The sequence below is a fragment of the Garra rufa genome, chromosome 13, assembly GCF_049309525.1.
Source record: "Garra rufa chromosome 13, GarRuf1.0, whole genome shotgun sequence".
Classification (NCBI taxonomy): domain Eukaryota; kingdom Metazoa; phylum Chordata; class Actinopteri; order Cypriniformes; family Cyprinidae; genus Garra; species Garra rufa.
The window spans coordinates 20,590,567-20,660,982 of NC_133373.1; the positions used below are offsets into that span (position 1 = coordinate 20,590,567).

Below are 70,416 nucleotides of genomic sequence, written 5' to 3' on the forward strand. Positions count from 1 at the left end.
ACATTAGTCATACAAAACTTGACTTACCGCAAGACAGTACCATCCTCTGCCAACTTGACCAGGTTGCCCTCCTCAAGGTCCACCACAAGACCTTTAAAACTGGTCACATGACAACAAGCAACTGTGTTTGTGTACTAGAGAAACAAACAGGCTCATACTAGGATAACAACTTATTACTTTGTAATAAAACTAACAGCCTACACAAATGTATTCATATATATTGACAATTAATCTATTTTAATAATCTGTATTAATAATAAGAATACTTGCTTGAAACAAGATTCGGTTTGTTAATAAGTAGGACTGGAAGTAGGATGATATATATCGCGACGACAGTATAAAGTGTCTATTGTTACAGATTTTGCTAAACATAAATTTCCAAAGTAGCACATGCATGATATACTCAATTGTCTTATATTATAATAATTCGTTACATTTATATAGCTCTTTTCTAGACACTCAAAGCACTTTACAGTGTCAGGGGTCTCTCCTCATCCACCACCAGTGTGCAGCATCCACCTGGATGATGCGACGGCAGCCATAGTGCGCCAGAACGCCCACCACACAGCTTACTGGTGGACAGGAGACAGAGTGATGAAACCAATCGGAATATGGGGATGATTCGGAGGCCATGATGGTCAGAGGCTAATGGGCAAATTTGGCCAGGATGCCGAGGTCACATCTCTACTCTTTTCGAAAGACATCCGGGGATTTTTAATGACCACAGAGAGTCAGGACCTCGGTTTACCGTCTCATCTGAAGGACAGTGCTTTTTGGCAGTATAGTGTCCCCGTCACTATACTGGGGTGCTAGGACCCACACAGACCACAGGGTGAGCACCCCCTGCTGGCCTCACTAGCACCTCTTCCAGCAGCAACCTAGTTTTCCCAGGAGGTCTCCCATCCAGGTACTGACCAGGCTCAGCCCTGCTTAGCTTCAGTGGGCAACCAGTCTTGGGCTACAGGGTTATATATCCTCAACAAACCTACGGCCTGTGTATTTTAATGTTAATCAAACAACAAAATTAAGAGAAATTCATTCACTGTTCTTGACTGAACAACTTTTGTATTCATCTCTAATAAGACTTAATTTATATTTAAACAAAATTATGCGTATTATGAGTTTTATTTTTACATTTGATTATTCAATTTCTGTAACATTTCTTACTACATGTTAAATAAACCTAATGTACCTGAAAAAACCTTTACATTTATTTAATTGGTATCTTTGTTCTATTGTATTTGCCCTATTGTTTTTAATTTGCATATTTTGAAAGCAAAAATGAAAGAAAAAGAATACATACACACACACACAACTATATACTATGTACTTGTATATAGTATTTTGTAACATTTATCAATCTGTGTGTTTTGACAATATATAGGCATTGATCATGAAAATTCTGGTTCCATGCAAGTACTCTCATAATTTTGTTAATATCTGTTAATAAAACTCACCAGAAATCCCAAGTAGCAGGTGTTAAATGAAGCAGATCTTTATCATAGCCCTTGTGTTCCACCAGGTACCGTGCAAAACTCTCATAGATCAGCTGCACACAGACAGTTAAAAGAAAAATATATAAGTACTAAGTGGAGTGACATAAATATGTCAGGCCTAACCATTAATGAAGCTTCACCTCGAGCTACAGTAAGGCTTTATTTGGCTGCACATAAACTACACGTCAAATGAAATCAACGCAAATGGTGTTTGCATGCACGTCCTTTTGGAATGACAGATAATGGAGACACACCTCTCGCATTCTCAATGTGTTCTCACAAGGCCTGCTGAATTGATCGAGCATTTAGTTTAGCGCATCAACACTGTTATGCGTCAGGTCCAGTAATGTAAAGCAGACATAACAAATCATGTACTTATGATTTATCATACCCATTGCGTAAGTGTTCGCGCGGGGTAAGCCCTGTTATGCGCTTGAGGTCGGTTGTGTCACGATATGCATGATGCCAGTGCGACTCACCCTGGAGGTCTCCTTCAAATTGTATCGACAGAGCGTGTGGTCCAAATCAAAGCCAATTACATCACAATCCGACAGCGAGAAGTGTTCGCTCATTGTATAGCCTTTAGAAGGAATGGAAGATGTGAACTGTGAAGACTACAGAATCGTAATGTCTTGCAGTGACAGCGATTACTTAAAGCTGTCGATGCAGCTCGCTCGGTGGCGGGAGTCTGCAATGTATTTGTCTATTCTGCAACACGTGGGATAGCGGCGACAACAATGTCACAAAAGACCGCAAGCCGTGTTTCTACGGAAGCGGTTTCAAAAGCGCAGTCATCCACAGAACGTGTATCGGCACTTAACGCGGAAATAAAACGGTACCGGTTAAAACACTGCATATGAACAACACGAATCTTTGAATCATACTTGCATACACGAACGTAGGAATATCTAAATATTCGCGCATTTCCGGGTGTTGTTACCGTAATAACGCGAACAAAATGGACAGGCATACGTCACTTTTAATTATTGAACATTTGTCAGTTAACGTTATGCCTGGGGGAAGCTGCAAAATAAATGATTATTTTCACGAATAAAATGTTGTGGGTTTTCCAGTCACTGATTGCAATGTGTGCCTGTGTTCTCTTTATTCGGTCTAAACTAACAAAAATAAATAAACAAAAGAAAATAACTAGTGGCTACAAACGCTTAAATAGCTTAAATGCCATGTGTGCAAATATCAGAAAATTATTTTACACCAATTCACAGTGTTAATAAAACGTACCAAATAAATTATCATAAAAAGCTTATCATAAAATAAAATATTTACAAAATTAACAAATAGTCTCATATAGTTACATAAATTAAAACTTAAAATAGTTTGGGATATCCTGGATATATATATATATACCTACTTCCAAAATAGCATGTAATATAATGCTAGCAGACGGATAGCCTACCAAATAATCACAGAGCCATAAACTTAATTCAAGTCCAGTCACCTTTAATTAATAGTGATTTATTAACAGAGAAAGCAGGTTCACAGTATTAAATAGGAAAGTAACAGAATCAATCATGCAAAATTGTGCTATAAAGCACAATATGACTTTGACACAATAGTGTCATTATTTAGCTCTAATCAGTTCAATAACTGTGTAAAGTTCATCAATTATGCAACAAGTTAATCCAGAGATAAGCAATTGAAGACAGTAGTGTCATTATTCAGCTCTAGTCATTTAAGTGTTGGTTCAGTTCAGTTCGATAACTGTGTAAAGTTCATAAATTATGAAACAAGTTTTATTCAGTGATTAGCAATTGAAGACAGTGTCATTATTCACGTTGATTCAGTTTATTAATAGTGTCCATGTTGCAAAATTCATCAATTATTAAAAAATTAGATTAAGCTGTGAAGCAGAAAACAACAGTTATATTACTCACCTTAATTTCGGGTTACATTTTTTTTTTTTTTAAATATACAAAGTTACTTATAGTGACTAAAATGTCTGTTGGGGGACCTTCAAAATAAAGTTACCCATTTCAGATTATGTTTTGTTGTCATCTGATAGTGTCAGTACTGTCAAATCAATAATATTACTGAATAATAAAAGTCTTTCAGATCCCAAGTAAACAAGCCAAAGGCAACAGTGGCAAGGAACCCAAACTCAGGTGACAGAAATGGAAGGAAAAAAATCCTTGGGTGAAACCAGTCTCAGTCGCCTGACCAGTTCTCCTTTCAGGATACGTTACACCGGTATTTTAGATGGGAAAGAAGTATTGTGGTCTATCCAGCAGGTTAAAACATGAAGGCAGAGCTGCTGTTAAGCCAGTAGAGTGTGTCAGCCTCCTAAACAACATCTTCAAAAATCATTGGTAAAAAGTGCATGATCATATGAATTAAAAGTTTAATGACTTTTGTAAGGATTTCATTTTACATGAATGATCTGCTAATTATTAGGTCATGTTGAATAAGTTGATTATTAAACTATTAAACACATTATCTCAAATTTCTAGCTATGTGAATATAAAATAAGTGGTTAAGCATTATATAATGTGTGTTAATGATTTATTAATGAAAGTTATTTGAAAGTGTCACCTTAATCTATTTTTTTCAACAATAACAATAAAGAATTATTATTCTTTCATTCATTCTACATTTCTTAACTTCATTACTTAAAGCTACTACAGTTTGACGTGAAGTCTGTTGTGTGGGAAGCCAAGTGAGGAGGGTAGATCTAAAAGCTACAGTAATAAAACAATACAGAGGTTTAAGTTCAACTTCAGAAGGTGTCAGTGGGGTGAAGATATTGTGACAAAACTGAGATAAGGAAGAGGAACGTGAGCTGGCCTCGCCGCCAGAGGAACGTCAGCGGACACCGCCGCCTGAGGAACGTGAGCTGGCCTCGCCGCCAGAGGAACGTCAGCGGATGCCGCCGCCTGAGGAACGTGAGCTGGCCTCGCCGCCAGAGGAACGTGAGCTGGCCTCGCCGCCAGAGGACCGTCAGCGGACGCCGCCGCCAGAGGAACGTGAGCTGGCCTCGCCGGCAGAGGAACGTGAGCTGGCCTCGCCGCCAGAGGAACGTGAGCTGGCCTCGCCGACAGAGGAACGTGAGCTGGCCTCGCCGACAGAGGAACATCAGCGGACACTGCCGCCAGAGGAACGCGAGCTGGACTCGTTGCCAGAGGAACGCGAGCTGGCCTCGCCGCCAGAGGAACCTCAGCGGTCACCGCCGCCAGAGGAACCTCAGCGGTCACCGCCGCGTCCGGAACAGAGAGAGCGGTCACCGCCGCGTCCGGAACAGAGAGAGCGGTCACCGCCGCGTCCGGAACAGAGAGAGCGGTCACAGCCACGTCCGGAACAGAGAGAGCGGTTACCGCCGCATCCGGAAAAGAGAGAGCGGTCACCGCCGCGTCAGGAACAGAGAGAGCGGTCACCGCCGCGTCAGAAACAGAGAGAGCGGTCACCGCCGCGCCAGAAACAGAGAGAGCGGTCACCGCCGTGCCAGAAACAGAGAAAACGGTCACCGCCGCGTCCGGAACAGAGAGAGCGGTCACAGCCACGTCCGGAACAGAGAGAGCGGTCACCGCCGCATCCGGAAAAGAGAGAACGGTCACCGCCGCGTCAGGAACAGAGAGAGCGGTCACCGCCGCGTCAGAAACAGAGAGAGCGGTCACCGCCGCGCCAGAAACAGAGAGAGCGGTCACCGCCGCGTCAGGAACAGAGAGAGCGGTCACCGCCGCGTCCGGAACAGAGAGAGCGTTCACCGCCGCGTCCGGAACGGAGATAGCGGTCGCCGCCACTTCGGGAACAGAGATAGCGGTCGCTGCCGCATCAGGAACAGAGATAACGGTCGCCGCCGCATCAGGAATGGAGATAGCGGTCGCTGCCGCGTCAGGAACAGAGATAGTGGTCGCCGCCACATCCGGAATGGAGATAGCGGTAACTGCCGCATCAGGAACGGAGATAGCGGTCGCCGGCACTTCGGGAACAGAGATAGCGGTCGCTGCCGCGTCAGGAACAGAGGTAGCGGACGTCTCCGCCCCCGCCGCAAAGTAGGGGCGCATCTGCGCAGCCTCGGCCCTATAGGCGTCCATCTCCACCAGGCAGGCGTAGATGTACTCGAAACGAGCTGCTGACGCCGCCTCGAAGGACATCCCCGCCGTCTCGGGAACAGAACGGGGGGACGCCGCCTCCTTGAAAAAAAAATTCCTCCCCGCTGGACCCATTTGTGCTGGCTGCATTCTGTCACGTTGGAAGGAGGAGATCTGGGTCCAAATGCAGGTAAGAGAATTTAATAAAACAAAACACAAACAAGCACAAACAAGGCCAACACGGCACACACAACTTAAACTCAAAAGAACAAAGCAAGAACAAGGTCTAGAGCCGGGATCAGTAACACAGAAACAAACCACACAGAAGACAATGCAGCCAGAATGAGCAGTGAGACATGAGAGTTCTTATAGACCAGATAATAGTGAGCAGGTGTGAGTGTAATCAGTGCTAATGACAAGACAGGAGTGAACAATCAGGGAAGTGCAGTGCAAGGGGAACAGCGACCTCAGGTGGCTGAGGGAAACCCCACAGCCCAGATCATGACAAATAAGTTCCATCAGAGGGCACTGGTGAGCAACAACTGCATCAAACAGGAACCTATCGCAAATTGGACAGTGATCAAATGTGAAGCGTCACAAGTATGGGAAATTATGACAACACAGAGTACCATACATAAAGCCAAAGGCAGATAAGGTCACTTATCTATACTGTGCCACATGTCAACATCATAGGACCATATAACTAATTGGAACAGTAAAAATGTTTTTTTTTTCCTTGAAATTTAAAGGGGTCATGAACTGTAAAAAGAGACAAAGCAATAGTGATTATGTAATGAAAACAGTTACTCTGTTTTGTTGGGACATCACTGTTGGATCCAATATAGGCAGCACACCATCGTCTTTTAGTTTCAATCTTTTTGAAAATCATGCATAGAATTGTGTCGCTCCAGTTACAGATGTAACCTCGGTTCCCTAAGATAAGGGAATCTTATTCCTTAAGGTGCCATCACTTGGCACCTCCCCCTTAGTGGGTGGAGGTGCCAAGTGCATTTGCATCTTGCATTGTTATACTTAATTCACCCTTGAAAACTAAAATAAGCAGAGCGTGGAATAGGTTAACACATGGGGTGCACAAACTGGGCCCTGGAGGCAGGCACGTGCAGAGGGGGGGTGCGGGGATTGGGGGGGGGGGGGGTTCCCAACAAACACAGAACGTTGCCACAACGTAGCCAACCTTTTAGCAACGTTGTAACAACATGGCTAAAAGGTTGTTGGTTCTACGTTGTGTCCTCGGGTTGTTACTACGTTGTCACAATGTTGCCATTCTACCACGGTTCAGAGTCATCTCTGAAAGTTGTGCTTAGGCTGTCTGGACAACCACTGTACGACATTTACTCGTCACTGTTCCGAAGCGCTTTTTAAATTAGAACAGACAGTTGGGCCGTTATTATTCTTCAAGCCAGGACGTGAGTATTGCTTTTTGATACCTCTCAGATAAATATGTAAATATCCTAACAAATCCTTTAATTCTCGTGTCCAATGAGAGATTTTTTTTTCTGTTAATGGATGAACAGAATAGCTGATAATTCACATACCGAGTGTTAGTTCAGGTCGAGTTTGGTGTAATGCGAACTATATTTCTTTCAGTATTCAGATATCATTCCTGGTGTTTGGTGACTTGTGCCTGCCTACTGGATTCTGCGTTTGCCTCTGCCATCTGGATTTGTTGATCTTTCTTGGACTGTTTTCTCCCTACCGCCTTGCCTGACTACGATCACCTGACCGCCGTATTCTCCCGTCCAAAGTCCGCCTCATCGATGTTAAGTTAAAAAGAACAATATCAATGAACGATTTTTAATAATAAACATTCTGTAAAAGTATTACATACTCATCCTGTGTATATAACACGCAAGGGAAAAAAAAAGCTTTATTTATAATCTGTCATGAAAAAATACATGTAGTAAAAACGTCGCCTCACGGTTGATGAATGTCGCCGAACAACGTTGCCACAGCCTTTTCGCGTCTTACATTCCCACGTTGTTACAACGTTGCGAGCACGTAGAAGGCGACGTTGCCATTATAAAAATGGAACGTTGCACAGACGTCGCCACAACGTAAATGTGTTTGCTGGGTTTGGAGGGTGCTCGAGCACCCGCCCCTTTTGCTCAGATGCCTAAAGTGCCCTTCTGTCAAAGGTCTGCTCTTTTTTTTTTTTTTTAAATGTAATGCAGGGCTCGCAAAATCGCTAGCCCGACGTCCCGGGGCTATTGTGTTTTCCAGTCGGGCTACCAAAATGTTTGACCGGCTGCCCGACGGGCCATCGTAAAGTAGAGGGCATCTGCAAAAACTCCTCAATTTAGTTGTATCAAATTTAAGGCCATAAAAAGTTTTAAATATGTTAAATAGTATAAGAAAATACTTAATTATAATTTAAGAGGTCTTACAGTTGGGGACGGAAAGACCAGAATCGCGATAGGGCTGGATTAATCTTCAAAAGGCAATGATGTCATTGAATAAATATGCATGCTGTAGATTTCAAAGTCAAAACGCGGCACTGATGTCTTTATATGAATGTATCTGAAGGGAACCGACTGTCCTCAGAAACATGTCGTTGTCATTTTCATTTATTGCCTGATAAAACAGCGTTAATGCTGATTTGTATACAGCCGTTACTAGGGAAACCTTAATATTTCAGCGCTCTTAAAGCGCCCCCTTGTGACAGAGAATGACTTTTTCTTTTCCATATTTTTTCAGCTCTTTATGGTCAAATTATTGCAATTATCGACCTACGTTGTTATGCAGCGAACACAGTTGTGTGAAAGAAGTTAATGTGCCTTCTAAAAATCTAAACAAATAAGACAGTAATATGTTTTAAATAAATATAATAAATGATATACTCGATTTATCCCTTTTAATGGTATAAAGGCTGAAATTCCATTGTATAAGATATTTTGTTTTGTTTTGTGTGAAGCTGTATCTGAATTATAAATCATGCCATTTTATGCCTTAATATTCTACCGTACATTGTCAAATCTACACTGTAACCGATTTTTGTAATTTGAACAGTATTTTACTGTAATATCTACAGTAAGATACTGTAAAATGTATATACAGTATTTTACTGTAAACTGCAAAGGATTATGGGAAAATATATGATCACTACTGTAATTATCCACTACTGTAAATCCGTTTACAGTAAACTACTGTAAATTTACAGTAGTGAACTTGCCTGCGAAAAATTGACCAATGGCAAGGGCGATTTTTTTTCTCTCCTGCTGAGAGGAAGTGGCGGTAAAAAGGACAAAAGGAGAAATGTTGCACCAATAACTTGACAAAAAGGTTAGTATATTATTTCTGTTTTATGAAAAACTGAACAATTTTAAGATGTTTTCACTTGTTAACAGCAAACTAACAATATTCATCGTGTTTTGCATGTCGGTAGCCTTTTTTTCTGACTGACGGCCGGGGCGCCGCCATAACGGTGAAAACATGGACTGGTGAGTAACTTAAGGTGACATATATTAGTCGAAATAAACTTTAGTGAAACCGAGAAACGCGTTTGTATATTGTGCTGCCCTTTAATGCAAGTTAGCTCGTCTGACGAGCCCTTAACGTTACTCAAGCTTAACGGCGAACTGAGGTGAAATACTGAGGTAACGTAAAGTGCGTTAAGCAACACCGCTTTTTCTGTGGAGATTTTAAATAGTATTTTCAAGCCCTTCTTTTACTTGTTATTTTAAAGTTTGGTCTGGATGTCGTCTATAACGTCGGAGGTGTATTTTGGATCTTCTTCTTGTGAATGACTGCCATAGTATCGACGATAACATGAACTGGTAAGCTAATAATGTCCATAAGCCGAAGTTGACAAACTCAACGTTAGTCACAGAGCAGCATAATATCGTTTCAACGCTGCTTCTTTATAGCTGACAAGGTAATTCTCTTCAAATGATGTTTAAGTAAGAAATGTGTGTATCAATGTCGTATGTAACTTTATAGACGGTCCCTAAATTCAGTGACAGACGTGACATAAACAGCGCGCTAACATGAAACACTGAGGTAAAACTGAACACCGCGGTTAACTGCATATTTTGTGTTTTATTTTCAAGTTTGTGGTCTCGTGGTCATGTCGTCTGCATCAGAGGTGTATTGGAGCCTTTTCTGGTGATTGCCGTCGTCGCAGTGCAAACAACAGGTAACGTTAAGCTTTTGCTTTCGTCAACTTAACTAATGTTAACGTTACTAAATTAGCCACAGGCTGCTGTTCTCCACTAACTCACAGAACGGGTTAACATTTTAAAGAGAGTAACGGGCTAGCAATATATTAATATAGCAAGTTTTGCTAATAAATATTATAAATGTTTATTTTATTAAAAATGTAAATTGTATTACTGTACAGTAGTTGTCTTTTCTGATCATAAACTATAGTAACACTAAAAGGGTGTTGTGACACTGTCTGTTACAGGAGATTTCTCCAAGCACTAACTGGATGCTGACCATCAGATGCAGAATCATCATACAGCCAGCTGTCCATTTTACAGACATGCAGAATAAGGTAACCTAAAACATATTTTGTTTTACATTGCATTTACATTCATGCATTTTTCAGATGCTTTTATCCTAAGCAAGTTATATTGTATTTAAAGTACACATTTGTAAGGTATTTATTTCCTGGGAATGTTTTTTATTACCATCAAGATTGCGTTTGCATGCGCATTAAAATTATTTCTATTAAACCAGCATTTAAACAGCAAAATGCAGCTGCTTCAGGTATCTTTAACTTACTGTAACCTTTAAATTCATAATAGCAATCTTACTGTCTGTCAATTTAGATTATTGTTACTGTAAAGCAACAAATATAGATTTTTAATCATAGTAGGCCTATTATATGCACAGACTTTCTAGGAAACACACACCTGTTTAGAATGTTTATATGAACAGATTGGTTAGCATTTAGCATGGTCTGTGGCAGACTTTACTAAGTGTCAGGGCAACAAAATTCAATAAACAAGAATGTAATAAGTGATTTAAATCAAGAAGAAAATATTGTCTTTTTGCTCCATTTAGTAAAAACGGTTCTTAACAAAGCCATGTTGTGCATCTCTGCACACAGCAGTGTTTCATTACTGAATGAATTTACCTTTTTTAAACACCTAGAATCAGTGACTTACTGACCCATCCATAAAATTCTTTATAAAAAATTTCAAGAAAGTTTCTTCAGTTGTTTTTCTTACTACTGCGTTCGTATGTAGTATATAATTTTTTTTTAAAATGCATACAGCACCAAGTTTGACAGTTGAGGCAAATTCTTTAAACACTGTTTTTCTTGTGCTTGCAGGTTCGTTCAGACAGTCAACCTTTGTGGCAGCAAATGCATTGACAGTCACAGATCAGATGGACTTCTGGAAAGAGGGTGCAAACAACAAGCATCAGCCTGAATTCCATTCTGCTGTTTCTCATCAGAGAGCTTGTCAACTTTGACTCAAAATTACTAAAATTTAACACAACACAAACTCATTTTTACTGTATGATTTTATTTTATTTACACTACCAGACAAAGCTTTTGAACAGTAAGATTTTAAATGTTTTTAAAGAAGGTCTCTTCTGCTCACTAAGCCTGCATTCATTTGATCCAAAGTACAGCAAAAACAATACACTTTTGAACCATTTTTATTATTTAAAATAACTGTTTTCTTTTTGAATATATTTAAAAATGTAATTTATTGCTGTGATCAAAGCTTAATTTTTAGCATCATTACTGCAGTCACATGATCCTTCAGAAATCATTCTAATAATTTGATTTTCTGCTCAAAAACTATTATTATGATGTTGCTGAAATTATTATAATGCTAAAAACAGTGGAGTACATTTTTTTCAGGTTTCTTTGATGAATAGAAAGTTCAGATAAACAGCATTTATCTGAAATAGAAATAGTTTGTAACATTATGAATGTCTTTATTATCACTTTTGATCAATTTAAATCATCCTTGCTAAATAATATTTTTCTATTCATCAAAGAATCCTGAAAAATCTAAAAATTAAATAAAATGTTTATCAGCATACTAGAATGATTTCTGAAGGATCATGTGATACTGAAGACGAGTAATGATGCTGAAAATTCAGCTTTGATCAAAGGAATAAATTAAATTTGGATCAAATTAATGCAGGCTTGGTAAGCAGAAGAGAATTCTTTAAAAAAATCTTAGTGTTCAAAAACTTATGACTGGTAGTGTACTTACTTATTTTTGCTTTTCAGTATGTGTATGTTTGCCATGATACAAAGTCTCTGTACTTTTAAAAAGAAAATGTTCAACAATTAAAAAGAATATTATCAGAACTAATGCTTATGAGTTATTGTGATTTTTATGGGGTTGGGGTGGTAAAAATCTTGAATTACAGTGCTGTAGGTTAATTGGATTGTTTTTACAGGTAAAAAATGTTTAAAATAAATGAAAATAAACTCTATAGTACTGATACTGTAATTGAAAATACAGTAAAAATACTGTAATTGAAGATACAGTAAAAACACTGTAAATTAAATTACAGTAAAATTACTGTAAATGAAATGACAGTAAATACCTTTTAGTACTGTAAATGCACTTACAGTAATAATACTGTAAACATTTTTACAGTAACTTACTGGCATCCAGCTGCCAGTAAGTTACTGTAAAATGTACAGCAAACTTTTTACAGTGTACTCATACTGTTCATTTTACTTCTGCGGCTCTTAAAAAGGGTCACAAATTGCCTTGAATTGATATTTAAAATATTTTAAATAGTGAAATAAAATTTCTATATTCTGCAGTAAAGCCTGTTGTCTACAATCTTACAATACAATACATCAGGGGCCACATATAGTTTCAATAGTGACCACTCAGAGTTTAATATAACAGCTGTTCTTTATTATTGTGTTTAACAGAGAGAAGAAAATCTTTAGGTTTGACAATTTAATACACAACAATTTCTAATCAAAATGAATAGGTCCAAGGAAAATATTTTTTATCTTTTAAACATTAAAATGGTCTTTTATGTTCTGTTTCTTTCTCAAAACTGCTTCACAGCATTGGCTGCTAGAGGCCACTGTAATAATACATATATGTGACCCTGGTCCACAAAACCAGTCTTAAGTAGCACAAGAATATTTGTAGCAATAGCCAAAAATACATTGTATCGGTCAAAATTATATATTTTTCTTTTATGGCAAAAATCATTAGGATATTAAGTAAAGGTCATGTTCCATGAATATATTTTTTTTAAATTTCCTACCATAAATATACCATAAACTAGTAATATGCATTGCTGAGAACTTCATTTGGACAACTTTTAAGGCGATTTTCTCAATATTTAGATTGTTTTGCACCCTCAGCTTCCAGGTTTTCAAATTGTTGTATCACAGACAAACATTGTCCTATAACAAACCATACATCAATGAAAAGCTTATTTACTCAATTTTGAGAAAAAAAAAAAATACACTTATGACTGGTTTTGTGGTCCATGGTCGCATTATCAGCAAGGAATGTGTCACAATATACAGTACAGTATTGCTGTACGGATGTTTTGAGCACAGCCCTATTTATGGAGCCCCTTTTATAGTGAAAAAAATATGACTGATTCTGTTGTTTGAGTCCTGAAACGCAATTAAAACTTAAATTAATTCATAATTTGTCTTATTAATGACATTGTTATTTGTTACATAAGTAACTGGATGCCTACAATGAGGTGATGGACCCTAGGGGCTCTTTAATGCCTTCTTTCAGATGCCCTTTTTATACTTTGAGCACCTGTCCCTTTAAAGGTCTCTGCACGGCCCTGCCTGGAGGGCCGGTGTCCTGCAGAGTGTAGCTCCAGCCCCATTTAGACACACCTGAACCAGCTATTCAAGCTTATATTAGGCATACTAAAAACTTCCCAGCAGGTGTGTTGAGGAAAGTTGGAGCTAAACTATGCAAGACACCAACCCTCCAGGACTGAGTTCGAGTTCACATCTCTATATGAAGTTGACTTATGTCTGAGCATTTCTTAAAAATGTTCAGTAACAGTTTACAATAAGGTGTCATTTGTTAACATTAATTAACATATTAACTAACATGAACAATACATTTATTACACTATTTATTAATCTTCTGTTAATGTTAGTTAATAAAAATACAGTCGTTCATTGTTTGTTCATGTTAGTTCACAGTGCATTAACTAATGTTAACAAACAACTTGTGATTTTAATAATGCGTTAGTAAATGCTGAAATTAACATTAACTAAGATGAATAAAAGCTGTGGAAGTAATGTAGTTAACTAATGTTAGCTAATGAACCTTATTGTAAAGTGTTGCCAAATATTTTATGTTGCAGGTTTGGAACAACATGAGGGTGAGTAAATGATAAACTACCTGGCCATGGCCCAACAGTCCACTGGCTCCACTGGGCTACCTTGTCCCTTCAGCTCTGCCTTGGCCTGTTGTGAACCATCCTTCACCTCGGGACCTTACTCCTCTAGCTACGCCTCGTCCCTCCATCCCTCTGGATCCTCCTCGTCACCCTGGCTCTCCGCTTCCACCTCGGGCTCCTCCACCACCTGCGACCGGCGGTTGGCCCCCTGGAGTCATCAGCCCTTTCTCCTCCATGGCTCCTCTCTCTGTTGGCTCCACCGTGGGCTGTTATCATGGCTGTGGCCTGGGTCCCGCCTGGCTCCTCCCACTCCAAGTCCCTTCTGTCTCTGTCCTGGCTCCTCCCTCTGTCTGGTCCACCCTCGTTCCTCCTTGGCTCCTCCCTCCATTGGCTCCACCCAGGACTCTATTCGTTGTGCTCCTCCTGGGTATCCGTCCTCTTTCTAGGTTCCCACCTATGTCTCCCTCTGTTGTCTATGGCACGAGGACATGCCTTCCGGGAGAAGGGCGAAATGTCAGGATCATGGACCTTTTTTGTCATGTTTTGTCACTGTTTTGGTTCCTGTTTTTCCTTATTAGGTTTTTCCTTATTACAAATACAGATACAAATACTGGCTGCTTTGCACACCCCTAAATCCCATGCACCTGTGTTTCCTTATTACCCTTAGTATTTTAGTTCCTGACTGTTAATTTCTCCCCTGTCGTTGTTTTGTTTTAGTGCCTATTGTAGAATTTGTGCATTAAAGACTGTTTATGCTTATTCATGCCTCCTGCGTGCTTCCTGCTACAGCGTTACATGACAATGCCAGAGTGACTGTTGTCCAGAAAATCCGTAGAAAAAAAATCCCTAAACACCCTAAAATCCTTTAATATCTTTAATATTTTTGTAATAATTTTAAAACCTGAGGAAACTCTATTTCAATTTTTTTAGTTAATAATTTTTTAAGATGATAGAGCTTTGTGTAGATAACTTGTGTTTGCATAGAAAACCAGAGAATGTGAATATTATTAACTCAATTTGAGAAGTTAAAATTAGTTCAAGAATCTTGACTTGTTGAAGTGGTGTCACATTATAAATCAAGTTAAACAGTAGTCTTAGTTACCAATAATCTTTTTGGGCATTCTATTCTCAGTCACAAGTAGATGTACTTTACTGACTTCCAGAGTTCATTGCGGTATAAACACATTATGAATTTGCTTTGTTTTTGTTAGTATAATTTGATTGTTACCATTGTTGTGTTTGACATGCTGAATGTTAATGTCTGTGTGTGAGAAAACTAATTAAAAGACAGTATAATGTTTATAATACAGCTGTTAACACATTTGAATACATTGTGTTATTATTATATGCTGCATCAAATGTGCATTAATGAAGTCAGATTATTTACTTCAAAATATTTTGGTACATCTACGTCAATTTATGGTGTCAACTTCTTTGTTCTTTCAATATATATATTAAGATTGTCCCACCTAAGTGGTGCTGAAACAAATCAATGTACCTTAACCTTATAGCATATTATCCAAATTTACACTTTTGATAAATTTTTACTTTTTTTTTTTTAGTTTTTTTTTTTAGTTTATTTATTTATTTATTTATTTATTTATTTATCTTAGCTTGAATTGCAAACTGGATTATTTATTGCGTAATATGACCATCATTAAAGAGATTCCAGGTCTGAGGGCGTACTGAAGAAACAAACCTGCCTTAGAATCTAGTCTGTTTATGGCAGTTGCAGTTACAGTACGTGCTCTCCTAAACATTCAGCATTCTCAGTCTTTTACTTAAAATTTAAGATACGTTTCTGTAAAACGGCATTGACAGGACCATGGAGCGAAGAAAGATCTTGAACTTTGTCAGGGGAATTTGACCAGGAAATGCGAACAGATTTTTGACTGCAAGCAATAAATCGCCTGCTTTACTGTCGACTGTGCTTTGCTATCTCGTGTCACTGGTCCAAGGGTTTCCACAAGCTCACAGAATGGATGACGCGCTTCGTCTCAGGTTCACGAAGAATTTACTGGACTGAAATAAACCCCATGGGTCACTAAAATGCGAAATACTGCTTCAATTTAACCTGATATACGGGACTGGAGTACAACTTCACGATGGAAGATTTCAGAGAAAGGGTTATACTGTGCTGTCAAAGTGCTTTCCCGTGTTTCAGAGACCCGGCGAATAACACCTCATCTACCGCCGAGAAACCGGATATTAAAGTAATTGTAAACCAAGATGCTGTGAATAGAGCCAACATTAAATTACCTCCGACACCTGTGGAGAAAGCCGGCTACGTTTACGTTGCGCTGTACGACTACACGGCGCGCACGGAGAATGATTTGAGTTTTAACGCAGGTGATAAACTGGAACCACTCAGGAAAGAGGACGACTGGTGGTACGCGAGAGCACTCACCGGGATTTCAGCAAACAAAGAGGGCTACATTCCTTCTAATTATGTTGCACCCATAGAAAGCCTCGATGCTGAGCCGTAAGTATCTGTGCCCTGAAAAGTAAAGCAAATAAATTCAAATAAGTATTTTTAGAGATGGGATTAGTTGGGGAACAGGGTTTAGGGAGGAAGGATTTCCCTAAATTAGTTAGGTCAGAATGATGTCCTGCCTTCCAACATCCTTCTTTCTCAACACACCCAAGCTTAAAAATGAAGGGCTATTTACCAGAACCCTTGCTCTTCTTGAAAATAGTCATCACACCAGACAGAGATAAGTCAGTTTTTTTCATAATAACATTTCTAATAATCTTTTCATAATATTTCCAGTTTATACCACCACAGTACTGACAACTGAATGAAGTCCCCTAATTGTATAATGTTTTACAATGTATTGTATTGTGTACATAGACAGACCCTAATTGTGAACCTCTGCATTCAGCAAGATGAATATTATGAGGATTCCTAGCAGCAGCTGGCAACAGATTTAGCATTGTCTGTTGTTTCTTAAGTGAAGCTGGTTAATGTACATTGATCAACCAGGAAGTAAAGTACGAGCCTGTTAATGATTCCTAGGCTTTGTGCAGTATAGGTGTCATAAATCGATAAAAAAAAAATAGTTTTAAAAAAATAAAACCAATTTTTCAAAAAATCAAATTAAATCAAATAAATGTATTTAAAATTTGACACCTGCTGGAAGTTGTTTAAGTTTAAGTAAAGAGGTCAGAGCCAGACCAAATAACTCTGATAGTGATGAGCAGCTGTCTTCTGTGATGTTATCTTAAGTGACTTAATGTCACTATGCTTTGTCACTTTGGCGTGCTGAATTTCTGATGAATGGAATTTGTTAGACATAACTTTCCGGTTTTTCCAGGTCTGTGACCACCTACATAATGTGCTTGAGTGTGAATGTTTTGTAGCAACTTGACATACTTTGTAGTCAAATGTAGTCATTTGACAAGACTTGATTACAGTTCATTGTATTGCTGATGTATGACAGCATCATGTGTCAGTAACTCTTCAGCTGTACATGTATGATTTCTGTGTTGGAACATTTAAACACAACCTACTGAACGCAAGGTCTCTGCATAAGCAGTGTGTATGTGTCAACACTCATAAACACTGAGGAGACCAAAGGTTAGTTTATTATAAAAAAATGTTAGTCTTTATTTGAACATGGACCCTACCCTTCTGGTTCTCAACTGGCTAGCTTTAGAGGTTCAGAACACATGATATTATACTGGGAATGAAGTGGTAACCAACACATTACTAAATTCTACAGAAGTAAACTAAAATTCTTTAAAACCAAACACTGAAATCTATTAACATGATCATGAACTGCATAAGCTCAACAACAATATGCAAACTTCTTAAAATGGCATACACTGAATAGGAAAAGTGATAGTTTTGTAAATGCTTTAAACAACAGCACAACAGTGATATAACATGTAAAATAAACACTGGGCTAAATATTGCATTAGGGTTAAAGTCATTGCACACTGAGTCCGAAATTTTCGTATGCGTTTTTTTTTCATATTCATCATCTTTTCCTATCAAAATGCTTGTTATGGGTGTAAAAAAGGCAGAAAATCAAATCTGATCTGAATTTTTCATGATGGACGAAAGTTTTGGAGGCAGTTTGTAAACGTGATTGACATAACATGAGGTTGTATTTATTTTTTAACGTGCGAAAATTTCAGACAAGATATATTAGCAAGTGACAGGTCAGTTTACACCAAAATGCTAGACACACAATCTTTATGTCAGCAACAACAACAACAACAAAAAGTGTTTAAAAATGAATATAGATTTTATTGTTTGTTAAATTTTATTACTTGTATTTTGTGTTGGTTTTTCCTTGTTAAAACTTGGTGTGTGAGCTCTAATACTGGTTGATATTTAGATCAAATAACATTGTGCTGTTCTTCCACTGCAGATGGTATTTTCCAGAAACAAAGCGCTTGGAGGCTGAGAAGATGTTGACTTCTAAAGAGAACAAGAATGGAGCATTTCTAATAAGAAACTGTGAAAGCCAAGCAGGGGAGCTCTCACTATCAGGTACATTTGATGTGAAAGTTTGACATCATTTGGTTTACGTCACAAGACTTGACTTGAAAGATTAATGTCTTTACCTTCTATGCAGTGCAAGTATATACAACATATGTGACCCTGGACCACAAAACCAGTCTTAAGTCGCTGGGGTATATTTGTAGCAATAGCCAAAAATACATTGTATGGGTCAAAATTATTGATTTTTCTTTTATGTCAAAAATCATTAGGGAATTAAGTAAAGACCATGTTACATTAAGATTTTTTGTAAAATTCCTACTGTAAACCTATCAAAATGTAATTTTTGATTAGTAATATGCATTGTTAAGAACTTAATTTGGACAACTTTAAAGGTGATTTTCTCAGTATTTTGATTTTTTTGCACCCTTAGATTCCAGATTTTCAAATAGACGTATCTCGGCCAAATATTGTCCTATCCTAACAAACTATACATCAATAGAAAGCTTATTTATTGAGCTTTCATATGATGTATATATCTCAGTTTTGTAACATTTAACCTTATGGCTGGTTTTGTGGTCCTGGGTCACATATGTTTGTGTTTCTCAAGAGTCAAACCTGCAGAACTTGTTGGTTATGGCCACATGATCTGTTATGTCCCACAGCTTCACATGTATCAACATATCCTTGCTAGCACTCTGTTGTGAAAAGTTAAAGTAGTATGTATTCTTAAATGTATTCTTAAAGTCATCCTAGATTTAAAGACCAGAGCTAAATTATAAATATTTTCTGGCTATGTAAAGACTAATTTGTTTATCATTATTTACAGCTCATCTAACCAGTACAAGAGTTTCTTTAGTCAGTGATTTCCATTTGTTTTATGCTCAAATGTGGATGTGACGTTACATTTAGCTGTCATCAAAAGCACAGCTAAAGTTGAGTTTGAAATATGTGTTTTTTTTTTAACCAAGACCAATGTATCTGCTTCCTGATTAGTAACAAGAAAGATATGTATACAGTATGTTTCCTCATTCCAGAGTCATAGAGTCATGATTGACATTTGATGATAATGGAGGTAAACTTTTGATGAGGACTCTGGCCAAGGTGCCTGGTTATAGCAACAGCCAATGTCGTCAACCAACATGTGACTGACAGTAGCTGACTACTTACCAGCTCATCATCACTAGACTGTACCCTGAGCTTTCAGTGCCACTCCCTGTATCTTAAACTACACAAAAAACACAGACTCTTCCTAATTCCTCAGGCCAAAATTTGAGAGTTTGTGTTTTGTTCTCAGATAAAATTTGAAAGGGATGAATTCAGAATATTATGTTGTGGATCATTCTCATGAAAGGCAGAAAAAGAGGCCATTTCAGAAAAATAGGTACTGTGTACTTAGTACTGGCCTACTGTGGTTATACAATAAATGTAATTATTACTAGTCCAAGTCAGTTTATGATATCTAGATTTTTATGTTCTTCATAATCTGAATCTGTGCAATGGATTGTTTTCAGAGCAGTGACAAAAATTTGGATTTCAATAAGGGTCTGTATTAGCGACTCAAATTGATTTCCAGAGGCATTTTTACCTTTATATAGGCAATTTTAGCTAAGTGAAATTTAGCTAAGTAAATACTTAAAAAAATTATAAAACTCACTTTAAATATGAAACTAAAACTAGTAGGTAGGAGGTGGCGGAAATGAATGAGTGAGAGAGTGAGTCACTCAACTGTTCATTCAACCAATTCATTAAAATGGATGATTATTTAAGGATCGAATTAGCAGGAATCTTTATGAATGGATTATTTAATCATTGATTTGTTCAAAAAACTCTAATTCATTTAGGGGAAAAAAACAATGTGTTGCTTAGACATGCACAACTGTTTTGTTGCGGTTTTGTTTGTAATGTTTGTTGGTAAAATAAAACAAAAACAGACAACATTGTGTATAAAATAAGATGATACATGGTGGACAACCTCCACTGCTGTTTTAGTACCTTACTGACACGGTTATATATATATTTTTTTTTTTTTTCAGTTTTTTTCCTGTCATCAAAATCAGGATTAGAATTCACAGTCAAGCCCAAAATTATTCATACCCCTTGGAAATTCTGACTTAAAGTTACTTTTATTCAACCGGCAAGTTTTTTTTGACCGGAAATGACACAGGCTTCTCCCAAAAGATAGACGATGTACAAGAGGCATCATTGTGGAAAAAATATTTCTTAGGTTTTATTTACATTTGAACAAAAGGTGGCATGTTCAAAATTATTTATACCCTTTGAAAACTGTCACAGTCTATGGGAGAATCCAAAGTTTATACCATTCCAAATAGTCCAAGCTGTTCTAAAGCATTATATTACCCTGATTCAATGGGAACAGCTGTTTTAATCAACTCAACAGGTGAAAAACAGAAGCTCTCTGCTGTTGGTTTGTGGTCAGTCATGGCTAAGACAAAGGAGCTCACTGAGGACCTGCGGCTGCGCATTGTGGTTGCTCACAAGTCAGCAAAGGGCTATATGACCATATCTAAATGTTTTGAAGTTCCAGTGGCTACAGTGCAAAGTAGTATTAAAAAATAAAAGACGTTCCGCACTGTGGATCTCAGAGGACTTGTTTGGAAACCAAAAGTGACACCTGTGCTGGCCAGGAGGATAGTGAGAGAGGTAAAAAACAATCCAAGGATCACCACCGCAATGGCCCAGCCAAAGTCCTGATTAAAATACAATTGAGAATCTGTGGAGGGAGCTAAAGATCAGGGTGATGGCGAGGAGACCCTCCGACCTGAAAGAGTCATCGCTAAAGATGAATGGGCAAAAATACCAGTGGAGACATTCAAAAAGCTGGTCAGCAAATATAGGGAGCGTTTGATTGATGTAATAGCCAATAAAGGCTTTTCTATTGATTATTGAGAAGGGTATGAATAATTTTGGACATGCCACTTTTTGTTCAAATGTAAATAAAAGATGAGTAATATTTTTTTCCACAATGATGCCTCTTGTACATTGTCTTATTATCTTCTGTAAAAAATCTGTGTCATTTCTAATAATAAAAAAAAACTTGCTGGATGAATAAAAGTAACTTTAAGTCAGAATTTGCCAGGGGTATGATAATTTCGGGCTGTGACTGTATATGTGATCAAGCGTGGGTCACTATAAAGCCATTCAATTACACTGTAAAAAGTGGCATCCTGCAATTGTTACTTTAAAGAGCTATTTTGACTTGTTCTACGTTTACTTTTGTTGGTGTAAACATATATTTAGGTTAATTCAGTAATGTTAATAAATAATGTTTATTCACATTGTAATAAAAATGCTACTGGTACTGTTACCGCTCAGAATGACTTATTAGTCTTATTAGTCTTTAATCATGATTGAGGTTCTTGATGTGCTGTCTGTTTGTATTGCAGTGCTGGACAATGGAAAAGTAAAGCATTATAAAATCAGAAAACTGGATGCTGGTGGCTACTACGTGTCAAGAATTCGTAGTTTTTTCACACTGAGAGAACTAGTGGAGCACTACTCCAGAAATGAGGATGGCCTCTGTGTTTGTTTGGCAGAACCCTGTAAAAAAGTGTGTAACATTTACTATTACATCAATCTTTTTTTCTGTCAAAAAACAAAACAAAACATTGAAGGGTTTATTTCACAACAGTAATTGGCTGACTGCACTTTCTCTCACTTAATACATAAATAAAATGGCATGAAATGTTCATTTGAAATTATTTGATTTTGTTCAAAGAATGTGAGACAATGGTGAAATTATACCACAGAATACAGCAACTGAATGAATAAAATTCAAATGTTCAATCCAATACATATTTTCTTGCTTTGTGTTGTGTATTAGACAATGGCTCCAGAGACACATGGTCTATCTTACAACACTGTGGATCATTGGGAGATCCAGCGTTCCTCTCTAAAACTCTTGACGAAGTTGGGAGCAGGACAGTTTGGCGAGGTTTATGAAGGCTTATGGAATGAGAGAACCATTGTCGCTGTCAAAACACTCAAACCAGGTACACACACAAAAAGAAACAAGATGGATACACCTATGTATGAAAGACATACAACTCCAAACATGACATGCTATACTGTACATCTTTTGTATGTGTGATAGGAACTATGGATCCAAAAGACTTCCTGCGAGAAGCTCAGATCATGAAGAAACTCCGTCACCCCAAACTAATCCAGCTCTATGCTGTGTGCACTATGGAAGAGCCCATCTACATCGTCACAGAGCTTATGAACCACGGCAGCCTTCTAGAGTATCTGCAAAGTAAGACACCTGCACAAGTCGCAAACAAAATTATGTCAAGTATTTCCTTTGATATTGTAATCACAATTGTTTTGAATAAGAGAACTGACATTCAAATACTTATTCTATGTGGGGCAACTGTATACCATATTTTTCCAACATCCAAAACAAGCTGGGAACCTTTTAACCAGCATTAAAAAAAAACGTATTTAATTTATAAAAAAAATGAGCGATACAACAACTGGAGCAGACCAAAAGGAAAGGTTGAAATCAATAATTTTCATAATTAGGTAATACCAGCAACTGTGATGTTGATTACATGAAAGAAGGATTTGTTATTTTGGATATTACATTTAATAATTATTCATTATTATTGCAATCATATGAAGACAATAACAAGCCACATTGTTTGTTAAAACAGGTGTTTCTTGAATACTGCCAATAGTCAGACAGTAACTTCCAAAACGTAAACAACACAATGATTTCTGTTTGCGGCTGACTGGGACACTCAAACAAACAATGTTTTAATAGCACCACAAAGCTGTTTCTGGGAAATCAGCCTAAGAGATGAGATGGAGAGAGGGAGGGAGAGAGTCTTGTTTACACAGGCTATGATGCTTCCTTATTACCACATTTTAAATGGCAATCATACATGCACTTACTAGCAGGTATCATGCAGTTGTGGTCATAACAGTAAAGGTTAATATATAGTGTCACGTTCGTGGAGGAGATCTGGGTCCAGGTGCAGGTAAGGAGTTTTAATGTAAATAAACAAACAAAACACAAACAAAAGGCCAACACGGCACAACACAACTTGAATATAATACAAAATAAACAGAACTGAAAACACGGTCAAGAGCAGGATCCAGGAACACACAGACAGACTAGAAGACACACGAAGACAATGCAGCCAGAATGAGCAGTGAGACATGAGAGTTCTTATAGACCAGATAATAGTGAGCAGGTGTGAGTGTAATCAGTGCTAATGACAAGACAGGAGTGAACAATCAGGGAAGTGCAGCGCAAGGGAAACAGCGACCTCAGGTGGCTGAGGGAAACCCCACAGCCCAGATCATGACAATATAGTAGGGCTGGGCGATAATTCGATAACGATAATTATCACGATATAGTTTTTTTTTTTTTTCGATAAAACGATAATGACAGTTCGATAAGCGCTCGATAAAGTGTAATGGTGCACAGGCATTTTGCAGCCTGCACTTCCGGATGCCGCACGCAGTTTACAGCCACAGGGCTCTACAGTGCGACCATTTCACTTGCATTTGCGACTGAAAATTAGTACGTGCGACTGTAAAAACAATATTTAGGAGCACCATGTGCGACTGACCCGATCAGCATATTTGTGTTTGCGCTCAGCAGAGCTTTAAAGGTTTCTACGTGTTTTTGCAACGCTGAGTAATGTATCACAGACATATCTTACGAATCCTTTCATAAACAAGGTGTAGAGAGAGTGTAAATAAGAGACTGATTGTGCAGTAAAGAGAGCGTCGTTGTTTATAATAAAGCTTTGTGATATCGCAAACTAAGATGAGTGACAGCTTTAAATAATTTTTAAGGGAGTTTGTAAATGAGATATTGATCTGATACAGCAGTTAAATAAACAAGAAGTTATTATTAAGTGACTTACATTGACTGACTACAACACGATGCCTGATTTTGCTCTATTTCGTCGTCAAAAGTAATTTGAAACAAGTCACAACTGCGCGCATCTCCATTCAAACACAGCGGCGTTTTGTTTATGAATGAAACTTGCGTTTTTAAAGGAATCTAGTGAAATGATTCAATTTCCCTTTCATAAAGACAGCCACTTGCTTTATTCCTGAATGAACCATCCGTTCGAACGAATCAAAAGAATGATATGATTCAGTAATTAAATCAGCGTCTTGCCGCCACCTGCTGGCAGATCTGTTCAGTTATTTAAATCTTTAATATTTGTGTATTCAAAATTTTATAAAACATTAATCTCAACATGAATTTATGATTTTGATTGCACTCATGTCACCTCTGAGCCTCATTAAACATATGAAAAGGTAAAAACAAAGGTAAAAAACAAAATTCCCCTGTAAATCACTTTAAGAAGTCAAATATCACCTCATAATAGGAAGGCTAATTTTTTTTTGTTTTGATTATTGTTTAGAATGTGCTCCTAAAATTTTGACTCTGCTCCTAATTTTTTTAAAGTTAGGAGCACAAGTGCACGTAGAGCCCTGAGCCATTATTTTTTTATTTATATTGTCAGACAGGTAAAACATTTTACAAAATGTGTTAAATCAGCTGCACAAAGGGATTAGCATGCTGAAAAGATTTGTCTATTCTTATTTTTGTTGAATGATAAATATACTTAAAAATCACTTTAACTCTGCATTTACAGTCAGAGCCATGTTACATTTATCATATTACAGTTCTTATTTTTTTATAAAAACGTTTTATATATTCTATTAATATTAATAATATTGTATTCTATTGATGTTGATTTTACTAGTAATATTCTAATCTGTATTCTACCTCAACTGATCATTGTTTGGAAAGTATTTGTCATGTTCTGACAATAATCCATAAATAATAATTAACTGTCTGGTTATTCTTTCATTAAGGAGTAAAAATCTGCCTTTAAAATTGATAGATATAAAGAAGCGACATATATCGTGATAATTATCGATATCGACTGATATGAAAAAAATTATTGTGATAATTTTTTTTGCCATATCGCCCAGCCCTAATATATAGTCAATGAGTCGGTCAGTCAGCTCTTTATTCATTTCCCGAAGGCTATTTGTTTGAAGCATACAAACATAAAACAATACCATATAAACAATGCAAAACCACAGTACAATGCATCTTGCAGAATGTGCAAAATGTTAATATTTTTAACAAAATAAGAGGGCTCATAAAAATATATTAGCTTCTGAATGGCTGTAGTAAATGAAAAAATATGATCTTTAAATAAAATAAGACAGATTTACATATTATTGATTCTTTTCAGAAGTTTACACAAACGTTTTGGTCAGTTTTTAAAGTTCAGCTATTATTTTGTCTCTTTGAATTCTGAACATCTGTTATGTTGAATATATTATTCAGTGAAATACTAAATAAAAAACACAAGCAAATTCTATAAACGCTTCTATTTTGTAAAACTATTTTCAACATTTTTCATAATATTGACCATATGCACGAATTACTTCCTTGTTTAGACAAGCCAGCTCAGTCATTTCTGGTTAACTGTACTTAACCATAATAGGAGTGTCCTTTGCTCGTTTTCTCTACATAATCAATTCACAATCGAAGAAAAATTCTGTTTGTCTAAGAGGAAATGAGTTGAAAAAATACGCAAGTAAATCCGCTAAATATGCACGAGTCATTGCTATGATTGACAGTAATAACTGAACAAAAACTCTGATGAGCCAATGTCAAAAACAGAGCTGTGCATTAAATGATTAAGGCTAAATTCAGAGTAACAAAACTACAGCAGTAACAAGTTTGTGTTGGTTGAATATAGGCTTTTTAATAGCGTTTACAGTTCAATAGAAAACTTGATGTGGATAAAAGATGTAGTTAATAAATGAAATCTAAAATATTTCAAATTCATATTGATTCATATTGCATTATTTAATTCTTATACCATTAATATTTAACTTATTTAATTTGTAGTGAACTATAAGTATTTAAATATTTTATACCTTACAGGCTGTTTGTGTCTGAGCTTGTTTATTTTATTATAATGACTTTCTGCACTTGCTATACTGTATACTTAAGTGCAGTAAAAGTACTAAAATTTGTTATACCAATTTTATAATAAATCAAAAAGCAAGATTTGAAAAATTTAGGGAGTTGAAATGGCAGCTGCAGCCAATAATCCTCTGCTGCCATCTTCTGGTTATAAGGGTTATTTCATGTCAATTTCATTTTAAAAGTCATTGTTTTCCATGAAAAGTTTTTTTTTTTATGTCTTTATGAATGAAAAGTGGATCTTTTTGAAGTGGATTTTATTGCACAGCTGTAAAGTTGAAAAATCATAAAGGCTTTAAAATATTACAAGATTTAAAAAATGTGTTCATGACTATGAAGGCAAGTTACTGATTATCAAGAATACTAATAAGATGTTGTTAAAGAGAAGCATTGCTAGCTAGCTAATGTTAGCCTAAACACATTATATTTGTGTTTAGCTGTCAGCATTTAAATGTACAACTACGTGTACTCTCCTGGGATTACCAGGCTCTGCATTTAAATTATATGTTGTTAAATAATATAAATCTGAGGGCGAATTCCAAATGGAAGTGAGCATCCCTCTGCCCTACTCCCTTTGAAGGGCAGAGCTCTTTGAAGTGTGTTCTTTTAAGGGAGTAGGGCATTTCTGTCTCTTTTAAATGTTTGGAACTCCCTTGGCGAAGGGAATGACTGACGAAATGTTACCTTGACAACGCTGCGTGCAGCATTCAGCACTTCATCAATAAATGTAAATAAATCAATAAATGTAAACAAATATTTCTTCTCATGATTATTTTATTTAAATATTTATTTTATTTACTATTAAACTTTTTTCAAACTTGCTTACACTACCGTCCTAAATAATATTTCTATCAATGACCAAAAAAAAAAAAAAAAAATTAAAATAAAGACAAATTTAATCAGCCTATTCTACTTACGTTTGTATGTGAAGTCAAAATCAACCCCAACTTTGCTTTAAAATGCATCGCAAGAGCTCCTAACTGAAGATCAGATGATCACTAATGGAAATCACTTCCGTGGAATATTCCCTTCGCTAACGGACTTCTGGAAGGGCCCTTCGCGAAGGGATTAAGTTGCTCACTTTCGTTTGGAACGTCCCTACAAATGGCGTCCCCTTCCCGAAGTGCCCTTGAATGGCGCAAAAAAGCCGTTTGGAATTCGCCCTGAATGTTCATGCCGCTATCATTATTTACGATGTTGCAGTTATTATTTTTCTCAGTTTCTGATAAGAACAAGGCAGGAGAGGAGTCTCAAGAGTATCCATCTATATATAGCACATATAAAATGAGCTTCACCGGAAGTTTATGAGCTGGCTTATCATTATGCGGAAGTTCTAAAGAACGCTCCGTGCATATGGTCAATTATTAATTTTTTTTAGATTTGCTGAAAGGTGTATGTAAACTTATGATGCACATGTAAATGCCAGTTCACAATGTACTGATAGCGCTCTTGGGGTTTTGACTGTGAGTGTGTCACACCCATCAGCATCTGTTGCCATTGATCGGTGCTCGTTTTTGCCTATTGAACATGTTAAATCGGTGTTTGTTGGTCTTGGAATGTCTGAGAAGTGACGTACTGTATCTGTCGGATGACGATGTTGGTCTGCGTCTGTCAATGCAGTGTCAATTGACACTGAAGGTGTCAGAAGGTGTCAATACTGTTTGACAAGGGAACAAGTCTGGAATATCATCATTAACATTTTTGTGACAATTCATTATTAATAAATAGAATTTTTAAAAGGCCTACATTTCTTCAATCAACATATTTGACTTTAAAATCATTGCCCTACAGGGGGGTTTAAAAGTCTACAGTTAGGGACATTCAGCTAACCCAATCAGGCTTTCAACCATGGACTAATGGGCAGAAAAAGCAGGCCAATCGGTAGCTAAATTGAAGGCTTCAGCTTCCTCATTTCCCATATCCCTTTCTTCCTGGTGTCAGCAGCTTATTTGGACAAATGATCGGGGCCAGAGTTGTGCAAAGTTTTTGAGGTTAGCTTCTTCTAAAACTGTAACAAAATATCAATTTTACATACACTACATGTCATACATTGCACGTCATCTTTTGCACAATCAAATATTTCATTTTTATTGTTTTTATTTTTATAATTACAGACTATAGAAGCATGCAAAATGTCAGTGCCTACTATGGTTGTGTGTAGATTTATGATTCTCTGTTGTTTAGTTTGTGTGGCTGTTCTCTCTGACAGTGCTGCTGAAGTTATGGCTCACATCAAAGTCAAATTGATTAACAACAAGTTTTTGAGATTTTGAGCTATTCAAGGGAAGGCATGCCTCCATATGCTGAAAGCGTGTTTCTCGGTCAGAGAAAGCTGGTTTATGAAATGTTAAGAGAAATACCGCATTAAAAATTTATTTTGTGCATGAATGAAATCCTTTTTGCAATGCAGAAAGACACTTTGTAATGTTTTAGAAGTTTATTGCACATCCCTTTATGTTAGAGCCTCAGCGCAAGACAAACCTGTTGATGGAAGGTCTGCAGTCCACTTAATTTATTTGACGTGTTAATTATATGTATTTCCTATATGTCTCATACAGAAAACAAAGGGGCTACTCTGCAATTGTCTGATCAGATAGAAATGGCAGCACAAGTGGCATGTGGCATGGCATACCTTGAGGTGCAGAACTACATTCACAGAGATCTTGCGGCACGAAACGTTCTGGTGGGAGATAACAATGTGTGCAAGGTGGCCGACTTTGGCTTGGCACGAGTATTTCAGGTAAGAAATATTCTGTTTTAATAAAAAAAGTCTTGACCCCTCAGCTTGCCTATGGGGCAGCGGTTCTCAAATGGGTCGCAACCCAACCCAAAAATCACGGTAGTGTCACGGACAGTTGGGAAAATAAATATGTATGGTAAGTGCAAATGGTAAGCTAAACATATAGTAAAACAGATTACGTTACGCTTATAAGCAACATCAAACGTTGTGTGTATTCAGTCAGTCTTTTCAATATTTGACACAGTGTTTATCCTAACTGTTTATTCATTTGCAAAATGGACAATTTCCCTTTTCAGTCTTTGTCATATTAATAAATTTGCATGCTGTTGGGTCTATTAAATTCATTGTAATATTAATATGTTGTATTACCTTTTTTAAAGAAAAATGATAAAGAAATTTTCTTTACATTTGTGTGATAAATAATCTCCTGATGTTCTGAAGCCAACAAGTTGAGAACCACTACTATAATGTATGCACTGATTTTGTACAAAAATGCATAAAACTGTAGTTTTGACTTTCTCACTGCCTGATTTCTTAAGATGGAAAATGAGAATGTTTATGAGGCCAAAGAAGGAACCAAGTTTCCAGTAAAATGGACTGCTCCCGAGGCCATCAACGAGAACAAATTCAGCGTCAAATCTGATGTCTGGTCGTTTGGGATCCTACTGTATGAAATTGTGACGTTTGGACAGACACCTTACCCAAGTACGTAATTCTGATATATAATTGCACTTATTCGGAAAAATACAGAAAAATAGTGCAAATATCCTGACGATTTGTCTAGCCGTCAGGGGCACAAATCCAATAGCAAGTAGCAAATCATAGTGTGACGTAAACTAAAGGCTATTGACTATCGACTAAGAAAAAAAACCTTCAGTGTATCCAATTTAAACCTTTTGGTTGGCCAGTTAATGATTATTGTACATTCTGGGTCCATCAGAAAAAAAAATTAAATTATAAAATGTATTATTATCAGTATGAATTGTGGCCCTTCCTCACTGAACTGCATTTATTATTCAATTTTCTGTTTTTTTTGTGTGTGTGTAGTTTTTTGCAATTTTGTAAAAGGGTCAGAACACACCTGTAACCCATTTTTGGATCTCGATCCACAAGTCGAGAACCACTGTTGCACACTACAGTAATTATTGAGCTTGCCAAAGAATTGAAGAATTTTAATGTTGATTTTCACTCTTTCTCCAGCCATGACAAACTTTCAGGTGATACAACAGTTGCCCAAAGGCTACAGGATGCCATGCCCTCTTAACTGCCCAAATTATCTGTATGACATCATGTCTGAATGCTGGAAGGGCCCCCCTGCAGACAGACCCACCTTTGAAACTCTGCAGTGGAAACTCGAGGAATTCTTTGACATGGATATCAGCTCTTATGATGATGCAAGCCGCTATTAAAAGACACTGCTGCTTACAAATTTGATGTAACTGCAAATGAGCCAGGTGGGGGGATTTGATGAGCAAACCTGAGATGCTATTTTAGTATCAAATACTCTAAATCAGATGCCTTTATGTATTCTTAATGTACACATATAATATGCTCAATGTATTCATCAAGAGTTTTCTTATGTACAGACTGCACAAGTTAAAGCTGAGGCGTGTAATTATTTGGATGATAAAATACTTTCTCTAATCCTGGATTCAATTGCAGAGACAATTGTTGCTAACCGGTTTGTTTCCATGGAAAGTGCTTTCAAAATGAACTGATTTGCTGGTTTCAACATCTGCTCAAAGACACAGTAATACTGGCTCAATAACAGGAGTATGTGGTGGCACTAGATTCTGACGACCGACAAACTGGAGAATAGGTGGAATGGAAACCAGTCAATGAATGCAGTTCTGTCAATGCTATTGACAGAGATTTTATACAATTTCCAACACAATTCAGCTTTAAATCAAATGAGCCTTCTGATTATTTCCTATTTGTGTTCCTCCATTCAGTCTGTGGAGGCATACAATCACCAGCAATATCACGGCGGTTTAGTGTCACTTGACTTGCACTCATGCTGGCACCATGAAATTGAAAGGAATTAAGGAAGAAATATAAAGAGCCTGGGTGACAAACATTTACGGAAACGGGTAACAGTGTAGCCAGATTAACCAGTTTTATGTTAAGTTTAAATAGTGAATGAGTCACTGCCTGTCAGACTAACAGCATTACTTGTTCAAAGAGAGGAATGCTCAGAATCCACTACATACATTTGCTCACGGCATTAAGCAATATGCAAAATTGCACATTGAGACTAGATTCTCAATCAAGCCTTATTGATTTAATCGAGATGTATTGTACAGTCACAGTGATTTTTAACTATATTTTTGGTTTAAATAGAACTTCTTTGATGTTAATTTACAGACTGTGATTCTTTTTTTTCACTCTCTTGTAAGAAGATAAAAATATACACTACTATTTAAAAGTTTGGGATCTGTAATATTCAACAATGACACATTAAAGTGATCAACACTTCTAATTAACTTTATATTCATTAAAGAATCTTGAAAAAAAAATCTATCAAAGTTTCTGCAAAAGTTTATATTAAGATAATAATAAGCCATACTTCTTGAAAACAAATTTCCATAATAGAATGATTTCTGAAGGATCATGTGACTGGAGTAATGAATTCTGAAAATTCAGCATTATCATGGAATTTTAAAATATATTAAAATAGGAAAGTTATTTTAATACTACAATGTTTTTTAATACACTGTTTTTTACAGTATTTTAATAAAATAAATGGAGCCTTGGTGAGCGTAACAGATTTTATATTTTTTTTAAATATTACTGACCCCAAACTTTTAAGTGAAGTGTGCATTTATCGAAATACAGACCAAAAAAGTTCTGTATGTGAAATACATAATTCTTCTGATTAATTGTAGGTTGAAATATATTTTTGTAACTCAGAATCTAAATAAATATTGTATTTGCATATCATGTGTACTCAAATTGTGAAATAAACTTTGATACTTAATGATCATGGATTATGATTCATTTCTCCACCACATGGGGGCACTAAAACTGTTCTGTCTTCTTTTGAGGTTCTTTTTTGTTCTGTTTTGTAATACAACACATTCCATCAAAGGCTACTGTTTTTTAATAGGGGCATCGTGTCAAGATTACATAAGTATCAAGCATATAACAGTCAACATATTCACATCTGTCACAATTATATTACTTTCTTACCATTTATAGTCATTTTCATCACAATAACTTGTGGCTAAATGGGTTCATGGACAGCCTTTATGGAAATGACTTGATCCATAAGCCTTTCATGGATGGCCTCCATGGCCTTGACATGACTACCAGACTTGATCTGCTTGCTGTTCGCATTGAATTCAGAGGTGGAGCTATCACTGTAAAGACCAGGCTCCTCCACCCTGTGATGGGTCCAGTGACCAAGCTCTACATCTGCCACATCTGAACCAAGGTTACATTGAGAAACTGGAAATGTTCCCTTTTGATTTTGGTGCACTCGACATTGCATAAGCAGCTGACACTGAGGTCATATAAAATCACACTGTGCTACAGTGAAGATAGAGTCTGGCTACCAGCAAAGCTGTTGATTTTACTATACTGTAGGTGCTACACAGGGGGAAGACACATGAAGGAGCTCAGTGAAATAATAGCCAACATTGCACTGGCAGTAGCACACTACAAATCCCAGTGTAATAAAAGACAGTAAGACGACACCAGTGCCAAAACACAATGGTTGTAGGTCTGCTTGATCAGATTAAACATGCAATTTGAGCTGGGATACATTTCAGATTATAGAATAGAGCAAAAGTATCTGGCGAAGACCAGCCAGCTGCCATGCAAATGTCCTGAACAGACATCCCATTTGCTCAAGCCCACAATACCCCTACTGGATTTGTCTCGAACCCGACAGAATATCCTTTGTTTCGATACAGACACCACTTTTGTACATTCTCTGAAACAGAAATAAAGCTGCTCAGACAATCTGAACTATCTAGAGCAGAGGTCTTTATGGGTCCAACTGAACTTGATCCGAGAAAATCTAGCCGAGATCAGAATCAGTGATGAGTCAAGCCGCTACCTTAGCCATCTAAAGCAGAGCAGGTTAAGGAAAGCATGGTGATGGATACCTTCACTGATGTAAGAAAAAAAAGCTAAAAGAAAATGATTGTTTAAACAACACTGAGTACATGTAAACAGTATACACATGTCAGGGATCACCTCTGACAGTCATGTCTGTTCTGTCTTTGCTTAATGTGTCTTTGTTTGTGCTGTGTTTGAGCACATGGCTTTGTCTTTGTTGTTGTCTGCCATGTGCTCCTCTTGTCCCACCTCCTTGTTTCCCGTTTCCACGCCCCCTTGTTTAGCCCTCGTTTGTCTGAGTGTCATCACCTGTTCCTCTCGTTTGGTCCTCGTTTGTATGAGTGTCCCCAGCTGTTCCTCATGTTTCCTATCCCCTTTATAAGTGTGCCCCTTCCCTCTTGTCTTTGCCAGTTCGTTGTGTATTCTACTGTACCTCTGTGTGTGACTATCAAGTTTGCTGCTTATATTCCGTTAATACTCTGTCAAGTTGTTTGTTGTCTTTTGTCCAGTCCGGTCCAGTCCTGTCCTGTCCTGCAGACGGTGCTCCTGGTCCGCCCTTTCTGCTAGATGTGAGCATTACCTGTGACATCTCTACTGCGAGTCTGCGATGAGTCACATGAACGCGCGCCGTCCAGACCAACGAACGGCCAGGTAAGAATTTTCGTTAAATTATATTACATTTCGGTTTGTTTTTCCACCAACCTCTAGCAGATACAACAGTGAGTGCTGTTTGAATGTTTGTGTTTCAACATTCTGTGACAGCACAAGCAGACTGATCGCGATTTTGCCATTCTGTCCTGAAATATATGAATGGAAACCCTTTTTTTTTTTTTTTTTTTTTTTTTTTTTTTTTTTTTTTAAATTTATTTATTTTTTTTAAATGTAATTTTACAAGTTTATTTGTGCTATCGACCTATTTTGAATTTCTCTCAGCTCCTTTGACTGATATATAGGGGAAACCTTGCATTGTTTGATTTTTGAATTATGTAATTAGTATAATATTTGATTATTTAATACTAGCTTAATATAACGTTAATACTTAACACCTTAAGTCAGTGTGTCACAACGAATTTGCTTAACCTAATAACAGTGTTTTTCACTTTTTTTTTTTTTTTTTTTTTTTTTTTTTTTTTTGTAGGCCCATCAGAAGGACATTTCACAGCTTTGCTCACATCAGGACTGAAGAACTGGCTGAATAAGTGTCTGGGGTTTCAAGAGATGACAGCTACCAGAGTGGACTCTTTAATGTGAAGATGCCAGATGTGTGATGGTAATTTACATTTTAAGATTAATTTATTTTTATTTATTGACAAAAGCTAGTTTTTAAATTCAATACGCATCTACCAAGTGAATGCTGTTTTATAACTTAAAAAAAAAACCTACAGTCCCATGACAATTATTTGTAACCGATCCATGTGTTTGTGTGTGTGGTTGTTGTTGTGTGTGGTTTTTTTTTTTTTTTTTTTTTTTTTTTTTTTGTGCAAATATGTTCCTGACACCCTTTTAGGTTGGCTGTTTTGCTGTTGGAGGCACGTGTTAGGATGCTGTGTTGTACTCTAACCAGTGAGCTGGCTTCTCAGATGAACTGGGCAGTAGGAGACTGAAAGATCAGCCTGAACAAAACTCAATTTACAGACACCAGGCTCCAAGATGTGCATGGTAAGTCAGGGTCCACATGGGTCCTTTTGTCCTAAATTCAGTTTGATCAAATTTAAATCCATTAAAAGTCTTAAATATCTTAACTCTAATGAGAAAAGCCTTATGTTTTCAATAGATCTTAACTTTGGAGAAATTTAAGTGCACTCATCTGCCATATTAAATTCTAATTACAATTTGCACATTTTGTAGTACATTAAGTCACCATTTCCAAATATTTAGGACCCACCTACTTTCAGTTACACACTACTACTACTACTACTACTACTACTACTACTACTACTACTACTAATCAAATGTTTTACGTCATTGTGCAGTTTTAACATCCTGTTTGTTTTTATACTTTAGATGCCTTACAACAAGTGAAAGGTGAGAAAAAGGAGGCCTCAGATATCATCATTTCTGTGACAGTAGAACATTGGCTCTAATGTGGCCCTGTATGGCTTGGGGACATTGCCTCATGGTGGAAAGCCCTGAGTTCAGACTGTTTAATGAGGAGACAGGACATCTTTTTTTAATAAGAAAAGTAGCTTCATTCCATGAAAAACTTCAAGACCTGAACAGCAAACTGGTAATGTCTCAGTCTGTGGTATGTTAGGGTTTCTAGCTTTGATGGTGAGTTTTAATTTCCATTTACTTCCATTTTGCAGATGCAGGTTGCATTTGTTATGTTGTCAGATTTTACAGGCTTTTCTCCGGGCATTTGCTTTATAAATTCAGAATGAACTGTTTCATGTATTAAGGCCACTTTGTCATTTTATCATATCCTGTATGTACATTGTATTTTAAGCTCTGTCCCCCATTTCACAAGGCTAGTCCCAAACTAAACTCATGTTGAAGCTCTCTTGACTGAAAATAACTTACTCTGACAGATCTTAAAATGTCATTGCCATTGCTTTATCTCAGATTGAGTCCATGGTTGAGTCCGTCAGAAGCTCTGCGGTGCGTTGGATCCGTCAACTTTTCAAGCGTTACCTGCGTTTCAAGCGTCAACGCAGAAGTTCAGCTAGCTGAACTTTTGACGCAGTGCGTCAACCAATCAGAGCGTCTCACTGTAGCGACGTCACCACACGCTTCTTGAATGAAGCGGGAGCAGAAAAATAACATTTTCAACAATGGCAGACAAAAGCTCATTGTAGCCGTCTGCAATCGCAGAGAATTGTATGATCCGTCCTCGTTGTTGTATAAAGTTAGGAATGAAAAGGAACTTGCTTGGATGAAGATCGCTGAAGAGATCGGGATATCGGGTCAAATCTTTTCTCAACATAATTATTTCCCATTTCGTTTGCTAGCGAAACATGGTCATGAGAAGATTCCAAAATGTCCAGTCCCTACTAGTTTGCCATGGTTTATTCAGGGGAAGTGTGCAAAAAGCGGTGGAGGAGTCTGAGGGACAGAGCGTTGCCTGACGTGTGCGGTGTGAACGCACCAAAAAGCAACCGTTGCAAGCTTCAACGTACATGCGTCAAACTAGATGCGTTGGGAGCGTTGCCTGACGCAGACAAAGTGTGCGGTGTGAATGCAGCATTCGACCGAAAAGTTAGACTGATTACCCCATGGCTAACTTTTCCTTACAATCTATGTTGCCATGGAAACCAACTGTCAGCTGTGACCGATTTTTAAACGGTAGACTTTCAGGATTTATACTATTAACTTTATCCGTTATTGTGGACCAAGCCTCGTGTGTGTGTTGGTGTGTGTGTGTGGTGTGTGTTTTTTTTTTTTTTTTTTTTTTAAATCGCAAAATTTGTTCATTAAAATCAATTTTGCAGCATTGTATTCCTCCAATATGCAAATATTTTTAGCAAAGGAAAACTGCGACAAGCGCCCACTGTCGGCCATTTTGTTTAAGCTGTTCACTGGCTGCGTCCGAAATTGCCTACTTCTCTACTATATAGTAGGGGAAAGCAGTAGGTGAGTGAATAAGTATGTCCGAGTCCTTAGTATTTATAAAAGAGTAGGCGAGAATTAGTAGGCGAATGCACTAATTCTCGTGAGATTCGGGTGTACGTCTACTTAAAGTGCGTCTGAACATGCCTACTATATAGTAGGGAAAAAAAAAAAAAAAAAAAAAAAAAAGAGTACGTGAAGAAATGAGTACGTTCGAAACCTCAGTATTCATAAAAGAGTAGGCGAGAAATCCCCGGGTGTCCTACTGCTTCAGCCCAGATTCTGAAGTCTTCATCGATGGATACTTTTCAATCCCAGGAGGCCAAAACGTCATCGAACTTGATTGAGAACCGCGACGAGGGTGTTTACAAATGTGAGTATTACAAACCAAAACACGGTTCCCTGTCTTAAATCATATTTGTTGAGCTCCTTTATCGTAAACTGTTGATTTGCATAAGGAGCCAAGATGTTATACAGTATGCTATAGTATATTTGTGATTTTCGCTGTTAAAACATGTTTTATGAAGTATAGCGAACATTAAGCTTCAGGTAGCACACGCACGTCTTTAAAAGCGGATTTACATAAAACGTATACATTTTAAAGATGTTTAATGTCTATTTAACAAATGACAGGAAAATGTTCTAGAGCACATCATAACAGGAAACATCTGAGTGAGTCATGGACGTTATGTGAGAATTCACTGTCAACACTGCTTTACATTAATGTAAGTAATATAAATAAACACATGTACACTGTAAAAAAAAAAAAAGCTGTAAAATTTACGGTAAAAAACTGGCAGCTGTGGTTGCCAGAATTTTACCGTAAAAAATACGGTAGCAATGTTTTACGGTCTTCACTTAAATTTACAGGTAAATACCGTAATTTCACTGATATAATAGTAATGTACCAACTTTTTGAAGTAATAAAATCTGTTTTGTACCTTTGTAATACACCACCAAAAGCAGGTGGTGATGATAACATCACATGATGAACCAAAGCCCATCACAAGAAGATTTTAAATAATAACTTATATAGAAGGTACACAGAGTCATTCACACAAACACTAAACACCATCATGGTAACACACATAAAATGGAAATAATACAAAAAACATTAATTTAACAACATTAGATGTAACATACAACCCTAATGTACAAAACTGCCAAGAAAAAACTAAGAAAAAGTTATTTCAACAAAAAAACATCAAAAAAAAAAAAAATGAAGAACAGGGAATTCTGGGAATGTCAATTTACGGTTATTCACTGTAAATTTTACATTCTTTTTCATTTCCAAAAACAGTATACTCCCGTAAAATTACATGCACAGTTTTTCACTGTATATAGAAGGGGAACTTACCGTTAACCATTTCACAGGTTTTTACCGTAGCATTTTTACCGTTAAATTCAGTCATTTTTTACAGTGTTGTTGCAGATCTTTTGTGGTGGAGCAGGACCTGAAAGGAAAGGTGACTGCAGCATTTTTGGGAAAAAGTAAAATCCGAAACTTAATATGAAGATCATTTTGTAACTTCCAATACAGAGATCAAATGACTATGTGCTATTAAAATGACAGCTTTTGTATTTTATTTGTGCATCTTTGTATGATCTGAAATGTCTGCTGACTGGTGCAATAAGAAAGTAGAAATCCTCAGCAGCATCCTGGAAATGGTCTAGTGCCATTGAGACCCTCCATCACTCCACCTGCCCTTTGCCTCATCTGGACCAGATGTTGCTGTGGTCTCTTCATCCTCAGTAGAAAAAGACTAAAAGATCAATATGTTTAAATAAAGCTTTGTTCCATGTGTATTTATGTTCATAGTTACTTCTTTTTTTTTTTTTTTTTTTTTACTAATTTATTCATGTTTCCTGATGTTGTCAGTAAATAAAACATAACATTTTCATAAGCGTATGCATTTATTCATTACTTCATTTAAAAAAAAAAAAAAAAAAACATTGTGCTTGTTTAACTAAAAATATCACTAATTATTAGTCAGCATTTATCATTATTGTTGGTAAGTGTTGGAGTGGGCTATTTGCATTCTAAAGTATTTTAATTTCTAAGTAGTAATACTTTTTCCGAGTGTAAAATCAACAGTCTTCTCCAAAGGTAAGGTCTTTGAGCAACTGATCGACGTCTCCTTTGTGCAGATGTTGCAAACATAGAGGAAAGCGTACTAGGTAGGATGGTTGTGTTACTGATGCCATGAGGTGTCGCTGTCACTCAAATTTTTGTATTATTATTATTACTGCAGAATTTATAATTCCATACAAACTCAGGGAAAGACTTAAGTATCTTTAACAAAGAACAATCATGACAGAAAACATAACTTTAATAGGTTTGCGTACATAGTACAAGATTATATACATGATTAAATATATTTGAATATTCATAAAATCGCAATGAATTAATTGCATTTGTTTTTGTTATTATTTTAAGTTTCAGGGATGAAAGGAGAGAGAAATTCAGCAAGAAAAAGGAAAACAACTGAGATCTAAGTTAGTTTTGCACAATTTTGCCCATTAACATATTCAGGACAACAAATTTGAGGGTTTTAGTCATTTTAGTATTGTTAAAAACATAACTTCAATCAATCCAAAACAAACAAATTTCATCAACATCAAGATGTTTACAGATAGATGAATTAAATCCGTCGCTCATATCATTTCATGTTGCGCTTGTTATAACGTCATAGGTCACATGAAAACGTCAACATGGCGGAAAGCATCCATACTCAACGAGATTTGGCTGTTGAGTAGGTACTCTTTTAGCGCTCGTTAAGTATTTATTGAAATTAAGTACCTACTCATTGAGTAGGCGATTTTGGACGCAGCCAGTGTCTTACTTTTCCCACAATGAATTCAACGTTATTTTCTTGTTCAAATAGTGTGGGGCAAAAATAAACACATTTGCATGTAAACTGAAGGATGTTGTTTACTTTGAGTGACTTATTGTTTCAAACCCATATTAATTACAGTCATGCATGTTCTCTGATGGAAAAAAGTAAAAAGCATGGTTGATTTGATAATGTTTTTATGTTAATTCAATGTTAAATAAGTGATTTAATTTAAGTTGAAGAAATGTTGATTCAATGACCATCTTGATCGATTTTTCATCATTGAAATAACATTATTTCAGGGTGCAAAACTGATGAAAAAACGATGTTAAATTTCAACATTGATTCAATGATAATATGATTGATGCATTAGCATTGATTCAATGTTGATTCAGTGTTGGTCTGCTATCTGGTTTGTTTGCTTTTTCTGTTGTACAAAGTAGGAACTCCTCCCGCGCTCTGCTTCTCGCGGCTGTGGTCACGCCAGGCGCTGTTTTTATTTATTTCTTCTTCTTCTTTTTTTATTTCCCTCTCACACTTTTCTTATCTTAATTTTACAAGTTGCAAGTTACAAAAGACGTGCAAAGTGGTGACTGACACTGGCAGGTGCGATGTTCTCCGATCGACTCGGGTATTACACACAAGTTAAACATACCCGGGACCTGAAGTAATAGATTTGGACCCGACCCAGACCCTGCTGACCATTTAAAATATAGACCCGAACCCGCACGGGTCTCGGGTCGGGTCCCGGGTCCTCGGGTCTCGGGTCCTCGGGTCTAGGGTCCTCTGTGAAGAGCTCTAGTCTGAACTGACAGAAAATAACAGAGCTTTGGGGTTATTAACTAAAACTTTTATGTCATATGTCTCTTAGTTTTAAAGTCAGATGTTATTGAAAACTTTACGGCCAGTTGAATGTCCTACCTGTGATCTGATAGAACTTCTGGTTAAATGGGTGGAAGAAGCGTTCCAGTTTTGCCTTAATGGAGGAATTTAAATTGGGATGGATCCGGCCCTTACTGCCCACCAGGCACTTGTTAAACATGAAACTGAAGCGCAGACAGAAGAACCCACGTGTGGCATTAAAGTACAGATTGTACTGGCTGATTCGTGAAGGAAGATTTAAGAATTGTTCAACCAGCTTAAGCTCTGGTAGTGGGTCTGCGATGAGGCGATCTCCATCAACTATGTGAAATTGCTCAATGGGAAAGAATTTTAACCAGTGTTCTAGGTACTTGGTGTAGATGCTTGTCCGTACAGCCTTGTACTTTGTGTTCACCTCACAAGTGTTGGCATCAATCACAAGTTCCTCAAACTTGTCATATGTTTTGTTCTTGCGTTCTTTGCCATTTAGAACCTGTGTGTAGTCAGAAACAGCACGAGTGGTGGGCTCACGCACAATCAACAAAAGTTTAATGGAGGAATTCATTTTAAAGATCCTCTCAGGTACCTCCTCAGTGATGAAATATGCAGGACTCTTCTCAATAGTTATTTGATGAGGAAAAGAGAAGGGCATCTTTTTGAGGTACCAGTCAACACCATGAGCATAGTTCAGGTCATTGTCAAAAAAGTGGACCTCCTGGGAGGCCTTGACAACATCAGGGTGAAGACTGAGCATCTCCAGCAGTGCGCGAGTTCCACCTTTCCTCACCCCGATGATGATGGCTCTGGGCAACTGCTTAATGAGGTGGTGAATTTGCAGTTGCACCCGTGTGCTGTTTCTCCTGTGCAGCTTGAGACGTAGAGCTTGTTTGTGCTGAAATGCATGTAAAGGAATCTGCCCTGACGCACCAGCAGGGGACAATCTGTCCTTAATGGGGCAGATGAGCTGCAGTCTGCAATGAGAGAAAAACAATGGGATATATAACAACCTAGTGTACAAGAAGTTTTATGTCCCAGAAATTTATTTGAATTAAAACAGATTTTTCTTTTTGTTGAATAAGTGTCACATTAAATCTAATTTGGTAACTTCTTCATATGTTTCTGCTTTTTTAAATGACTACATATACAGTGTCTGTCCTAATATTCACAGTCTTTGCAGCTGACCACTTGTCTACTTACATAACATATTTCCTGGATTTGGCTCAAGTGTTCAAGCAGTCAGAACTCCTAAAGAAGGATTTTGGTGAACTCATTGAAACACTTCGAAGACTTGAAGTTCAGTCGTTCATCAGTGGACCACTCTCAGCAAGGGGAACTAACATGTTTTCACGGTTGCTTGGACTGAATACCTGGCTACAAAGAACCTGCAGTCTAAAAGGAGTCAACTTCATTGACAACCTTTTCTGGGGCCATAGACAACTGTTCAAACTGGACGGCCTCCACCCAAACAAACTTGGTGCGAGAGTGCTAAAGGACAACATCTATTTTTCACTCCGGCATCCATCAGTGGAATGTGCCAGTCTACCCAACATGAATGGCACACACACACTTGGACAATGTATGCGTGAAGACAGGACATCTTATCAGCTTCAGAGTCATCATATGGTCAACACAACCCACAAGGACACTGACAACGCCACACAGCCACAACAAGCACTGCTTATGGACACTTTCCTGGCTGAGTCCTGCCCACAGAGCTCATCACAGACAGACTGTGACGTACTGCAACAGCTCCAAGACTCAGCACCGAAGGACGACTTTCTGGTAAACAGCCAGGGAAGCCAGGACAACAACATTTTTCAGCCACTGGAAACACCAGAGCCTGAGTTCCATTCACCAGACACATTATCCCTCTCTACAGCATCTCCACTTCTAAGCTTCTCACAGAAAATGGAGGAACTGGTATATGCTGGAACCAGACTCTCCCACTCTTTTGCTGCATGCCCCCAGTTATCAACTAAAAAACGGCGGGCACCACAACCACCAAAACCTGTGGGTCCAGCTCGCCCTCCTCCTCCTCTTGTTAGAGCTCTCCGGCCGCTGCCACAACGTCAGGGCCCAAACCCTCCTCCGTCTGCTGTGAGTGAACCAAAAACAACTGATAACAGCTCTCAGTGATATGTATCTCAGTGATATGATAACAGCAACACTCAGCAATGTTTACAGAACAAGCGGGAACCCAGTGTGCCTGTAGTTTTCCCTATTTCTGTTCATGTGATAGAAAGTCTAAGGCCATCCCAAGCCGTACGGTTGACCCATCTAATCTGAGGCCTATTCTGCATCAAACTAAGATTGCTCTAGAGACAAAAAGTAATGCCATCAACCTAGCATTTTTAAACATTCGCTCACTAAAAAATAAATCACTTCTGATCAATGATTTTATAACCACAAACAACCTGGATTTTATGTTTCTAAATGAAACATGGCTAGAAGACAGCTGCAGTGCAACAGTCCTCAATGAAGCAGCCCCTCCTAACTTTACTTTCATGAGTGTCTGCAGAGCTGTCAGAAGAGGTGGTGGTGTAGCAGCTCTTTTTAAAGATGTCTATCAATGCAAGCAAGTGTCATTTGGTCAGTACATGTCTTTTGAATATCTAGGGATTGTGCTGAAAGGTGCTCCACGCATTCTATTTATCATTATTTACAGGCCCCCAAAATACTGTCCAGTCTTTGTTGATGAGTTCACAGAACTGCTATCAATGATTTGTTCAGAGTTTGACTGTTTTGCTATTGCATGGGATTTTAATGTTCAAAACCACAAAAGAAATTATAACGGTTTTGAACACTTTTGACCTGATTCAGCATGTGCTTGGGCCTACACACAATCGTGGACACTCTCTTGATTTACTCATCAGTAAGGGTCTAAACATTTCATCCACTGTTATCAAGGATGAAGCACTATCTGATCACTTCTGTATTTTCTTTGATATATTGATCGCTGCTCCTAATGAATCTAGATCTGTCTCTGTCAGAAAGAGATGCATTAACGATAACACTAGTGTGCTATTTATGAAGGCTATATCTTCAATGCCAAGCATTTCTGCAGACTCTGTTGATCTTCTCCTGGAGTCCTTTGACTCAAAAGTTAAGAATGTCTTTGATGACATCGCACCTGTAAAAATCAGAATTTCTGGCGAACAGAAATTGCCGTGGAGAAAATCAACAGCAGTACAGAGTATGAAAAGACAATGCAGAAAAGCTGAGCGGATGTGGCGGAAGACGAAACTGGAAATTCACTATAGCATCTATAAAGACAGCCTTCATGCTTTCAATGCTGAACTAGGTAAAGCTAGACAAATGTTCTTCTCAAACCTTATAAACAGGAACTTAAACAACACTCGCACTCTTTTTGCTACCGTTGAGAGACTAACGAACCCCACTAGTCAGATCCCTAGTGAACTGCTCTCCGACAGCAAGTGCGATGAATTTGCTTCCTTCTTTTCTGAGAAGATCAATAATATCAGAAAGACAATTAGCACACCCTCAAGTTATGCAGAGGTCAGACAGATTCGACCGCAATTTCAAAAAGAAGTCATTATGTCTACGTTTGAAGCAATCGATAGCAACATTTTGGAAGAAACAGTACAGCACCTCAAATCGTCAACCTGCCCCCTTGACACACTTCCTACATCTTTTTTCAAAAGTGTGCTTAACTGTTTAGAAGCAGATCTCTTAGAAGTGGTGAACACCTAAGTCAAATAATGAGAAAGAACCAAATTGCATATCACAGCTATGCAGATGATACCCAGATTTACCTAGCCTTATCGCCAAATGACTACAGCCCCATTGACTCCCTCTGCCAATGCATTGATGAAATTAACAGTTGGATGTGCCAAAACTTTTTACAGTTAAACAAGGAGAAAACGGAAGTCATTGCATTTGGAAATAAAGATGAAGTTCATAAGGTAAATACGTACCTTGACGCTAGGGGTCAAAAAACAAAAAATCAAGTCAAGAATCTAGGTGTGATTCTGGAGTCAGACCTCAGTTTCAGTAGCCATGTCAAAGCAGTAACTAAATTAGCATACTATCATCTCAAAAACATTGCAAGAATTAGATGTTTTGTTTCCCGTCAAGACTTGGAGAAACTTGTTCATGCCTTTATCACCAGCAGGGTGGACTATTGTAATGGTCTCCTCACCGGCCTTCCCAAGAAGACCATTAGACAGCTGCAGCTCATACAGAACGCTGCTGCCAGGATTCTGACTAGAACCAAAAAATTAGAGCATATTACACCAGTCCTCAGATCCTTACACTGGCTTCTAGTTATGTTTAGGATAGATTTTAAAGTACTTTTACTTGTTTATAAAGCACTCAATGGCCTAGAACCTACATACATTGCAGATATGCTCACTGAATATAAACCTAACAGATCAGATCATTAGGATCGAGTCAGTTAGTAATATCAAGGGTTCACACAAAACAAGGGGAATCTGCTTTTAGCCATTATGCCGCCCACAGTTGGAATAAGCTTCCAGAAGAGATCAGATGTGCTAATACATTAGCCACATTTAAATGCAGACTCAAAACTCATCTGTTCAGTTGTGCATTTATTGAATGAGCACTGTGCTACGTCCGAACAGATTGCATTATTTTATGTATAATCATTTTACTGTATTAATTAATTTTAAATCATTTTTTTTAAATCATCTTAAATGTTCTTAAATTTTGTTTTTATTGTTGTGATTATTATAAATTTGTATGATTTTTATGCTATTATGATTTTAATTCCTTTTATGTACAGCACTTTGAATTACCATTGTGTATGAAATGTGCTATATAAATAAACTTGCCTTGCCTTATTTACTTTTGAAATAATATCTAGCAAAGACTGTTTCTCCTGACTTTTACCTTTGTACAATTAGGTACTGACAATACCTAGGTAAGGATGTTAATACTATCATCATCAAAATTTGACTAATTTGGACAGTCACACTGAAAGTGTGTTGTTTTACTAAATGGGATTTAAGGATTAAATAAATTAATTTAGTATGTAATAATGGATGAAATCTTGTATTATGTCCCTGACCCTGTTTTCATGTAAAGTAAATGGAGTCGACGAGTTAACTACGGTGTTGGAAGTCTTGGGCTGTATCCGAAATCGCCCCCTATACCCTCAAATAGGGCACTATTTGAGGGGACAGCCATTTTAAGTGGTGTTCGAAACCATAGTGGACGTTCCCGAGTGCACTCATTCAATCCCACAATGCACCGCAAAAACGAGTGTACAACCGATGTACGCTCAACAGCTAGAGATAACCCATAATGCACTGTGAGAGTCGCGCGCCGACGCGCGCCGACTGAATTCCTATTCCTGAATTCCGACTGAAATTGATTATTAAATTGTTTAACCAGGGTTTATACGTAAACTCCTTGACATAGTTCAAGATAAATCCTTTAATCTTACTACTCGAACTGTCTGTTTAAATGATTGTTAAACAGTAAGCAATACTATGCAAAAGCGACAGTCCTTCCGGAGCACTTAGTGTCCGAATTCACTCACTCGTTTTCATTCACTCCTTCAAGTGAACTGTATGAGTGGACTAATGTAGGGAATAGTGAATAGGGTATAGGGGGCGATTTCGGATACAGCCTTGGCTTGGGGGGACTTGGCTAAAAAACCCACCCCTATCGAACACCTCTACTGATTGGTTAATAGCTATGTTTTAGTTACAATAAAGCATGGCTATGATCATTTCACCTAACAAATCTGTGTATTAATGCACAACACTCTTAGCAACCACCCTTAGTAACATAAACAGTCAATATACTTTCAAAACTGTTCCACATATTATGTATTTCAGCTAAATGAAGTGATTATTATTTATTTTATAAGGTGTCATGGATTTATTCCGGTTTCCTCCCAGAGTCCAAAAAAATCCAGGTGAGGTAAATTGAAGATGTGAAATTGCCCTTCCCCCAACATGTGTGTGTGCATATAGATTAAATTTTTCTTGCCATGAATATAGCCACAGATGCTAAAATGTGGTTAATAAGAAATAAACAAACAAAAGGACATTCAGAGATACAAATTTCATGATAAGGATTTTTGAGAATTTAGTTATAAGAACGTTTACACTTACCATTACAAGAACCACAATCAAGAACTAATCAACATCAAAAGAAAGTTCCAAAAATGTTGTCCTAAGAACGCTTTCTATTGACATTACGATAACCTTAATTGTGTCAGATAACATAAAAAAACATTCAGAGACTGTTGTTCTAAGACCACTTTCTCTTAACATAACAAGAACCTCAACCGTATACAAATAATATAAAAAATGTTCAGAGTGTTGTTCTTACATTATTTTCTATTACCATTACGATAGCCTCAATTGTGTACAAATAACAAAAAAAGGTTGAGAGAGAACGTTGTTCTAAGACCGTTTTCTTTCAACATTACGAGAACCTCTGTTGTGTACAAATAACATCAAAAAATTTTCTTAAGAGTGAACATTTTTATAAGAGTGTTCTGCCCTAAGCTTTAAATACTTTTGTAGAAACGTTAATGAAAGTTGTGGGAATGCTCCCTGTTAGCTGGGTTGGTGTTAATTGCTCTTTGCATCACCAGACAACACTACGCTACAGGTGGTAGCCAGTGAACATTAAGATTCTTCCCAACATTAAGTAAAACACCACATGTCCCGTCATTTTATCATGGCAAAATACACTGAGGTGGGTGACCTGGACCATACATACGTTCCTAATATGTGACCCTGGATCATAAAACCTTAAGTCGCTGGGGTATATTTGTAGCAACAGCCAAAAATACATTGTATGGGTCAAAATTATCGATTTTTCTTTTATGCCAAAAATCATTAGGAAATTAAGTAAAGATCATGTTCCATGAAGATTTTTTGTAAAATTCCTACTGTAAACCTATCAAAATGTAATTTTTGATTAGTAATATGCATTGTTAAGAACTTAATTTGGAGAACTTTAAAGGTGATTTTCTCAGTATTTTGATTTTTTTGCACCCTCAGATTCCAGATTTTCAAATAGATGTATCACAGCCAAATACTGTCCTATCCTAACAAAACATACATCGATAGAAAGCTTATTTATTGAGCTTTCATATGATGTATAAATCTCAGTTTTGTAAAATTTAACCTTATGACTGGTTTTGTGGTCCAGGGTCACATATGTAAAACCTTTAAAAGTGTCACCAAATTACTGGATGCACCTTTAAAAAATATGATATTTTATTTATATTTGAACAAAAAGTGGCATGTCCAAAATTATTCATACCCTTTGCAAACTGTCACAGTCTATGGGAAAATCCAAGGTTCTATACAATTCCAAATAGTCCAAGCTGTTCTAAAGCATCCTAATTATCCTGATTCATTGGGAACAGCTGTTTTAATCAACTCAACAGGTGAAAAACAGAAGCTCTATGCTGTTGGTTTGTGGACAGTCATGGCTAAGACAAAGGAGCTCACTGAGGACCTGCGGCTGCACATTGTGGCTGCTCACAAGTCAGGAAAGGGCTATAAGACCACATCTAAATGTTTTGAAGTTGGCTACAGTGCAAAGTATTATTAAAAAATATAAGACGTTCCGCACTGTGAAAAAGGTTGTGGTCGTTTTTTTTTTTTAGCCGGTGGACCAGGGAACCTAATCACAGCAAAACAGCACCATGAAAAATTAGCAATAAATCAAAATTCTCAACAACAACATCAGTCTGCAGAGAAACTGCAGAGGCCTTGGACACCAGTGGACATTTTAGCATGACAATGACCCAAAACACACAGCAAAAGTGATGAAGAAATGGTTAGCAGACAAAAACATTAACGTTTTGCAGTGGCCCAGCCAGAGTCCTGACTTAAAGCCAATTGAGAATCTGTGGAGAGAGCTAAAGATCAGGGTGATGGCAAGGAGACCCTCCAACCTGAAAGAGTTGGAGCTCATCACTAAAGATCAATGGGCAAAAATACCAGTGGAGACATGCAAAAACCTGGTCAGAATTTATAGGAAACTTTTTGTTCAAATGTAAATAAAAGCTGAGAAATATTTTTTTTCCACAATGATGCTTCTTGTACATCATCTTATTATTTTTTTGGGAGAAGCCTGTGTCATTTCCGGTAAAAAAAAAAAAAAAAAAAAAAAAACTTGCTGGTTGAATAAAAGTAACTTTAAGTCAGAATTTGCCAGGGGTATTAATAATTTCGGGCTTGACTGTATATATACAAAAAAATATATATATTATTTAATAATAATAATAATATCTCATTCATCCACCTGGATGATGCGATGGCAGCCATTGTGCGCCAGAACGCCCACCACACACTAGCTTACTGGTGGAGAGGAGACAGAGTGATAAAGCCAATCAGTAGATATGAGGGCCATAATGAGGGTCACACCTCTTCTCTTTTCGAAAGACATTCTGGGATTTTTACTGACCACAAATAATCAGGACCTCGGTTTAATGTCTCATCCGAATTATGTTGCTTTTTTGGCAGTATGGTGTTTCCGTCACTATACTGGGGTGCTAGAACCCACACAGACCACAGGGTGAGCACCCCTGCTGGCCTCACTAGCACCTCTTCCAGCAGCAACCTAGTTTCCCCAGGAGGTCTTCCATCCAGGTACAAACCAGGCTCAACCTTTCAGTGGGCAACCAGTCTTCGGCTACAGGGTGATATGACTTCCATTTAAAATGCCATTTTCATCACAACCAACAATTTTGCTGCTAATATGTTTTTTTCCCCCTTAAAAGTTTATATTTATTTATTAATTTGACTAGCAAAGATGTGTTAGTTGGGATGATATGATGTGTGATAAAAACAAATAAAAAATAAGGTAAATAAGGTAAATACTGCATATTGTGTAATTTCCAAAACAGACATGTCATTTTTGATCAAATTATGAAAATATTGTTGAACTGTGTGTATTTAAGACACAGGTGCTTATTGTTGAGTAAACACACTGGGGCTTGAGTTTCTTTGTGAATAAACGCTATAAATACCTGTCCAAAGTGCCCTCTCTGACCACCAGAAAGAAAAGGCTCCCAAGCACCAAGCTACCCAGTACAAAGAGCCTCTTCCTCAGCCACTGCTGCTGTAAAAGAAGCATCACCCTCCATCAACAGTCTTCCTCAGCCTGCATGGATACACACACAAACATATAAACATGATTTATGTATACATACATGGCTGCAACAACTAGGTGTGCTGCAGCTCCCCCTGCCAACAGCTAGGAAATTTAAGATGATAAGACTTTTCCACCTTTAATAATAATGGTGAGTCAAAAATATTCACCAGAATCTATGTCTGATAACATAAGAAATGTTGATGATGGTCTCACTTGAGTGAGATATCCATGTTAATGCTAACAGCTGCAGGACTGCTGCAGCATCTGAACATGGGCCCTCTGCTAATCTCATTATTGCTGCAACCAAATAAGAAGGGATAAAAACATTAACACAGTGCTTTCAACTATGTAATCACAATTTTCCAAGTGAATGTTTTGTTGATTAAACATTTTTCTACTCTTTTCAGAGTTGTTTGACAGTGGAGGTGGCTACACTATGATGTGAAGATGGACTGTGTGTTTTGCTTGGCATGTTGCCAAGCTGTAGAGTTAAAACATATTATATTTGAGCAAGGGGAGACATATAGGCTTTTTGTGGAAGGTGTTTTTTCCAACTGGCACAGAGCCACATAAAAATTTACATTGCATGAAAAATTGCCATTTCACTAAGTCATTGTCAGGGTACTTGCTGGATTAAACCAAACGCCAATAAACCCAATTTGACATTGCTGCTAAACAACAGTTTTGTTCTATTGCATTCTTAGGGAAAAACGGTCTGTCTTTTAGAGGTGACACCACTTGGGATGGCGTGCTGTAATAGTGGATTATGGAACAAACCTACACTCTGCCAAAGGAAAGAGAATGGATGACAAGAAGTGCCAACTGGATGAGTGACACAGTCCAGAACAAGATTATTTCGCATTTTGCGCATGTTGTTTAGAGAAAAATTATATATTTTGTGCCTCGGATTGTGATTTCTGTGGAAGAATAGCGGATTGTACAACGGACATCAGCACTTCAAAACAGTTTTCTTGCAGTCCTCAGTATGTAGACATTAAACTTTTATAACTACTCTGACATTACTGCGGAGACACTGTTCATTTGGGTGAAAGACCTTTTTATGAGACTTAACATTCCTATATGCCATCTTCAGGGATACTGTTTAGATGGTGGTAGTATGTGGTATGTCAGACCACTTGTCTGGTGTTCAGGCACATCTTCTGTATGAGCATTGCAGTAGTCGTTCTCTTGGTCTTGTACTTCAATTAAAAATTTTGTCCAGGGTGTTAGTGTTCTTATTAAAGAATCAGAAAAATGCAAACAGCTCTGAATCATTGTTTGGCTGTGAATGTCATCGTCAACCTTTTGGTCTTATGCCCAATGAGATGGTATGTGCAAACTAAAGTGATTCAGTGCTCTTATTCATCATACCTGGAGATACTGACTACAGTTGAAACTTTGAAGGAGGACAAATGAGTAAAATGTTATACAAGAGCCAAAATACATGGACTTTACAAACAAGTACTTTAAGGCACAACTCTCTTCAGTCTTTGCTGTCAAGCACTATTTCAGCCATGTGAGGCAATGGGAAAGAGCCTGCAGGGTTAAAAGTACACAATAAATCATGACTTACAAGTCACTAAATGCTGCAGCGTTGTTATAGAGAATGCCCACTTAACACACACACACACACACACACACACACACACACACACACACACACACACACACACACACACACACACGCACGCGCACGCACGCACGCACGCACACACACACACACACTAAAAGTGAGCTAATTCACTCACACTTAATGAATTATTTTACATTTATATTTTTTTATTTACTAAACACTTCAATCTAAACAACTTACAATGAGGAATATAACAAAGTGACTTAGCATAAGCAGGCAATAACATGCTTACTCTGTTTTAGATCATTTGTAGAACTTGCAAATGCAGTAAGACTGAACATGCTAGAAGTCTGGCTAGAAGAACAATGCATTAATTCAGTCCTAAAACGACAAGAGCATACACTACTTTGGAAAAAATTAATGGCCTCTTAATAAATCAGAGTTTTAATGATTATACTATTAAAATACTATACATAATAGTAATAACAGTAATATTTATTGTGAATCTACTGTATAATGTAGAAAGGTGCTGTTTTCATATAAGGTAAAGAAATTAAATTTTTCTTGTAGTTAACTGTTAGCTAGCAATAAAAAAAAAGGCTCCCAACGGGAGTGGGTGTGTGAGAGAGGAACAGCCCGGTCTGGCGGCGTGTGATGAGGCACACCTGACGTGAATGAAGCATCTGCTGAAATGCCAAGCACGCCTCTCCTCGAGAGACCGGTCTCTTCCCCGTGTATGCACGCTGGTGTCCTCGTGGGTCCAGAAAGGGTGCGTTGAGGGGAACCGAGCGCCGCCAAAGTTACGAGCTGCCGGACCCGAGGTCTGGACGAGTACCGCACCTGTGAGACGGCTGACGGGCCAGGATGCCGGGCCGTTTAATTCCTGGAAGTGGCGTGAGTGGAGGAGGACGAAGCCACCGGCCCTCGTGCCCCGGACCTGAGAGGGGAGCGTGTGCGGCAGCCGGACTCCGCTCCTTACCTGGAGCCTTCCTTCTCGAACACTGCCCCTCCTTCACGGAATCCCCAACATGAAGAGGACACCAGATTCCCTGTTTATTTTGGACACTTTCCCCCTTTTGGACACTTTTTTTTTTTATGCTTACAGTTTTTTACAGACGCTAGGACACATTTCTCAATACTTAGGTCACTTTTGCAAAACTCTTCTCCTAACCGACTTTCAGCTTGGCAAAGCAGTTCATTTCACATTCAAAATGCACTACAACTACCAAAACATTTTATTCAGGTGTCAAATAAACTCATTCTTCCAGAACACTGGCAAAAGTTGACAGCTGACAAACACACTTTGTCACCCACAAAACAATGACCTAAAAACACTAACAACATGTAGCATTACACAGTGTTTTCTTGTGTAAAACAAGGACACATCTCTGTTTATAATTGCAATATATATTACTGGAATGAATCAGACATGATGCAGAATTCGTCAATATTTTATGTTGTTTATTTATTTTTATTTGGGTCCATGTTTACATCACAATACAAACCTATTCAGCAGTTGTCTCCTTTTGTAATGAAATTGAAAGAGTAACACCTGTGTAGATGTTCATCTACAATGAGAATCAGCTGGGGCTGGTTAAACTGCATTTTTAGATTTGAAATATGTATCATTTTGCTGTCTTATTCAGATTTGCATTATGTTATTGTTTTGAACATAAGTTTAACAGTTTTGAAAACAGTAAGTATGTGCAAAATGTCCTGTACGTACAAAGATTTTTGGCAGTTGTTGTGTCTGAGTGAGAAAAGAATTCATGAAATTTGAGAGATGTAGTCATTGAATGCATTTTGTGCCAAAACAATGATAATTGATCCTCAGTTTAGCCCACATAGACTTCTGTTGTGCTCACTGTGTGAAGTTTTGCAAAAGTGACCAAAGTATTGAGAAATGTGTCCTAGCGTCTGCAAAAAACTGTAATAAAAGCCTTTCTGAGGCCTGACGCCACAGACACTGTGTCTGTTGTTTGCTCTTCCCGCCACAACACACACTCTTTGCTGTTGATTGTTAGCCTGAAACGTTTTCCTAGTTTCCTTGTTCCCTTGGTTTCTTGCCTTGCCTTCACGCCTTGCCTATGTGTTTTTGATCTTGGACTATTTCTGTGTTTTGATTGTTTGCTGCCCATGACCTTGCACCTGTTTGTTGGTTTACTCTCCTGGATTATTCTTTGAATGTTATTGTTTGCTGGTGATTTACCCTGCCCGTCTGACCACGCTCTCTTAAATAAAACTAGTATTTAGATCCACAACTCCGGTGTCGTGCTCCCAATGTTACAATTGTGCATTAAACATAATTTTTATTCCCTCGATCAGGATTTGAACTTATATCCCATTTAATACAAAATAAAAAGGAAACAACTATACCACTATAAAAAGTGCCATGACTTTCACTGGTACGTTTCAATACATAAATAAATATAAAATAAATAAATAAAAAATTGATTCATGACACCCCTATGAATTTTACATATACACAGAGTTCATGCAAAGTGCCATCTCATAGATAATTACTGCTAAAGCCAAAGAGATTTCAGCAGATCTGCTGTACTCACAGGTGGAGAGTGACAAAGGGATGTCATTAACTAAAAACAGGTGCTGCTTAGCTTTCATATCTAAAAACACAGCACCACAAAATCATCCATCTGCCATTTACAACACATAATGCTGTTAGAAGATGAGACAGTGTGTTAGCACTTTATCTTCAATGCTGGCTCTAAAGATAAGTAACACACTTACTAAAGTTTTTATCCTATTTTATCTGTTTACTTGGATGTCATGTGTCAAAAAAGTTTGGAAACCCCTGAATTGGTACTTTCGAAATGAAGCAATATATGGAAAACCACGCAGGAAACAGAAACTGATGATGAAACAGATGAAGGAAGTGTGCATGTAAGTTCTATGGAGTGATGCTGATGAAGTGTAATGGAGTAATGTGACCTCATACCTCATTCTAGCACACACAAGATTCTGTCATCCCTTCTTAAATATTGAGTGTTCTTTGTCTGATGGAGCACTTGGCTGATGTTCACATGAGATGAGTCACACCATTAAACACAATGACCTGCCGTGGCGTCACTTAGACCATGACAATAGTCCTTAGTTTTATATTTAAAGGAGGAACGCCATGCAACTTGCCATTCCTTGCCATTCTGTGCAAATGGAGGATCCCTGAAGAGAAGGTTCTGAAGTTGAAGCCGAAGGTCCTGAAAATGGGGAACATAAACTTTTTTTTTTTTTTTTTTTACTGCTGGTATTTCCAAACTCTCTGAAATTCCCATCTCTCAGAATTTACTTTTTTCCCTCTTTTTTTTTTTTGCTTTTCTTTGGTTAGGTTCTTAGGTTGGGGTTAATAAAAAAAGTTAGCACAAAATCAAATACACAGAGGCAGTGTTGGTCGTATTGTGATGCCACTATGCTGTTTTCTTTTCTATTTACCTCAGAATCTTTCAACTGAGCAAGAGTTGTTGGGGCTCTGATGGAGTTTTTCACACAACAGTTTACATAATGTCTTGTTTCCTTCTCTCAGGCAACCATGGTTACATTGAGTAATCGGACGTTCCCTTATCGACATGTCTCTTGACATTATGTATGGGGAATGTATGGTATCTCACAAATGTGAGTACTCCCCTGCTGAAAAAAAAACTGCTAAAACCAGCCTTGGCTGGTTGGCTGGTCTTGGCTGGAAGTAGCTGGTTTAGGCTGGTCAGGCTGGGAAAGTGGCCAAAACCCCTTTAAAACCAGCCTGCTGACCAGCTAAAACCAGCCAACCAGCCTAGGCTGGTTTTAGCTGTTTTTTTCAGCAAGGGACCCCTCACTTTTCAGCAACCATTTTAGTATATCTTCTCAAGGGACAATACTATAGATATTAAACTTGGATATATTTTAGAGTAGTCAATGTGCAGCTTGTATAGCTTGTCCTCTGAAAATAACTAAACATACAGCCAGTATTGTCAAAATAACTGGCAACAAAAGTGAGTACACCCTAAGTGATAACAGCAGTATATTATTTAACCATGCAAAGCCACATGACTTATTCATCATGTTAATGTTTTTGTCTGCTTGACAGCACCATACAAAGTTGTGTATCTTGTATTAGAGCAGTTAAAATTAGGTGCTTTAAGTACAATTCTCTTATACTAACCACTGGATGTTCAACATGGCAATCTCATGGCAAAGAACTCTTTGGGATTTGAGAATTAGAATTGTTGCTCTCCACAAAGATGGCCAAGGCTATTAGAGGTTCAGTAACACCCGGGATTGTTAGGCTGCATTAATTAGGTCAACCAGAACAGGGAACACTTCCCATAACACCTGATGTACTAGTTGTATCGTAAGAACAATGACATCTACGCTAATATTAGTCTGTTTCATTCTTATTCTGAGGTCACCGTAGCCACCAGATCCAGTCTGTATCCAGATCAGATGGTTACTGCAGTCCCCGGATCCAGTCCGTACCCAGCCCAGATGGTGGATTAGCACCTAGAGATGACCTCTACAGCCCTAAATGTCAGCAAAGACTATGTCAACTAGATAAGCCCCCTCACCTAGACGGCCATTGGCGCAAGACCACAGGAACCCAATGAGTCCTCTGCAATTTGACTTGCTGGAACAAACTGCTGGTTTTGTCTGGCCAGAGGAGAACTGGCACCCCGACTGAGCCTGGTTTCTCCCTAGGTTTTTTTTTCTCCATTTCTGTCACTGATGGAGTTTTGGTTCCTTGCCGCTGTCACCTCTGGCTTGCTTATGCCGAGCTCAGACTGCATGATTTTAGCCCCGATTTAGACTTGCCGACAGGTTTTGAGAAATCGCTGACAAATGCCCGAAATCACAGGCAAATCGGTGCTCGTTCACGCGAGTGATAATCACACAGTGTGAACTATCAAAGATCTCTATCTGAGAGAATCGCCGACGTGTCGCCGACACCCGTGAGATATTTGCCATGCCGACACCCGTGAGATATGTGGCATCTGTACCTGTCGGCGATTCAAAATCATGTCGTGTGAAAGGTGATCTGACTGAAAATAACATCAGCGATTACCTACAGCCAATGAGACAGCAACATCCAGGCCAGCGGGAAGTTGGGGGAGGAGTTACGAAGGTATAGACCACAATATCAACAAGCATAGCTTCGGCTTGTTTCTTTTCGCTGCAAATGAGTGCACATGCAATTTGTATGACAAGCTTCTTGCGGGCTACCAATTTTTTATAATAATTTTTTATAATAATTTATAAAAGTTGTCTGTGATTCTTCCTATTGTAAAGTCATGCAGTGTGAAAAGATCGGTGACGCAATTGCTTTGAAAATCGTGCAGTCTGAACTTGGCATTAGTTGGGGACACTTAATTTCCAGTGATATCTTATATTATTTTAACTGATCTGAGCTGGTTTTAGGATCTTTACTTCAGGTACTGTACTTAAGTACATTTTTCAAGTATCTGTACTTTACTGGAGTATAGTTTTATTTTGAGTTTGTCCAAAATGGTCTGATACTTTAATAAAGCAATGATATCCTTTGTATGGTCATGTTTTCCACTTCCTGCTACAATAAAACAACCCCATAACACGACTGGTCCACCTCCATGTTTGATGATGGAGATGGTGTTCTTCTGCGTATAAGCTTGGCCTTTTTTGCACCAGACATACCTCTGATCCATACATCCAAAAAGTTCCAGTTTGGACACATCACTCCATAAAACATTCTTCCAGAACTCCACAGGTCTATCCAAATGAATTTTGGCATGTTCAAGTCAGTGTTGTTTTTGACAACCATCTTAGATTTAGTCTTAGTCTTTTGGACTAAAATGCTTCTTAGTTTTAGTCAAATTTTAGTCACTTCTATATGTGATAGTTTTAGTCCAATTTTAGTCGACGAAAAGTCAAAAAGGTTTTAGTCTAGTTTTAGTCGACGAAAAGTCAAAAAGGTTTTAGTCTAGTTTTAGTCAAAAAAAGGGAAAAAAGTAGTCTTTTAACAAATTAATGTAGGTCAGTAAGTATTTTGCTGTTGGGTAGTGTCACTTATAAGTTCTGAAAATAGCAGATCTATAGTTCAACACAATGTGAGCTTCCGGATCGACTATTTTCACCAATGATTACAATAATGAAGGAATGTTTTAGAACAGGGATTCTCAACCGGTGGGCCGCCCACTAGTGGGCCTCAGTGATCCTCCAGGTGGGCCGCGAGATGGCTTAAAATTAATTTAAATATTATCCTAAAATGATCAAAGCACGCCTCTTTCGTGTTCTGTGACTGATTACTTTGGACTCGGCGCAGCAAGCCTCATCGCACTGTTAAATACAGACTGAACGGCGGCTCAAAACTTCCAACTGCTGCACGCAAGCGTCATCAGAGACCTGCAAGGGACCAGAGTATGTGAGCGGAGTGGAGCCTGCAGCGGCAACAGTTTCCCCTCCGCGCTCCGTGCATTTAATAATCACTCCGCTCCGGGTTCATTATTTCCCGCTCCCGCTCCACTCCTCGCTCACTGATATCAGAAACACCGCTCCGCGTCAAAAAGCAAAAAAAAAAAAAAAATCAGTATGTTTGAAATATAACAGTCCTGTTCATAACATGTATTAAAATAAACAAATATATAAAATAAAATAACAGGAGAGTTTGGAACACTACTGTGCAAACTTTATTCCTACCACATGCCAAGCTAATAACTGTTAAGGAAGCAGACTGACAAACAGGTAAGTGCAAACGAGTTAGAGTTTATTGATTTTCAGCAGAGCAGTTGCAGAAGGTGGCGTGCAGAACCGGGTAAGTCAACTGTCCAGATATTTGGTGATGAGTGGATGTGAGGTGGATGGGTGACGTGGAGTTCTTTTCCTTTTTGCAGGAACGATGATCGGAGGGCGTCGAGGAGAAGGACTGGACGCTGGCTTATGGCACACACACACACTGGAGGCGGTGATCGACTGACGAGACAGACTGACTGGGAATAGAAGACAGGACAGGTAAGTAGTCACAGGTACGTATCAAAGTAACCTCTAGAATCCGTGTTGGAACGTAGAGATGAGTCCGCTTTCGCAGCAACGAGCCCGGACCAAGAGTGGTGTGTTCTGAGGGCTCTTATAGTGCATGGTGATCGTTTGCAGGTGCGCGTGATTGATGGGATGCAGGTGACGGTGATTTGTGATGAGCTGAGACTGACTGATGCGTTACATATCGCCCCCCTCCCGGAAAGGTGCGTCCTCGCGCCTAAACGGATACAACAGCGGAGGGAGGGTGGGGGTTCTGGTGGCGGGTATGCAGCAGGAGGAGAGGAGAAAAAAGACCAGAGCCAGAGGAGCCGGATGGCGGTCCAGAGCCCAGCCAGGATGACGCCCCAGGGCGGAGTCGAGGGAGGGAGGAGCCATGGTGGGGAGTTATCCAACAACACCCTGGGGCCGAGCGACGGAGACGAAGCCTCTGGTTGGAGTGAGCCCGGTGCGGCCGAGCAGATGGAGAGCCAGGGTGACACTGCAGGTCTGGAGGGCCGAGGTAACGCCGATGGCTCAGGGGACCGAGGCAGAGCTGGGGCTCCGGAAGACCGCAGTGACACCGGAGCGACAGAGGACATAGGCGGAGCCGGAGGGAAGGAGGAGCCTGACAGAGCCGGAGGGACGGAGTGACGAGGTGGAGCCGGAGGAATGGAGTCCCGAGGCAACGGATGGTCAACGACTGACCAAGGCGGGGCCGGAGAGACGAGGGAGCCTGGTGGAGCTGGTGGGATGACGGGCCATGGTGGAGATGAGGGATCCAGGAGCCAAGGCGGAGCCGAAGGGTCGGAGGACCGAGGTGGAGTCCAGGACTCGGAGGATGTAGGCCGGAACTGGGGAACGACACGCCTTGGCGGAGCTGGAGCCTGGATGTCCCACGATGGAACCACACTCCTAGGTGGTGCTGCCTGAGGGTGAGCTGTGGGACAGACAGGCTGTGGCAGAGACAGGGCTGAAGGACTGGCTGGCTTGCGTGGAGGCGGGAGAGGGTGGCTGGGTGGGAACTTTGGAGACATAGACGAGCTGGGCGGAACCAGCGGGGATTCTGGAAGACAGGAAGAGACTGGCAGAGATTCTGGACGGCTGGATGGAACTATCGGAGACTCTGGAAGACTGGATGAGACTGGCGGAGATTCTGGACGGCTGGATGGGACTATCAGAGATTCTGGAAGAGATTCTGGACGGCTGGATGGAACTATCAGAGATTCTGGATGACTGGATGAGACTGGCGGAGATTCAGGACGGCTGGGCGGAACCAGCGGGGACTCAGGACGGCTGGGCGGAACCAGCGGGGATTCAGGACGGCTGGGCGGAACCAGCGGGGATTCAAGACGACTGGGCGGAACCAGCGGGGACTCAGGAGGACTGGGAATAATCTCGCCAAACCAGTCAATTAGATCCACTTCAAAAATTTCCAATAGCTCCTCATAATAACCACCACAGCTCAGTTGCAGCTCACCCTCAGGATTAGGAGTGTGGGCGGGGCTTCCCTCTAAGCCCTCGATCTCCACAAGGACTCCCACGGTGACGCACATCTCAGCCGGCTCACACACCTAGTCAGTCGCGATGTCCTCTGTCGCTTTAAGAGCGGCAGATCGTGGCGCTGCGGCTGCGGCGGGCTCTGGCTGGTGCTCCGTGCTGCAGGGTGGTGACAGCTGGCTGGGCTCTGGATCGGGGTTGCACATTGTGCTCTGCTGATGCTGTCTGTAGGTCCGGGCTTCTGTTAAGGAAGCAGACTGACAAACAGGTAAGTTTATTGATTTTCAGCAGAGCAGTTGCAGAAGGTGGCGTGCAGAACCGGGTAAGTCAACTGTCCAGATATTTGGTGATGAGTGGATGTGAGATGGATGGGTGACGTAGAGTTCTTTTCTTTTTTGCAGGAACGATGATCGGAGGGCGTCGAGGAGAAGGACTGGACGCTGGCTTATGGCACACACACACACTGGAGGCGGTGATCGACTGACGAGACAGACTGACTGGGAATAGAAGACAGGACAGGTAAGTAGTCACAGGTACGTATCAAAGTAACATCTAGAATCCGTGTTGGAACGTAGAGATGAGTCCGCTTTCACAGCAACGAGCCCGGACCAAGAGTGGTGTGTTCTGAGGGCTCTTATAGTGCATGGTGATCGTTTGCAGGTGCGCGTGATTGATGGGATGCAGGTGACGGTGATTTGTGATGAGCTGAGACTGACTGATGCGTGACAATAACATTGTCAGCATTAAAGAGTATAATTTCTGCTTTTTGCAGTGCAAAGTTTGTAATGAAAATAACAATATGTTTTCATCGTAGTTATTTCTACTCATTCGAAATCGGATACCATTACATTTGTTTTAATGCATTATTGACAGAGCAATTGTGTGAGAATAAGTGTTGTTCACCTAAAAATACTCAGTATCTAGAAGCCACAAACTAATTCCTTGTGAACTATAATTCACCGCTCATGTCTATTGCCGTGATAATAGCCTTCACATTCTTTCTGATTTGTGTGATCCATCTCTATCAAGCTAGCTAAATTCAATTCAATTCAATTCAAGTTTATTTGTATAGCGCTTTTCACAATACAAATCGTTGCAAAGCAGCTGTACAAAAAAGTAGGCTACTACAATATATTTAGTAGCTTATTAAATATGTTTAACATGTGAATTCTTGCTTAATATGCAGTGATATTACGGACAGTTGGCGTGAATTGTACTCATGATGGAGCGGTGGTGGAGCGCGTGAAAACCACGACGCTCCGACTTTTCAAAAATCCGCTCCTCCCTCCTTTCAAAATCACACCGCTCCGCTCACATACTCTGTCAGGGACAGATTTTTTAGTCCCGCGCCTGCCTGCCGCTTCCCGCAGAAATGTAGGCTATGTTATTTTGTCCCGCTCCGCCCGCGACATTCGTGTTTTGTCCCACTCCCGCCAGCAAAAGCCAGCATAAAAGTAACCTATACCCCCGTGGGAAAACAGGTCTCTCCGTCATCTCTTTGCTGCATAAAACAAACCCTCGCGCTAATGTGAAGGTAAAGACGATCAGAGTAATAGTAACTTGCGCGTAATGTATGACACACCTATATCGGAGTCTAGGAATGCATTAGTCCGCTATTGATTGTAGGATTTCAGCGCGAATCAGACAATTTAAGAGAGTCGATTAGAAGTTAGAACACTTCTACAGACGTACATTCCACAAGAGGCCCGTCATAAATCTGACGTTTGATAGCCTGGCGCCAGACCGCCAGCCTGAAGCAAACCTAACTTACTAAGAACTCGCAAAATTAACACAAAGACACTTCTTCATAATCAAATCCTTCGAATAAGGAGATTGTCAAATTTGGAGCAAGTAACCAAGATTAATGGTCAAAGAGATGCACATTTTGAACATCACATGATTAAAGTCATTAGCGATATGGTTGGTTTTCCCCCACACACAGGACACAACGGAAATTCCTTCCCTAAACTTTTGACCTCCCAGCTTAGAGAACAGACCCTCACAGAAGGGCACAGAAAACTGTCTATTGATGTACATATGCGTCTAAAATGTGCTAAAGAACTAAGGAGCAACTCCTCATTTCTATGTATAACTTCCTATCATATATGTAACCCACACATTTGTCTATTATGTTTTAATCACTCATTGTGTATGTCCCTTTTGATAACTATTGAATAGTTTAATGGTTTATATTGATGTTTGATATGTCTGAGTTGGAAATTGCATTCTCAAAATGTTCCTGTAATTCAATTCTTTGCGAAATGTATTATAGTCTTGTTATAGAAATCATGTCCAAATTTATCTCTGCAAAGAGCGGGAATTTGGGATCACGGGACTAATAAGATAACATTGTGATTTATGGTTGGTAGGAGGAACCAGCAGTCCACTGGACTTCGGACATTGTTCTAATTGGTCAAGACACCATTTTGGGATGTGTCCAAAAGCTGAGTTTAAATACCAAGGACACCCTCAAATCTCGCTCTTATCTCTTGCAACTCTTCTTACTCCTTACAACGCTCTTCACGTGCTTCGCGCCGCCGCGTCTCGACGCCGCCTGGCCTGAATGCCAGCCTCCTCATCTAAAGGAAACATGAGGAGATCACCACACTTCTATCTTTTTCTTTAATCCTTTTTTTATTTCTTTCCGTTGAGAGTTTCGTTTCTAGTTAAGTTTGTGCAAGCCGTGACCGACCTAAACGTCTTCGCTGACCTCAACTTCAACAGCACGCAACTCTCATATCCAGCCAACGCCCAAGCACACAAAGGACCACAGAACCAACCAATCAGCAACCTCGGGAAAGCCCCTTTTTGAAGCGACGCAACCAAAGGAATTCCCAAAGGCAACGCGCAAGTAACCTCCAGAATCTTACTGAACTGGTGCATTTTGATATAAAGTTTAATAACCTCTTTGAGAGACTCAATACGAGGGTTAATTAAGTGATTGATGGTTGTTCAGGTCTAAGCAAATGCACATTGCTATAACTTGGGACTTCATATTTTCATTCCTTTAAACTCATTCTTTCCTCACTTTCTCTTTCTGCAACCTGTGTGAATGCGTGTGTTTATGTTAGTTTGTATGTGTTAGGTTTATCCATTAAAATCATATTTTTATTAGAAAAGATAAGTATCTTGTGTTTTGTGCTTACAAGTTAATGTCTTAAACTGCTGATTTTGCTACTGTGCTAATATATAGTGTTTTCACTATATTCTGGATAGTAATATCCATCGCAGAGTTTCTGTTACGGCTTGTGAATGAATCGCAGGTCGACTCTTGAACAGCCGTAAAACAGCGATTCTGTAGAAATTCCCTATTGAATCATATTCGATTTCCCTTTGAGCTAAATTATAAATTATATGTGTAATTAATCCCTTTTACAATCTTACATGATTCACAAACTATTCATGCTTTCGGGGCTCTGATCCATAGAATTTTTGCGTGAAATTTCAAAATATTTGCATGGATGTCAAAATGAAGGTCCTGTGAGTGTTTTATAATAAATGCTCACCCATAGAGATGGATCTTGTGAGGGTCAGTGGTGTTTATGCACATATGAGCACCAGCATCAACAGATTTAGAATGTATTTGCTGTATTTTTCATTTGTTTATTTTGTAATGGATACAAACAGTTGATATTCAGTCAGTCCAGTTCAAAGGGACAGGTTTAGTGAGTGGTCTTTTGGCATCTCCCTGTTGTTCTGTTTGGCAGGTTCACTTACTTTGAACCTGTTTTTTGAAAAAAATTACTCTGAAGTTATAAAGAATGTTTGAATTAAAGAATTCAGTAGCTTTAAATGTATCTCTCTCTCTCTCTCTCTCTCTCTCTCTCTCTCTCTCTCTCTCTCTCTATATATATATATATATATATATGTTGAAAAGTTAGAACTCAGCAGAGGGTTTTCTTTTAAATTCAGCTGAAATTTAAAGTTTGTTTGTTTGAGTTTTTTTTATAACATGCAGTAGAAGAATAAAAAGGCAAAACAAATGTTTTGGTTAATAAAAAAGTTTTAAAAAATAAACACTTTTAGAGGAAATGTCAGGCATAGGAGGGCCTTACAAAATTGACCCGAGAAGAAGGTGGGCCCCGGCATAAAAAAGGTTGAGAACCCCTGTTTTAGAACATAAAAGACAAACAAGGATGGAATGCTAAAACGGCTTGCCATACTAGTATAGCAAAGAGTATTTAATGCTAAAACGGCTTGCCATAGCGTCAGATACTTTTTAAGTTTTAACTGGCATACACAATAAGCAGAAATGTCATGCATTTTAAACGTCTGACGGACCACCCACTAACATTTTCGTCTATTCTCGTCTCGTCAACGAAAACTCACACACGTCTCGTCATGTTTTAGTCATCAACGAGCCATTTTTATCTCGTCATCGTCTCGTTATCGTCATGAAAAAAGTGGCGTCAACGAAATGATTTCGTCATCGTCATCGTTGACGAAAACAACACTGGTTCAAGTCAGCCTTTTTGTTCTTCTTGGTCAAGAGTAGTATTCAGCAAGATTCCTCAACATGAAGACTACACTTGTCTAGTGTTTATCTTATTCACAGGATTGAAATGTTTTTCCTCCTATTGTCGGGTCATCTTGCAAGTCTTTGGCTGTACATTGCAAGTTTTTTCTCAGTTGATCTGATCAAACATTTTATGATATTGTGCTTTTTTGTTCAACAGCCTCAAAGGTTTTCTGGTTCAACACACTTTAATCTAAGGAATACGGCTGCTAGCTGTGTCTCTAGGGACTTGTAATGTCTCAGAAGTCTTCATGTAGTTTTAGACTTTCTAATATAGCAAACTATTTCTTCTCTATTGATTTTGTGTGAGCTTTGTTGACTTTACCATATTTGCTACTCATCTTCATCACATGCATGGGCAAAGAGTATACTATGTGTAACACCCTAAGCTAATTCCATTCTTAAGACAATTTTTATAAGACAATTTTGTAACTTACCATAAAAATAACTGTCCTAAAACAGCAATGTTGAATAGGGGTTGAATAATTCTGACATAGCTGTGTTATTAAAAAAAATCCTATAACTCAAAAACATTACATTATATATTGACATTATCACTTTTAATATGCCAGAAAACTGATGTAGATGCAATTTAGTCCTGGATCTTCAGAAAGAGCCAAAATCATTTGGAAAGTACTACAGTCTCTGGGGGGGCTGAATAATTTTGATTGCAACTGTATAAAACAACAATGCAGGAACAACCAAGACAAAAACATTGTCTCAGTGAGGATAGAAGGCCAAAATGTTGAGAAAAAGATGCATTTTTAAATTTGTCATGATTAACATGAATGTAGCCTAATATTTACATTAATAAATCAGATGACACTACTCACTCCTGTTACCATTACCCAGTTATATGAGTATATGATATACAGTATGAGTACATGAATAACTGAAAGTAACAGGATTGAGGTTTTAGGATAAAATTAGAAAATACATATAATATTGTCACACCCTTGGACTGACTATTTTGGTTTCTCCCATTGTCTTTTGTTTGGTTTCTCCCATGCCCATATTTGGACTACACCTGTCTTTGTCAATTACTCACCCTTTTTAAGTCTGTTTATTTTCCTGGTTCCTTGTCCGGCTACTTACGTTACACCTGATGTCTCCTTTGTTGTGTGTGTGTTCTCCAGCGTTTCCTGTGTGTTTTACTCTGCCAGTGGATTAAAATCATTTTATGTACTCCTTCGTCGTGTTGCCCATTCCTACACACACGTTGTGACAGATAGCCAGAGCGTGGGGCGTGTTTCCCCCCATTTTTGTTTCTCGTTTTTCACAGTCTTTTATTTCCGTTCTGTTTCCTGATTTGGATCCCCTCCTTCACCTAGAATTCCTTCTCCTCATGCTGAAGCAGGGGGTGAGATCGCTCAGGGCTAAACCAGGATGTTCCAGATGCTAGCTAACACCACCAGCTACCCGGACGACATGCTTTGTGCGTTCTATGATGCCAGCTTAAATATGGCGTACAGAGCGCTGTAGTCCGAGGAAGGCCCTTGAGTGAATTTCGCCGCTTTTGTGGAGTGGTCACTGGTGAGAAACAGATCTTCGTTCCCCGCCTGTGCCCTGGAGAAACTTGCCAGTGCCACTCCGGACCCAGAGCTCAGCCAGCCACCACCCTGACATGCGGGGCAAGAGCCAGAGCCCACCGACGACGGAGAGCCAAAGCCTGCCACGACCATCAAGCCATCTCCACTAGGAGCGACAGAGCTGCGGATCGCCGCTGAGCCTGAGCTGCACAACCCGTCGGACCAGGTGCGAGAGCCGGCCAGCGACGGTGGATGTTTCAGTGGGCCGTGAGAGTGCTGAGGGCAGCACCGCCCACTGCATCGCCGCTGAGGGTGAGCTAAAGCTGGACCTGGGAAACTTGGACTTTGAACAAGATTTGATTGATTTCTCTGAGAAAATAATCATTGAACTTCCTGTGTACACTGAACTGTCTGCCTTTGTGGATTACCTACCCACCCACCCTCCCTCAGTTACCCCCGTCTAGCAGTGCTGCTTCAACCCTGCCACTGGTACTTCCTGTAAGCCCCTCAGCTCACCCTCAGCTCACCATCTGCGCGGTGGGTTCGCCGTGGGTCTGCCAGTTTCCATCGGTGTCATGGCTGGAGAATCCCTCTTCTTCGCCTCCAGCCTCAGAGTCCTGGACTCCGCCTCGGCCCTCCGATCCTGCGGCTACACGCCGGCTCTCAGCTCCTTCGTCTCCACCATCGCCTGTCGGTCCACCAGCTCCACCAGGCTTCATCGTCCCTCCGGCTCCGCCTTGGTCGGTTGTCGTCCCGCCTTCGCCTCAGAATTTCGGCTGCGCCTCGTCGCTTCATCCCACCGGCTCAGTTGGGCTCCTCCCTCCCTCCGGCTCCGCTGCAGACCTCCGGATCTCCGCCTTGGTCGCTAGAGCCTGGATCATTGTCTCTCTGTCTCCGCCTGGGGCTCTACCACCAGCTGCTCCGCCTCAGTTGGTCGGCCCCCTGGAGTCGTCAGCCCTTCCTCCACCATGGCTCCTCCCTCCATTGGCTCCACTGTGGGTCACCATCATGGCTGCGGCCTGGGTCTCACCTGGCTCCTCCTGCTCCAGATCCCTTGTGTCTCCTCCTTGGCTCCTCCCCCCATCATCACCTCCCTGGACTGTTCTGTCTACTCCTTGGCTCCTCTCTCCATCCGTTCCACCCTGGAACCCACTGATTGTCCTCCTCTCGGGAGTCCGTCCTCCACCAAAGCCCCCTCCAGAGACTGTGTGTTTTGTTTTGTCGGCGCCTACCGGGAGGGGGGTGTAATGTCACGCCCTTGGACTGTCTATTTTGGTCTCTCCCATTGTTTCCCCCTGTTGTTTGGTTTCTCCCATGTCCATATTTGGACTTCCTCCTAATCAGTGTTATCAGCTACACTCAATTAGTCACCCTTTATAAGTCTGTTTGTTTCCTGGTTCCTTGTCCGGCTACTTACACACAACAAAGGAGACATCAGGTGTAACGTGTGTTCTCCAGCGTTTTCTGTGTGTGTTTTACTCTGCCCGTGGATTAATTAAAGTCATTTTATGTACTCCTTCGTCGTGTTGCCCGTTCCTACACATTCATGACAAATATAGCCACATGGAATACATGCTAATATCATAAGGATACATAAATTATAGTGATTTACCAAAGATTTGTCTTTTTAAAATAAACATGTAACATCTAATGAATAATTTAGGTAACAGGACAATATATTTATATTAAAGCTCCCACCCACCACTACAATATCATCAAATATAGAGAAAAGAAAAGGAGATCACATGCTTTCGAACATTTCATTGCCAACAGAAGATCCAGATGTTGCAATATCCAGTCTAAAATGTCTTGTGGAATGGAAAATTTTCCCAGTTTTTTAGAGGGAAGAATGTGTTAGGGTAACAGGACCTGGGGAAAACCTGGTCCTCTTACCACTAAGATGTGTATTTTATCTAAAATATAATAGTTTAAGTTTAAAATAAATGTATTTAAAGCACAAAAATGCAAAATAAAAATTATTTCTGAATTATTTTAAACATTATATTTCATGGTAAAATGTAGCGTTACACACTGGGGACATGCACAAATGCTATATTTTTAGTGTTTCTGGTAGTTTTCTTATATTGTTAAATGATATATTTAAAATTTACAGTTAGATTAATGTGCAGGACACTTTGCTTAATAATAAATGTATTTTATAGTTATATTTGACTGAAAAAATCGTCCCATGCAGGTCTCTACCTTCAGGACAGGTTCGAAAACCTCTGTTCTAATGACTGGTAGTTTCTTGTCTACAGTGGACTTTTTTTTTATGAAGCTGATTTACAGTGACACTTAAAAGCTATAATTGTTTAATGCAATTTTTATGGACTCAATTCCATTCAAGAAGTGAAACTTGTATAATGTATACATTCATTCCACACAGACTGATATATTTCAAGTGTTTATTTCTTTTCATTTGGATGATTATACAGTAACTGACAACTAATGAAAACCCCAAATTCAGTATCTCAGAAAATTAGAATATTACTTAAGACCAATACAAAGAAAGGATTTTTAGAAATCTTGACCAACTGAAATTTATGAACATGAAAAGTATGAGCATGTACAGCACTCAATACTTAGTTGGGGCTCCTTTTGCCTGAATTACTGCAGCAATGTGGAGTGGCATGGAGTCGATCAGTCTGTGGCACTGCTCAGGTGTTATGAGAGCCCAGGTTGCTCTGATAGTGGCCTTCAGCTCTTCTGCATTGTTGGGTCTGGCATATCGCATCTTCCTCTTCACAATACCTCATAGATTTTCTATGGGGTTAAGGTCAGGTGAGTTTGCTGGCCAATTAAGAACAGGGATACCATGGTCTTTAAACCAGGTACTGGTAGCTTTGGCACTGTGTGCAGGTGCCAAGTCCTGTTGGAGAATGAAATCTGCATCTCCATAAAGTTGGTCAGCAGCAGGAAGCATGAAGTGCTCTAAAATGTCCTGGTATACTCAGCAGCAGTCCAGTCCTTTTGTCTTTAGCCCAGGCAAGACGCTTCTGACGCTGTCTGTTGTTCAAGAGTGGCTTGACACAAGGAATGCGACAGCTGAAACCCATGTCTTGCATACGTCTGGGCATAGTAGGGGTGTGCAAAGCAGCCGGTATTTGTATCTGTATTTGTATTTGTTGAGGGGGGAAAAGTATTTGTATTTGTATTCGAGTAAAATTCAAAATAGGTGTAAAATCCTGTTTTTTTTTGTGGGTTTTTTTGTGCGTTACACTTATAATTTACGTTATAATGTAAGTATTCTTTAATTATATCCATTATAATAATTATGTATATGCAATATTGGTTGATGTTTTTGAACATGTAACAAGGAACGCCATTGAAAAGAAAATAACATAACAGCCATTACCTCATCCATGGTTAAACCAACAACTAATAGAATACCATTGTGAACATTATGAACCCCACCACCACCCATCCTTGTTGGAGGACGCTGAACAGACGGAATAAAAACAAATAATACTTAAAAGAACTGTTCTTCTTCTGAATGAACTTCTTTCCCGTGGCGTCTGCCGTTGCTAAGCAACCATGACCTGATCTCTCAATGAAGACTCGGAAGCTTCAGCAAAGCATAAATGGATTTCCAGCATTAAAAATCGCTTGCAGTAGCTCTGCTATTAAATTTATTTTTAAATGGTTATTCATGTACAGATATGATAAGCTGTTCCTCCAACTTAGCTGTTTTTCAATGTTATTAAGGGAAAGGGTGAAGCTGATTGGTTGGTTCTGGTCACATGACCTGCGCTGCGCTTGTGGCATTCTGAAAAGTTGAGATGTATTTATTTGGATGCGGCGTGGACGCGCCTGGAAAAAACGAGCGCGTAGCACCGTGTGTGCGTCGCTTCCATTATGAGCGTGCATACCGGGCGTCTACATGTGAAACAACGAACTTGAGCGAGCATGTGAACGGCCCCTAATGGAATAATCTCCTGATCAAACTCTGCTTCCCAAAAGCTATAAACTTCCTCCAGAACCCAGTTAAGGTACAAAAATCTATTCAACAAAAATAGTGATGCAGTGAAGTCTTTTTTCACCCAGCCGAGTCTTCTCTGTTGCTGTGTGTAGCAGCCTGTGTCAGTCACCTCTTTTAACCCCACCCCCCTGAATGTCACTCACTCACGCGGACATGCACTGACTGCGGCCTCATGAAGAAACGCAGCTTTTTGATATAAAGTTTTTCTTGTTCCCGAATACAAATATTTTTTTAAGTATTTGTTTGAAGTATTCGTAAAAAACACGCTATTTGTGCCTTTCCGAATACCGTATTCGGGTTCGGCTCCACCCCTAGTGCATAGTGGTTCTTGAAGCACTGACTCCAGCTGCAGTCCACTCTTTGTGAATCTCCCCCACATTTTTGAATGGGTTTGTTTCACAATTCTCTCCAGAGTGCGGTTATCCCTATTGCTTGTACACTTTTTTCTTTTCCTTCTCTTCACCTCTCTATTAATGTGCTTGGACACAGAGCTCTGTGAACAGCCAGCCTCTTTTGCAATGACCTTTTGTGTCTTGCCCTCCTTGTGCAAGGTGTCAATGGTCATCTTTTGGACAACTGTCAAATCAGCAGTCTTCCCCATGATTGTGTAGCCTACGGAACTAGACTGAGAGACCATTTAAAGGCCTTTGCAGGTGTTTTGAGATAATTAGCTGATTAGAGTGTGGCACCAAGTGTCTTCAATACTGAACCTTTTCACAATATTCTAATTTTCTGAGATACTGAATTGGGGTTTTCATTAGTTGTCAGTTATAATCATCAAAATTAACACTAAATAAACACTTGAAATATATCGGTCTGTGTGGAATGAATGTATAAATTATACAAGTTTCACTTCTTGAATGGAATTAGT

At 39.0% G+C, this 70,416-nt stretch overlaps 3 protein-coding genes across 3 annotated transcripts in view; 1 reads left to right on the forward strand and 2 right to left on the reverse strand.

Moving 5' to 3' along the window:
- Positions 1-2,388, reverse strand: part of nt5dc1 (5'-nucleotidase domain containing 1) — a 75,201-nt gene extending 72,813 nt beyond the window's left edge. Inside the window, exons 1-3 of the mRNA XM_073852916.1 lie at positions 1,976-2,388; positions 1,458-1,549; positions 28-99 (exon numbers count right to left, since the gene is read on the reverse strand). Of these exons, the coding sequence (XP_073709017.1) occupies positions 28-99; positions 1,458-1,549; positions 1,976-2,068 (257 nt within the window). The 5' untranslated portion in view covers positions 2,069-2,388. The remainder of the gene's footprint in view (positions 1-27; positions 100-1,457; positions 1,550-1,975) is intronic.
- Positions 2,389-15,612: 13,224 nt separating this feature from the next.
- frk (fyn-related Src family tyrosine kinase) lies at positions 15,613-32,045 on the forward strand. Its single transcript, XM_073852937.1, has 8 exons — positions 15,613-16,364; positions 18,259-18,380; positions 21,737-21,900; positions 22,174-22,342; positions 22,444-22,602; positions 28,884-29,065; positions 29,605-29,770; positions 30,266-32,045. The coding sequence occupies exons 1-8, from the start codon at positions 15,988-15,990 to the stop codon at positions 30,472-30,474; spliced, it is 1,548 nt and encodes a 515-aa protein (XP_073709038.1). The 5' UTR covers positions 15,613-15,987; the 3' UTR covers positions 30,475-32,045.
- Positions 32,046-37,391: 5,346 nt separating this feature from the next.
- On the reverse strand, positions 37,392-59,577 carry LOC141348435 (heparan sulfate glucosamine 3-O-sulfotransferase 5-like). The gene is made up of 6 exons (XM_073852743.1): positions 59,502-59,577; positions 58,975-59,087; positions 51,890-52,059; positions 49,690-49,773; positions 40,429-41,339; positions 37,392-38,421 (listed from the first exon to the last, which is right to left on the reverse strand). The coding sequence occupies exons 1-6, from the start codon at positions 59,575-59,577 to the stop codon at positions 38,417-38,419; spliced, it is 1,359 nt and encodes a 452-aa protein (XP_073708844.1). The 3' UTR covers positions 37,392-38,416.
- Between the last annotated feature and the right edge of the window lie 10,839 nt (positions 59,578-70,416).

What these genes read in the sequence shown, in the direction of transcription:
- frk (XM_073852937.1), top strand. Translation starts at nt 15,988, where the DNA reads ATGGAAGATTTCAGAGAAAGGGTTATACTGTGCTGTCAAAGTGCTTTC. An exon ending in GAAAGCCTCGATGCTGAGCC is followed by an intron (nt 16,365 to 18,258) that starts GTAAGTATCTGT and finishes CTTCCACTGCAG; the next exon opens with ATGGTATTTTCCAGAAACAA. An exon ending in TGTCAAAACACTCAAACCAG is followed by an intron (nt 22,343 to 22,443) that starts GTACACACACAA and finishes TATGTGTGATAG; the next exon opens with GAACTATGGATCCAAAAGAC.
- LOC141348435 (XM_073852743.1), bottom strand. Translation starts at nt 59,577, where the DNA reads ATGTGCGTCACCGTGGGAGTCCTTGTGGAGATCGAGGGCTTAGAGGGA. An exon ending in CCCTGTCTCTGCCACAGCCT is followed by an intron (nt 52,060 to 58,974) that starts GTCTGTCCCACA and finishes GATTCCGTGAAG; the next exon opens with GAGGGGCAGTGTTCGAGAAG. An exon ending in GCCCGTCAGCCGTCTCACAG is followed by an intron (nt 49,774 to 51,889) that starts GTGCGGTACTCG and finishes ATTTGGTTGCAG; the next exon opens with CAATAATGAGATTAGCAGAG.